The 72,089-nt window shown below is 40.4% G+C and overlaps 2 protein-coding genes across 4 annotated transcripts; one reads left to right on the top strand and one right to left on the bottom strand.

The window, feature by feature from the left end:
- The first annotated feature begins 20,715 nt into the window (after window positions 1–20,715).
- On the top strand, window positions 20,716–29,559 carry LOC107825984 (uncharacterized). The gene is made up of 7 exons (XM_016652911.2): window positions 20,716–21,258; window positions 23,937–24,077; window positions 24,166–24,531; window positions 26,032–26,277; window positions 27,575–27,667; window positions 27,987–28,187; window positions 28,976–29,559. Exons 1-7 carry the CDS (start codon window positions 20,941–20,943, stop codon window positions 29,189–29,191), a joined length of 1,581 nt encoding a protein of 526 aa, XP_016508397.1. The 5' UTR covers window positions 20,716–20,940; the 3' UTR covers window positions 29,192–29,559.
- A 719-nt stretch (window positions 29,560–30,278) lies between these two features.
- LOC107825985 (protein METABOLIC NETWORK MODULATOR 1) lies at window positions 30,279–35,897 on the bottom strand. 3 transcript variants are annotated; one of them, XM_075219865.1, is made up of 4 exons: window positions 35,376–35,868; window positions 33,033–33,159; window positions 30,895–32,001; window positions 30,279–30,814 (listed from the first exon to the last, which is right to left on the bottom strand). In XM_075219865.1, the coding sequence occupies exons 3-4, from the start codon at window positions 31,945–31,947 to the stop codon at window positions 30,668–30,670; spliced, it is 1,200 nt and encodes a 399-aa protein (XP_075075966.1). In that variant the 5' UTR covers window positions 31,948–32,001; window positions 33,033–33,159; window positions 35,376–35,868; the 3' UTR covers window positions 30,279–30,667. The 3 variants fall into 3 exon arrangements, with proteins under 3 accessions (XP_075075966.1, XP_075075967.1, XP_075075965.1); XM_075219866.1 differs by lacking the exon at window positions 33,033–33,159 and having other exon boundaries at window positions 30,279–30,805; window positions 35,376–35,897; XM_075219864.1 differs by lacking the exon at window positions 33,033–33,159 and having other exon boundaries at window positions 35,376–35,865.
- Window positions 35,898–72,089: the final 36,192 nt, after the last annotated feature.

Genomic DNA, 72,089 nt, shown 5'->3' with positions numbered 1-72,089 from the left:
AAACCAAATGTGCAAGTATCATGGTACCCATGACCATAAAACAAAAGATTTAGACAACTAAGGGAGGAAGTAGCCCGATTGTTCAACGAGGGACACCTTCGGGAATTCTTAAATGATCGGGCCAAGAATCACTTTAAAAACAAAGATTCAAAACGAGCAAGAAGAGCCACAACACGTGATTCACATGATCGTTAGAGGGGTTGATATTCCTCAAGGACCAGTATTTAAACGCACCAAGGTGTTGATCATAAGGGAGAAGCGAACTCAGGATTACTTACCTGAAGGGGCCATGTCTTTCAATGACGAGGATGCAGAAGGGATCGAACAACCACAACGACGCACTGGTAATATCTGTCCTTATGAGTAAAATTCAAGTTAAACGTGTTTTTATTGATCCAGGTAGCTCGGCCAACATTATTCAATCGAGGGTCGCAAAACAGCTCGTGCTACAAGATCAAATTGTGCCCGTAGCCCGAGTACTTAATGGCTTCAACGTGGCAAGCGAAACCACCAAAAGTGAAATTATTTTGCCAATGAGTGTGGCCGGGACCATCCAAGAAACAAAGTTCCATGTGATCGAGGGTGACATGAGGTACAACGCCCTACTTGGAAGGCCTTGGATCTATAACATGAGGGCAGTACCCTCGACCCTTCACCAAGTTCCGAAGTTCCCGACATTGGAGGGAGTCAAAACGGTGTACGGGGAGCAACCCGCCGCCAAGGAGATGTTTGCAATCGATGAAGTGGTACCGATATTGGTACTTTCATCAGCAAAGGGATCAGATTCGAAGGGAAAATAGGAGGTCAAATAGCAACAACAGACACCAGCCTCGACCCAAACGGAGAAGCAGGGGACCGATGAGGACAACGACTATTGGATCCCTCGATCCTTCATAATTCCTGATGACTCTGACGCTACCAAGTCAACGGTCTAGGAGCTGGAACAAATCACATGACCAAACATCAACCCGAACGAAAGGTATACCGGGCACGGGGCTAACCCCCGAGCTTAGGAAAAAACTTATTCATTTTCTTAAAGCTAACCTAGATTTCTTTGCTTGGTCCCACCTCGATTTGACAGGGATCCCACCGGAAATTACCACTCACAAACTGAGCCTGGACCCTAAATTTTGCGCGGTGAAGCAAAAAAAAAAGGCCCCAATCCTAGATTAAACATGCCTTCATCAAGGACGAGGTAACAAAACTTCTCAAAATAGGATCCATTTGGGAAGTAAAGTATCCCGAATGTTTAGCAAACATAGTGGTAGTCCCTAAGAAGGGAAACAAAACTTAGAATGTGTGTGGATTATAAAGCATGCCCCAAGAAATCTTTTCATTTGCCTAACATCGATCATATGATCGATGCCCTCTTAGTTTTCTGGATGCCTACTCCGGGTACAACCAAATACAGATGAACCCGGAGGACCAGGAAAAGACCTCGTTTATCACTAAGTATGGTACCTACTGTTATAATGTAATGCCATTCAGACTAAAAAATGCTGGTGCAACCTATCAACGCCTAGTAAATTGAATGTTCGAACAACAAATAGGAAAATCTATGGAAGTTTATATTGATGACATGCTAGTTAAGTCCATGTGAGTATAGAACCATTTGAAGCATTTGCACGAGACTTTCGAAATACTGAGGAAGTACAATATGAAGCTCAACCCAGAAAAGTGCGCTTTTGGGGTTAGCTCGGGAAAGTTTCTTTGCTTCATGGTGTCCAATCGGGGGATCGAGATCAACCCCGATAAAATCAAAGCTATCGAGGATATCAAGGTCGTGGATAATGTAAAGGTCGTGCAGAAGCTAATGGGGCACATAGCCACCCTAGGGCGATTCATTTCGAGATCCTCAGATAGGAGTCACCGATTCTTCTCACTACTTAAGAAAAATAGCAATTTATCATGGACCCCGCAATGCCAACAGGCCTTGGAGGAACTAAAGCGATACTTATCGAGCCCGTCGCTACTTCATACCCCAAAAGTGGACGAACAACTTTACTTTTACTTGGTGTGAGCACGTGATTTTTGTTTTCGCAACATTCACTCCAAAAGAAACAAAAATAATAGCAATTGGTCTTGCTGTACAATTTTTGGATTTTTACGTGGCATGTTGTTAATTATTTATGATTTTTGCCCATTTTATTTTTATTAAAACAAAATACAAAAAAAAATGTGTGTCATGTGTAGTTTGAACCGTAATCCGGTTATTAAATGGAAAACCATAAAATATGCATTTTTGTCCTGATTGTTGCCTTGCTTGATTTTACCTACTTTTAATATTTTAATATGCGTGTAATAATTATATTAAGTGTTAATTAATGGTGTTTAATTTTTATTTAATTAGGTTTTGTGTTTAAGAAAAAAATTAGAAATAAAAGGAAAGGGTGCAATTTGTTTTAAATAAATTTGGGCTGGTTCTCCATTTCAAAATCTGAGGCCCAAACGAGCAGCCCAAGCCACCAGTCCAAACAACCAATCTCCAGGCCACAAAAACGACGTAGTTTGACACCAAAACTACGTCGTTTCAATGCCAATCCATCTCGACCATCAAACCAAACTGATCCAACGGTCCAGATCTCTCACCCATAACCCCATTACCCGACCCGTTACCCGAACCAACCCTGACCCTTACTAAGCCAAACGACACCGTTTCATTTAAGCCTTCAGATCCAAGCCGTTGATCTCGATTGATCCAACGGCTGAGATCAAGCCATCCACCCCATATATAAGCTTTCCACTCATACCCCACCCCCTATCCAAATACCCCTCCTTCGTCCTCATCCTTTCCAACAGACCCAAACCCCGGAACCCTAGCCGCCCCCTTTCCCCTCACCATTAATCCCGGCGGCATGGACGCCAGTGACCCCCACTTTAACACCATAGATGCACCTCACCACCTTGAACCCAAATCCACCAACCGCTTAGCTCGAATCCCCTCCCACCTTCTCGAATCTTCATTTGAAGATTCGAGTCGGACTTCGACTTACACCGATCTACCCCAGCTTCACACCAGACAGTCCCCGGACCTCCCTCGTAACCAAACCATGCTTGGTTTGGTCCGAATCTAACCAAGGAAACCCAAAACCCAAATCTGCCCTCTAAGAACCCTAGGAATCCTCATGCCCGGTCTGTGTCCGTTTGAGCCGAGTGATTAGGGTCTAATGGACCTTAATCGAAGTGTTCTCAGTTGAGAACACTTCGATTAAAGTCCGTTCAACCCCGAGAAAGATCTATTCAAATCCAAGCTAAGTTTTTCTGATTTTTCAAAGTTTTAAGGTAATTTTTGTTTTCTTTATCAGTTCGTTTTGTTTGTTGTATTTGAATGTCTATTTAGGTGTCCAAATGTTTTGTTTAATTTATGTTTTGAATGTTTATCAACTATTGTTGTCCACTTTGCCCGGACCTCTGTATTTGGTCAAGTTTTTCTTTCATTTACTTATAATGTGTGTATGTGTAAGCTGTACAATCAACCGAATTTGAAGTAGGTCGATTAATTAATTCCCAAGGTCATATTTGTTTTGACAGTACAATCTGAACCCCTGCTCAATACTGTTTGATTCCAATCCTTGGTTGTTGATTGTATATGTTGTAATTAGTATAGTCGAGTCGACATACGTCATCGATTAGTTCCAGCTGTTGAATGGTAACAATTTGTTTCATACTGTTTGTTTTCTGCTAAAGCTTTGTTTGAATGCAACTAGGAACTAAGTATAGTTGTTGGTGTTTGTTCAAATTGAATCCGAAACATTATACGGTTTAGTTTATAGTTACAGTTCAGACTTTGGTTTAAAAATTGATGGCATGTGCATTCTTGGGCATCATGTGCACTGTGCTTCTTTAATATTTAGGGCAAATAGGACAGCATGTGCTGTCAGAACACACCCCTGCTGCACATATCCTGCTTTAGTTTAGAAATAATAAACCTCACTTAAAAGGTAGATCTGCCAGGGGAATATCATGAGAGTTTGTTTATATTAAAATAGTGAGTGGAAACTGGAAAGAGAGGAGGCCACATGGGAAGGTTTCTGAATGGTTTTACAGGCTGTTCAAAATGGCCTGAGGTTAGGTTATAAAAGGGGAGCAGAACTTCCATCGAGGGAGGGGATTTTAAAAGAGAAGAGAGATATAGAGAGAGACCACAGAATAGGCATATACAAACTGATTTTAGAGAGCATAGATGCAGAAAAGGGGGAACAAGAAATAAAAACAGTCAGAACAATCAGAAACTTTTTCTTCCTATTGTTGTTTAGGCTTCATTTGTTTTCAACTTGTTCAAACAATTCTGATTCTTTGAAGTTCCAATTGAGTCTACTGGTTGAGTGTTTTCATTGGTTTATTGCTGGTTCTGGTCTGCCTGGAGTTTTGATTCTACTCCATTGTGGGCTGTTGTCATTTGTCTACCTTTTCTATCGGCTATAGTTGCATTCTTGCACTCAAGCCTGTTCTGCTGTGTTGTTTTGTTTGCTGCTGCTACTTTGTCTGCTGCTGTTATTTTGTTCCTGCTGCTGCTGATTTTCCCTGTATTCCTCCTATTCTCTTTTGCATTTTCAGCGTTTCAGGTACACATTTCGAATCTCACATTGGTGTAGCTGATTGTAACAATGAAAGGCATGAATTGAAAGATCTGAAGAATTTTTAATCGTCTGTTGCCTTACGTACAGCTTTGCAAATCTTGTTAAAGTTGTATAAATTCTTTAATTTGCAGTCCCATAGAAAACACATTAGTAAGTTTGTACTTAATCAAAAATATTCTTGTCTAACATTGCGATATGGTTTGATGGCAGTACATATGATGTAGTCGTATAATTTATGGAATGTGCTATCATTTGTAGAATTGTTAATTCAAACTCTTCCTCCAGTTATGTTTTGAGCATGTAGGGTGAATGGTTTCTTGAAAGATCTTGCTGAGTACAACACAGTTTTAAGTTTAGGAGCTTCAGTTTCGGTGGGCAGTTTTAGGATGAGTTCTGAATATTATTAGTAGCACCATCTAATGAGTGACTTTATTAATCTTGCTTAAACAAATTCAAAGTTTAACTCGAGGAGTATTCGGGGCTAAGTATAGTGTTTCATCAATCTCGTATATAATTCTTCTATCAAATTAAAAGCATGTTCCATGAGGTATAACGCTTCTTCACTTCGTAAATGATTAAGCAGATAATTAATAAGAATCCGGATTTGGCCAAAGCACACAATTGAATTAGCACGTATCTTTTTCTTCTATTTTTAGAGACGAACATAATAGAAATGTAGTCATTTTAGGATATTCCTTCTGAAATAATGAGGCGAGCCTCGCCAAATAAAAATGCAAATTGTGGGGCCCTCAATAATTAACCATAATAAATACTTAGAATTCGTGACGGGCTGTTTAGCGAATTTCACTGCCTTCCCCAAAAGATGATAACGCGTTAGACTCTTTAGGCGCGACTTAATTAAATTACATTCTTAAATTCGGGTGCGCATTTATGTGACCCAAATTCAAATCTCAACGGAGTCGAAATGCGTTAACAACTACGGGTGCATTGATTGTGACGTGGTTCAAGATGCATTTTCACGATGTTGCAATTCTATAAAAAAAATTATTTATAATAATAAAAGCGGTTTAAACTTAATAAAAGCACATAAGTCACAATATGTATTTAAATCAGATATTTAGCCATTATAACAATTTAAGCGACCGTGCTAGAACCACGGGATTCGAGGGTGACTAACACCTTCCCTCGGGTCAACAGAATTCCTTACTTAGAATTTCTGGTTCGCAGACTTCATTTGGAAAAGTCGAAAATTTCCTCGATTTGGGATTCAAGATAAACCGGTGACTTGGGACACCAAAAGCCAAACCTTTCCCAAGTGGCGACTCTGAATTAAAATAAATAATCCCATTTCGAATATTGTCACTTAAATTGGAAAAACTCCCTCGCGCATTTAACCCTTCGGGGCGGGGCGCGCAAAAAGGAGGTGTGACACTTGGCAGTCTCGGAGATAGCGGTAAGTGGAGTCCTGGTCTGAAAAGAACAAGGTACGCAATTCCCTGTCTATTATGTTAGTCGGACCTTAGGTGAGGTCGAAACTAGATATCCGCACTTAGAAAAAATAGCGCTTGCTTTAATAAGCGCCTCTAGGAAACTAAAACCATATTTCCAATGTCATCCAATATATGTTGTGACAACTTATCCTCTTCGAAATATTTTGCACAAACCCGAGCTTTCAGGTCGATTGGCTAAATGGGCCGTGGAAATTAGTGGGTTTGATATTGAGTATCGACCCTGAACTGCCATCAAGTCTCAAATCTTGGCAGAATTCGTGGCTGACTTCGCGCCGCCCCTCGTACCCGAGATTGAAAAAGAACTGCTGATAAAATCGAGTACATCTTTGGGAGTCTGGAAACTCTTTACGAACGGTGCTTCGAACGTGAAAGGGTCCAGGCTAGGCATCACGCTAAAATTACCCACGGGTAATATAGTTAGACAGTCTATCAGAACTACAAAATTGACTAACAATGAGGCTGAGTATGAGGCCATGATTGCAAGTCTCGAACTAGCTAAAAGTCTAGGAGAGGAGGTCTTAGAGGCCAAATGTGATTCCTTCCTCGTGGTAAACCAAGTTAACAGGACTATTGAATTCCGAGAAGACTGAATGCAGAAGTACTTGGACAAACTACAGGTGACCCTACATCGATTTAAGGAATGGACCTTGCAACATGTACCTTGAGAACAGAACAATGAGGTCGACGCTCTTGCCAATCTAGGTTCATCGGTCGAAAACGACGAACTCAACTCGGGGACCATCGCACAACTCATAATATCGGTGATTGAAGAAGGCCATGCCGAAATAAACTCCACGAGTTTGACATGGGATTGGAGAAACAAATACATAGAGTACTTAAAGAACGAGAAGCTTCCATCAGACCCAAAAGAGTCGAGAGCTCTGCGCACAAAGGCAGCACAGTTCACTTTGTCCGAAGATAGAATACTGTTTAGAAGGATGTTCGATAGACCGTTGGCAATATATTTGGGACCGAGAGATACCAACTACGTCCTACAGGAAGTTCACGAAGGCACTTATGGAAATCATTACGGTGCTGAATCGTTGGTCCACAAAGTAATCAGAGCAGGGTACTACTGGACCGATATGGAGAAGGGCACAAATGAGTTCTTTCGAAGATGCGACAAATGCCAAAGGTATGCGCCAATGATTCACCAGCCCCGAGAGCAACTCCATTTGGTCTTATCCCCATGGTCGTTCAAGAAAAGGGGAATGCACATCGTTAGCCCTCTTCCATCGGCCCTAGGTGAAGCTCAATTTATTTTATTTATGACTGATTATTTCTCTAAGTGGGTTGAAGCACAGGCTTTCGAGAAAGTCAGAGAAAAGAAGTCATAGACTTCATTTGGGACTACATCATATATCGATTCGGGATGCCCTCCAAGATTGTATGTGATAATGGAAAGCAATTCATCGGCAACAAAGTGACAAAATTTCTCGAGGATCATAAGATCAAAAGAATCCTATCGACGCCTTATCATCCCAGCAGGAACGGACAAGCCGAATCGACCAACAAAACCATCATTCAGAACCTTAAGAAGAGATTGACCGATGCCAAAGGGAAGTGGAGAGAGATACTACCCAAGGTTCTACGGGCATACCGCACAACATTGAAATCCAGTCCTAGAGCAACACCGTTCTCGTTAGTTTATGGCGCTGAAGATCTAATCTTGGTCGAAGTCGGAGAGCCTAGTATCAGATTTTGATCTGCAATAGAGGAGTCAAATAACGAGGCCATGAATACGAGCCTAGAATTGTTGGACGAAAGACGCTAAGCCGCCCTCTCCCGATTGGCCGTCCAAAAATAGCGGATCGAAAGGTACTATAATCGAAGAACCAATCTTCGACATTTTAACATCGGGGACTTGGTGCTAAGAAAAGTCACCCTCAACACCTAAAATCTGAATGAAGGGAAACTGGGTCCGAACTGGGAAGGACCGTACTAGGTTCTCGAAATAATCGGAAAAGGATCCTACAAGCTCGGCATGATGAATGACTAACAACTACCAAGCAATTGGAATGTATAGAACCTAAAATGATACTATTGTTAAGGTACGACTCCTTCCATTTGCATTTGTTATTTTAAACTAATTCTTGCAAGTGTTAGATCGGAAACAACGACGATCTAACAACGATGGACTCCTCGACACGAAGTCTTTAGGTCTGAAATCACGCGTTGCACTCTTTTTCCCTTAGACCGTTTGTCCCAAATGAGTTTTCCGGCGAGGTTTTTAATGAGGCAACAATTGATCGTGCCAACTTAGAACAATTCAATAGTATCCTAGGCTTCTTTACAATCAACCTCGAATACTTGGGGGGGGGGGGCATTACCCTCGAATATCAACTTTGTTATGAGGAAATTACTTTATGGCATTAGGGTCTCGATAGGGAAATTTGTAAGGGCTAAATAGTCAAACGAACTGTTCCCACGTAGTTCGCTCGAGCCCTGGCACAGAACATGTACGCACGTATAATCAATTATAAAGAGAAGTATTTTTCCTTGCCAATATCTCATGCCTTAGAAAAGTTTTTCTACTTTACAATTTCATACTCTCGATCTATTATGTGAACGGGCCTAAGGGCCGGTCATAACTAGAGTTCGGATAATTACCCCCATGCTCGGGGACTACCGTCCAAAAATAAACGAGATCGAATTATTAAAACTTCGAGATCATAAAACCTTTTAGGCAAATCTTGCTTTTTATAGGCCACGACCACCACACTCGGGGACTGAGACTTCGGGCAAGCTCGAAGTAAAACAGGAAAATAAGCCCGTGGGGAAAATCCCGAACTGAAGAGGCTACGGCCAAATTAACACGGTTCAAAGACGTCTGAATTCCGTAGCAAAACAGGCCTTCAAATTCTTTTATAAACCGGTTAAAAGGGCTACCCCCGGCAAAATCATAAAAGGCTTCGTTAATATCAAGCCTCAAAAACTCTAATGAGTACAAAATTATTCAAACTCTCGAATAGTTCCTTGTTTCATACTAAGGCATTACAACCTTTGTGAACACGAATGATAAATAAAGGGAAAATTTTGAAAGCCGAAAAGGGTAGAAAACCTTATATATATGGTTAAATGATCGTTTTGCAAAGGCCAGATCGGCCAAATACAAAATTTACAAAGGCCTAAGGGCTACTTTCACTTCGAGTTTGAAGAAATCATTCTCACTCGACTAAGAAAGCCTAAAGGGCTACCTTATTTCAAGTTCGAGCAGCTCCTCACTCGACCATTAAACCTAAGGGCTACATAAACTTAAGTTCGAATAATCATTTGGGGTCCATCGATTAGAAACGGTCGAGGACAGTACTCATTATCGGTCCTTGCTAGCTCGATCTTGGACCTTCGAATGCAACATCATTTTATAACAACATTATAAATTTATACTAAGGCACTCTGACCTTTGAATAGATCAAAAGGACAACAGACTCAGAAGACATGGAAGGGAAAAGGTTTTATATATATTCATAAAAAACATTTTACAAGGGCAACACGACTCGATGGAAATTCTTTACAAAGGCCAAAGCGACCTCAAGAAAAATTCAAAAAACTATCTAGAAGCCTAAGTGGCCTGGCCATCTCCGGGAGAGGCATCTCCGTCCTCGGGGTCTTCTCCACTTATGGATTCGCTCAAGCTTCCAGACTCGTCGTCATCGTTGGCATAAGCTAATATCCAAGCTTCACCTTCAAGCTCTTTAGCACTCTCGATCTCGATTGTGAGATCAAGGCCCCGAGCATGGATTTCCTCGAGGGTCTCCCTTCGAGATTGACATTTGGCTTGTTCGACGACCTTCTCTGCTCGAACTTGAGCGGCCTCGAAAACCTCCTTTTCTTGAATTTGAGTGGCTTCAGCATCGGCCCGGTAAATAGCCACCAGCGTCAGCATCGACCTTGGCTACCCTGAATTTAGAATTGGGCGCTTTGAGCTCCGCAACCAAATTATCTTGAGAAGAAACTACTGAACCCAACTGGGATTGGAGCTCCTCGACTTTCTTGGCCAGCGCCAAGATTTCCTCTTTCATACCTCGGATCTGGTTTTAAGCCAAGGCCAGTTGGGCCCGAGCAGTCTCCTTCTCTGAGGCCAGGTGGTCCATTTTCTCCCTCCAGCTTTTGACCTCAGTTTTTAGTACATTAGCCTCTTCACAGAGTTGCCTGATCATGCTGAGCTTTTGTTAGACCTGCGGGTTTGAACCTTTAGATACCACGCCCGAATCATCATCACCAACTTCAAATATTCTTCTTACCTGCTCGACCAGTTTGGTGTGGTCTTTCTTAGCCATTTTTAGCTCAGCGTGGAGGACTTTAGCTTCACCTTCTCTTTGTTCGTTGAGAATCTTGAAGGCATATTTTTCCTTAGTAAGCCCTCGGACCTCGGCCTCATACTAGCTTAGCTCCCCTCGGAATCTGAGGAAAGCCTCATGATGAAGCACTGAAGCCTACAAACATAGGAAAGGAAGTTATATAAAGGAAAAGAAGTCTATTTACGAAAATTGACATTAGCAGGGAAATTTGGGATTACCGGGTTTAGAGCTTGTTGGACCTCATTGAAAAGACAAGGTGTTTCCACCTCATCCATCTTGGCTTGGTCTTTTTCGATGACCAAGCATCGGAGGTGGCTAGCCATCCTTACGGGGACAGAGAAAATGAGCATCCTCCGGGACCGAGATGACGATTGATTGTTTATATACGGGATCGATACTGGGGGCCGGGAACTGGTCAGTTAGTTTAAAACTCTAGGAGGCTTCATTCGATCCCTTCCTCGGTATTTCCAAGTCACCCAGACCGGTGACGTCTTCCACTCTAACAAAGTAACCACGGAAAGGGTCTTCGGCCCCATGGACCCCTTCCCCGTGGCAAGTCTCCATCGTCTGAGCATCCTTGATCATCGAATCAGAGAATAAAGGCAATGAAGGTGAATCTCCAAGTTCTATTGCCCCATGTAAATCTTTTGAGGCGCCGCCTTCATCTTGGGAGGCCTCGAATGTAAAACTACATCAGTATCCGCCTCATCCTTATAGCCTTCTCACCTCGAGGGGAAGCGATTTAGGCTCTTTCTAGCTCAGGGACTTAGGCTGAGGCTTCCCCTTGGGCTCACCAAGTCGACGCGGAGCAGTCTCAACTCCCGCTGGCTCGAAGATTTTTTGAGCATCAGCGCCGGCCCGTGACCGGGCCACCAACCCGGTTTCTTCTTCATACTCTTCGAGCTCATCTAGTATCCAACAGACTGAGTCTATTATTAGAGGGATGATATTTACCTTACGGGTTCGCCTCTTTTTGGGCTTCTCCTCATCCAACTTCGCGGAACTCGGAGCCCATATCATCTTCCGCTCTTTCTTCTGCTTCAGAACAGATGGTTGGGGAAGGTTTTCTTCATTGCCAGATGGGGCCCTCATCGGCACGTCCTTCCTAAGACCTACAAAAATAAGACGAGTAAGATCGAGAAAAATTTCGAACAATGGTCAAAATTGTCGAGTCATAAAGGAAAACAAAAATTTACCATAGTTTTGGGCCCCTCATCGACCCTTCGCCAAATCACGCCATGCATGCTCAACATGTGTCAACTTCGATACTAGCTCCAGACCCAGTTCTCGAGTTGGGGAATCATACCCGGCATCCAGGAAACAACTGCACTAAGTAAAACACCGATAAAAAAGGATGAAAAAATGAAGAAAATAAGCAGAAATTAAAGAACAAAGTTGCACTTACGTCTCATATTCCATTTCTCCGGAAATGGCATACTCTTGGACGGGATCAAGTTTGAGGTCTTCACTCGAACAAATCGTCCCATCCAACCCCGGTCCTTGTCCTCATATATGCTCGAGAAAGGTGCCTTGGAGGCCTGACGTTGAAGCTTTATTAGTCCCCCTCGATAGAATCGGGGGCTATATAGGCGTACAAGGTGATCGAGGGTAAAGGGAAGCCCATCGACTTGGCTCACAAAGAACCGGAGTAATATCACTATCCTCCAAAAATAGGGGTGAATCTGACCGAGGGTCACTTCGTACTTCTTGCAGAAGTCTATAATGACCGGGTCCAAAAGACCTAATGTGAAAGGGTAAGTGTAAATACTTAGAAACCCTTCCACATGGGTAGTGATTGACTCCTCAGGCGAGGGCACCACCATGTGCTTGTCAACCCAGTTGCAGTCCTCTTTAACTTGGTTGAGGAGATCGCTGGTGATCGTGCATATGTACCTCGACATTGGCTCACATTGACCCGCAACCGAGTTGGGTCTTTTCAACCTTAAAGTCTAAGTCAAGGACACACCCTCCGGGAATGAACTCTTTAGGGCGTGGCTCCGCCGCTGCTGGTTGCTTGCCGGCCGGTCGGGAGCAGATTTCTTTTGCGGAACAGTTTTTGAAGTCTTAGCCTTTTCTGCTTTTGCGAGTGAAGAAGAATATAAAAAGAGAAGAAAAGCTTGGTATTTTGTGATATAAGAGGCGAAGAAACACCAAAGGTCTGGAGGTTCAGAGCTTTTGGGGAGGCAAAGTATTTTGGAGGTTAGAGAAAATAAGATTTAAAAGTAAAGTTTGGGCAAAAGAAGGAAGATATATTTATAGGTTGAAAACGACGGTTCAGAACCGGTAGTGGCTGACAACAACTGACAAGCATTTAATGCCTCGATACCTAAACCGATGGGACATTTTAATACCCACTTGTCGCTGATGCCACGGTCGGGCTCGTCGCTTACGTCATTACCCATCGAGATAGGATTGGAAAAGATCAATTCATTTAGTGTCATTACTCTCCAAAAAATAAGGGGACTTTCTGTATACGGTCAAAATCGGGCTTGCCTAATTTTGTATGGCTAATCGAAACCGGGATGGCAGACCAAGGCTCGGCCTCGCGTTGTATCAGACTATGGCACGGAGATGAATTGCTAGGCTCATGAATCAATGACCGATCAAGATCGAGACTAGCCGTGATAGGGACCGAAGCGGGATAGAGATCGAGAGAGATCGAAGGAAGCCTGCTAAAATGAATAACAGAAAGTCGAGATATCTGTGATCGTGTAAGGATCGTGGTTGAAATCTCGGCACGTATCAAGTCAAGACCGATTACTTAGCCAGTCATGGGATTTCTTTTCGTATTTAGAATTGTACCATAAGTCGAATTCCTCTACTATATAAAGGGAATTCTAATCATTTTGTAATCATCATATTCATGCATAACAAGGCAATATATTATATTTTCTCTCTTAAGCTCTGTTGTTCACTTCATACTTTTCAATTATACGTTCATTCAGTTCGAGGGCAATCTAGCTCGAGGGCCAAGCTGTGCTTTATATTGGTTTGCTTTATTTTGCAGTTAATTTCTAACATTAATTCCCATATTTCTCAGTTTGTGCTAAGCAAAATCACATATCCTTAAAACCACTTACAAATTTAATTGTTATCCAATTTTAAGGGTAATATATATAGCTACGAATTTGTTGATACAAAGTTGTATATATAGAGATATAGATATGGTCTATCATGAAAACGAAAACGAAGACAAGAATGAGCGTCGACTCAGTGAGCTTGCACAACATAGAAACGTGAGAAAAGTACATAACGAAAAGACGATGTTAGATAATGAATGTAGATATAATCTGAATGTAGACATAATCTTATGTAATATACATAACTAGCATAATTATAGGGATTCACAACAGATTTATAGGATTTCCTTTTTAATTCTTTCCATAGTTAGGGCTCTATGTACTTGTATATATACTTGTTACTTCTTGAATACAGCACAAGAAATATTTCTCTATTGTCTCTGTACTTTACATGGTATCAGAGCAGGTCTACTGCTCATCGGAGTTGAGTCGAATCCGCTGCCGGAAATTCCTTGGTTGAAAGCTAATCTGAGGTCTTTTTGATATTTCTAGTTGACTTGTGGTGGTTCTCTGATCATAGAACCACATTTTGGTAAAGAACAACCTTAGAGCAGATCTTATTCTCATTTTGTTTGGTCAGGTTTGAGTTTGGTTTATTGGTTATTCGATTTCTTTAATTCTGCGGTATTTTTCTTGGAGGCTACCTGTGTGAGAAGCTTGCATCTTTATTTTTGACTCATTGTGGTGATCGATTAGTGACTTGATATTGTCTGTTGGATCTTTCCTTATTAGAAACGTTTTTGCTCTCTGATTTTGCTTGAGTTGGGGACAAATTCGTTTGGTTCTCTAATTTGGTTGAGTGGATTATTAAAGTTGAATCTTGTTCAATAGATTGTTGATTTGGTATCTACCAGGATCTGTTTGGGTATCTTTTAGCTTCGGGGACCTCTGTTAATTTAATCAGTTTGTTATTGAAAGGAAAAAATGATGGTAAAGAATAATAATGCAACAACTTCTAGTCCAACAATCTTGGTTTCGGATGAGTTTCTAAAATTCCTTCAATATCATAAATCAGTTAAGGAATCTTCTTCAACTACTGCCTTTGCTGGGTTAGGTAAAACATGTCTCATCACCTCTTCCAATAAATAGGTGATCGATTTAGGTGCCACAAATCATATGACAGGTAATCCAAATATTTTTTCTAGCTTTCGCTCACATAAAGCACCCTCCCCGGTTACTGTAGCTGATGGATCAACTTGTAGCAGTGTTGGTTATGGGACTGTTAAAACAACTTTCTCTATTACCCTGTCATCTGTATTAAGTCTACCAAACTTGGCCTTTAACTTGATTTGTGTTAGTAAAATTACCAAAGACTTTAATTGTTGTGTTGCATTCTTTCCCAATCATTGGTTGTTTCTAGATCTTAAGACGATACATGTTATTGGTAAAGGATACATATATCTAGTGATCTCTACATCCTTGATGAATGAGAGCCACGGTCTATTGCATGCTCTAGTATCGTGTCTCCTTTTGAAGCACATTGTCGACTTGGACATCCCTATTTGCCTTTGTTAAAGAAGCTCTTTCCTCAGTTTTAGAATATTTCATTATTGGATTGTGAGTCATGTCGATTTGCAAAACATTATCGCATCTCGTTAAGTCTAAGGGTTAATAAGCGAGTTGAGTCAGCTTTTGAGTTAGTCAATTCTGATGTTTGGGGATCATGTCCAGTTGTTTCTAAAATTGGGCATAAGTATTTTGTCACTTGTGTAGATGATTTTTCTCGAATGACTTGGATTTACTCTATGAAGAGCCGCTCTGAAGTGTTTACTCATTTTTCTGCCTTTTGTGCGGAAGTCAAAACTCAATTCAATACTTTAGTACGTACTCTAAGGAGTGATAATGCTAAAGAATACATGTCAGAGTTATTTCAGTCCTACATAAGACAATATGGTATATTACATCAGTCATCATGTGTTAATACACCCTCTCAAAATGGAGTTGCTGAGAGGAACAATAGGCATCTACTTGAGATAGCCCGAGCACTTCTATTCCAAATGAAGGTTCCTAAATAGTTCTGGGCTAATGCGGTTTCTATGGCTTGTTTTCTGATTTATCACATGCCATCTAGTGTACTCGATGGTAATGTACCTTATAGTGTTCTTTTTCCGAACAAGTCATAATTTCCGGTGGAACCTAAGGTGTTTGGAAGCACATGTTATGTTCGACCATCTCTTACCAAGTTGGATCCCAAGGCTGTGAAGTGTATTGTCCTGGGTTATTCTCACCTTCAGAAGGGGTATCGATGTTATTCTACTGAGCTTGACAAATATTTAGTGTCAACTGATGTGGTATTTTCAGAGACTACACCATTCTTCTGTGCACCTCCCATTTCTACATGCCGGGGAAGGAAGATGAATGGCTAGTATATCAGGTTACCCGTACTTTGACATAACAATCAGATGATACTCTTCGATCTCCCAGTTCTTCTATTGAGCATCAATAGACTATTATGCCTACAGTACATGCTCCAACTATGTTAGCAAGACCTTTAATTGTTGAAGTTTATTCGAGGAGGCGAGAGACAAATGATACATGTCCCGCACCAGTTCTTGCATCATCATTTGATCCTCCTTTGCCTGATCCTCCAAATAACCTTGACCTTCCTATTGCTCTTTGCAAAGGTACACATACTTGCAAATCGACATATTCTATTGCTAACTTTGTTTCCTATGACCACTTATCCTCTACATCTAGATCTATGATTGCTTCTCTAGACTCCATCTCCGTACCCAAAACAGTGAAGGAGACTTTGAATCATCCTGGATGGTCTGATACAATGCTTGAGGAAATACATGCTTTAGAGGATAACCACACATGGGATTTGGTAGATTTACCAAAGGGAAAGAAAACCAGTGGGATTCAAGGGGGTCTTTACAGTTAAAGTTAATCTAGATGGTTCTGTGGCAAGACTTAAGGCCAAACTTGTGGCTAAAGGGTATGCTCAGACTTATGAGGTAGATTATTCTGACATTTTTTCCCCGGTTGCCAAACTCACTTCTGTCCGCTTATTTATTTCTCTAGTTGCGTCTGAGAATTGGCCTTTACATCAGTTGGATATCAAGAATGTGTTCCTTTATGGTGATCTTCAGGAGGAAGTGTATATGGAGCAACCACCCATTTTTGTTGCTCAGGGGGAGTATGGGAAAGTCTGTCATTTGAACAAGTCCTTGTATGGCTTGAAGCAGAGTCCACGAGCTTGGTTTGGCAAGTTCAGCGAGGTAATTTAGGAGTTTGGGTTGAAAATGAGTAAGTGCGATCACTCAGCCTTCTATCGGAAATCAGTAGCTGGCACTATTCTCCTTGTTGTATATGTTGATAATATTGTTATCACAGGAAGTGACTATGCAGGGATTTCTTCCCTCAAGTCTTTTCTGCATACTAGGTTTCATACAAAGGACTTGGGCCAGTTGAAATACTTTTTGGGAGTAGAAGTAAATAGAAGCAAGAAGGGAATTCTTTTGTCTTAGAGAAAGTACATTCTTGACTTGCTTGCAAAAACTGGAAAGTTGGCAACTAAACCTTGCAGTACTCCAAGGTTCCTAATGTGCATCTTATGAAAGATGATGGTGATCTTTTTGATGATCTAGAGAGATACAAGAGGTTAGTTAGGAAATTAAACTACCTCACTATGGCTTGTCCAGATATTGCTTTTGCGGTAAGTGTTGTTAGCCAGTTCATGTCTGCACCAACGGTCAAACATTGGGCAACTTTGGAACAGATTTTGTGTTACTTGAAAGGAGCTCCTGGACTTGGCATATTATATAGCAATCACAATCATACTCGTATTGAGTGTTTTGTAGATGTTGACTGGGCTGGATCGAAAATTGATAGAAGATCTACTACAGGTTATTGTGTCTTTGTTGGAGGAAACCTGGTATCATGGAGGAGTAAGAAGCAAAGTGTTGTATCTCGATCCAGTGCAGAATCTGAGTATAGAGCTATGTAACAGTCTACATGTGAGATTATGTGGATACATCATCTGTTGACTGAAATTGGGTTAGAGCATCCAATACTAGCAAAACTCTAGTGTGACAATCAAGTTGCCCTCCATATTGCGTCAAATTCGGTGTATCATGAAAGAACTAAGCATATTGAGGTTGACTGTCATTTTATTCCTGAGAATATTCAGGAGAACTTGATCTCCACTGGCTACGTGAAGACAAGAGAGCAACTGGCTGATTTGTTCACAAAGGCGTTGAATGAAATTCGAGTTGATTACCTTTATAACAAGTTAGGCATAATCAATATCTATGCTCCAGTCTGAGGGGGAGTGTTAGATAATGAATGTAGATATAGTCTGAATGTAGACATGATCTTATGTAATATACATAGCTAGCATAATTATACGGATTCACATCAGATATATAGGATTTCCTTTTTGATTTTTTCCATAGCTAGGGCTATATATACTTGTTACTTCTTGAATACAGCACAAGAGAGATTTCTCTATTGTCTCCGTACTTTACGGACGAGAAGAATAGTAAGGATACTAGACATAAAGCTATAGAAAGCACTACTAGACGAAAAGGTAAAGGATGACAATGTAATTTACAAATTTTATTTACATTTCTCATATATTTCCTTTGTTTTCAATTCTATTGCTTTGAGTCTTCGATTATCTTCAAAGACCATTACTCATGTCAGTGGATTTTGGTTCTTTAGGCCCTTAATTTGCTGAAGTTAATCTTGTTGCTTCTACGTTTCAAGGATATAACGTAACCACAATTGTAATATGCTAAGACGCAACTGCAGAAAGTTGTGTCTATCAAGTTTGGCTCATCCCAAAACTATCTCCATCATCTATATTATGTTTAACATTTTTGTCCTATTACGATTTACGAGCTCCAACGAAAGTGATGTCATCTTGGCATGTTGTGAGTTGTGACAATTTCATTTTTCAAATAGTAAGAAATGCATTTAGTTCCACTGCAATTAAGAATCACATTTTTTTTAAAAAAAAAAATCTGAATCTTCAGATTTTTTCTAATACTGGAGGGGCAGGATTTATCTTTGTTTAGAAAAGAAAACTACTCACTTTGGTTGTCTTTGGTATGAAGGAAAATATTTTTCTCAATTCCTAAGTTGGTCAAATTTCCAAAATACTTTTTGTGAAAAACAAGTTTCATAAGTAACCTTTCAGTCTTTCACATCTCTACTTCCAACATCCCAGCCCAACCCCTACATCCCTCACCCCACCCCATCCACCCCCACTCCTCATCCCATAATACTTTCTCCGTCTTAAATTATTTGTCATATTTCTTTTGTATATGCCTCTTAAGAAAAATTAATTAAAATGAGATTTTGACTATTTTACTCTTATTTATGTCTTAATATTTAATCTTTCTTTATTAGTATTTGAACAAAGTTATCTATAATTGAAGTGTTTGTAGTCTTCAAGGATAATTATTACTAAGGGTAAAAAAGAAAAAAAAGAATCAATTTTGTCTTGAACTTCTAAAATGACAAATAATTTGAGAAAACTATTTTTAATAACTATGACTGATTAATATGAGACGGAGAGAGTATTTGTCTAGATGACTAGATTATATATAAATGCTCTTAAAGACAATATTTTTTGATTTATCAAACATCAAAAAATAAATTGAAAAGCAAATTATTTTCGTGGAAAATATACGAAACACAACCTTTGTTTTGGCCTTTTCGGGAGTATTTTGCTAAGAAGAAAACGGCAATGAATATAAGAACATCAGAAAATTCAGTTCATAAAGGACAGAGCAGTATGACGTGGAGGTAACCTAGGAATTGCAAATTAAAAATTCAACTACTCAAATTTATGAGAATTTTATCGAACTCCAAAGACTATTTTATCCTTTAATTAGCCAAAAGAGGACAAAAGGGGCAAAGTTGATCACTTCCCGGAACTAAAAATGACTCTTTGGAATTAACAAAAGAAAATCAATAACTGTTATAAATAGGATTTTATTTATGGTGAATGTCTATATTTACAGAGATTTTAGGGCTTGTTATTTGGTGACTAAGTCACTTTTTCCCTATAAATAGAGGGTTCTATTCCATTGTAATTCATCCCATATCAATAAGAATTCTCTCTCTACTTTGCTCTGTAATACTCTTCTTCTTTTATTATTTTATAACATAACCATATAGAACTAATTAGGGGTATAATGAAATTGGCCATTTGCAAATCAATATCCTTTCAAACTTTATACGTAAAAATAGCACGGTCTAGCCAGTTTTCGAGCTGGTTATTCAAAAATAGCCAGCGTTTACTAAGTCAATAAAAAATAGCCACTATTTTGCTGCAACAGAAACCGGTCCAACATAATATACTGGAGTTCGGTGCACCTATGTATAAACTTCCAGCATATTATGCTGGACCGATATACTTTGCTGGCTCCAGTATAATATACTGGAACTCCAGTATATTATGCTGGAGTATATCCGGATTTTGAATAGTATTTTCGTTCAGATTTATCTTTACATGAAAAGTGGCTAAATTTCTATTACTTTTAAAACTGGGCTATTTTTGAACGACCATTTGTAAATCTGGCTATTTTTGAATTTCTCCCACTTTATACCCATGGGTCTAATTTTAATAAACTGATCAATTTCTAAATACAAAACCGCAAAAATGGCTATTTGTGTAAATCAATCTACTTCCTTCGAGCACAACCCAAAGTCAACGGTCATCTACTGTCCTAATACGATCACTTGGATATGGATATTGAGATATTCCAAATTCATATAAAATTGATTAAAAGGAAATCCAGCTAATCCAATTAAAGATCGGAATTGCTCTCCTCCTTAATCGGAGATTATAAGCATAGATTATAGTAATGACAATTGACAGAGACATTTCTTGCAACAAAGCCGGCCAGCACATTTTTATGTGCATCACACAACTGACATTAATTGTGTGAGACCTCTTTTTATCTCACACATTTGTGGACTCATATCTTACACATTTAGATCTATAAAATTTTGAAATCACAAAGTTGTAAGACAAAAAAAAAGTATCACACAATTATCGTCAGTTGTGAAGCACAAAATAAAAAATTTTGCTACAATGCAATGTTTTGGGATTTCAGGAATTAAAAAACTTTTTCTGTTTTGGATACTTGCTAAGATGAACATAGTAAACAAGTACAATTTTTTTAGAAAATTCAGTTCACAACAACAAGTGTGTCTGAGGATGTCAGCAATAGCTATGACGTGGACGTAACTTAGGAATTGGATAAACTAAAATTAGAAACCAACTTCCTAATTTATGAAAATACAGCTGAAAAAGGAAAAAAGGGGCAAAAGTTGATAACTTCACGGAACCAAAAACTGACTCTTTCTTGAAAAAATCAATAACCATATGGAACTAACTAATCAAATAGACCGTCTGCAAAATTTATTTTCTGTTGATTCTCAAGTTATATTAAATGATGATAACTTCATTCTGTGGCAACCCATTTCCTTATTAACCATCTTGACCCCACAATTACAATACCCCCCTACCTAGCTTCCACACAACACAGCCATGGCGGTTTTCTTCAAGACCCAATTTTTATTCACTATCTTGATTTTTTCCTGTTTCTTTCCATATCAAATACATGGGTCAAAGTCACTATTTCATTTAAAAGATGTTCTGCCATTGTTACCTGGAAAAGTTTCATGGCCCATTGTCAACTCCCTCTACAGTGCTGTTGACCTGTTGCCCTCTTTTATGGGGGCTGCTTCAATATCTAATAATAATACCCTTGAATGGAAAGGTGCTTGCTTTTACAAGAATACTGCTTGGTTGGAGCTTCACAACAAGACTGGAAGTCAGTTTGGCGGTGGCACCGTCCATATCAAGGTTCTTTTTTCCCCCTCAAAAATCTGTTTTTTGCAACTTGAAATGGGCAATTATTGTTTTATTTGATATTTCAGCGTAACAATTATTTACTTCCTCCATCCTAAATTGATGCTTGACTGGGCATGGGGTTTAAAACTGGAAAAAAAAAGGTTTTTTGAAACTTATGGTCTAAAATAAATTAATTGTGTGGCTGTAAAACAATCTCATTAGGTAAGATGAAAGTTTAAAGTCAAATTATATTTAAATATAAAAACGCATCATTCTTTTTGGGACAAACAAAAAGGGAAATACCATCACATAAATAGGGACGAAGGGAGTAGAAGTTTTGGTTTAGGAGGTTTTTGCCATGAATATTCTCTAGTGTTTCTGGGTAGTTTGGAGTTGGACTTCTACTTTGGTATTTAGTTTAGCCTGTTCAGAGATTTTTGTTTCATTATTGTGATAATCTGCAGATTTAGTTATCTATGAAGAACCCTTGCAGTTTCTTTTTGAATCTCTTTTGCTGCTAGATATCTGTTGCTTTAGTTGTGAAAAAGAGGGAAAACTAGGTGGGAGTTAAGCTTCATTCTTTGCTATATGGACCTGTAAAAATTGACTTTTATATAAATAACACTATTATTTGAATCTCTGCTGTTGACCTGTCATGTATAAAATGGCAGTCTTTGCATTAATTTATGTTATCTTGTCTTCTTGGTTAGCATTTTCGTTTATGGTAGTAAATATCTTGAGCTTAGAGAAGATGCAAATATCAATGTTTCTAGCTGAATTTATTTAAAGATTTTGTATCGGTCAGTAAATATTGAATTGGACTAACAAAAATATTTCGGGACGTAAAATGATCTTAGCCAAAAGACTGAGAGAGGTCTAAAACATTTTGGTGTGTTACATGTATACACCAGACCCCACTCGTGGGATTACACTGGGTGGTTGTTGTACATATATACACTAGTGTTAGCAATTTAGATGGATCTTGAACCACTAAAGGAACTGATGCTGAGGAAGCCCAGACTAATTTTTGGGTTGGATCAAGCTCGGTTGATGGATGTATGTTGAATTGTGTGTGAGTGATACATCCGAGCAAAGTCCGCAAAACTTTGAATCTGAAGTCAAATAATATTCTTAAAAAGGTAGCGTAAACAAATTGAAAGTAAAGGAAATATATATTTAAACATAGGAACAAAGAGATCACAGTGAACATAGGTGCTCGCCTTGTGTTGTTTTTTCCTGTTTTTGTTGTTTCTCTGTCTGTCCTCCCATCCTCTATAATCTTGCTATTGTTGAGGATAAAAAGGCCTTTTAGTTGGTCATGGTTGTAGAAGATGGCTTCAACTTGGTCACTTAGGGAAGTCTCCTGCACAGCTGAGTATCCAGCAGTTGCAACTTTTTGAGGTATTGGATGTTTAGGTAGTTATTTCTCCCCACTGAATTATGATTGATGTTGAAATAAGTAATTGTGACATGGGGTTGGTGATGTGTCATTGTCAATTGTTGCATAACAGGAATTTAGAGCGGTGGTTGTTAATGCTACTCGTGCCTTTGTGTCTTAAACTAGGCTGATTAGGATGGAAATGGTTTGCCCGACATTGACAGAGTGGTCGAAGGCTGGTTTGAGCTGCGTTTAAGCCTTCAAGCTTGGTACAAATAGGCTGAGTACTTCGCCTCGCTCAGGCAACACTTTAGCCACTAAGCCGCTAAGATGTACGTTATAAAACACTAAAATATAACTATTTTTGGCTAATTATAATTTTTTCAATTCTTTGTCCAAATAATTGTTATTTGTATCTATAGTTATTACATATTATATATTTTTAAATGTTCCATTTGTTGCGCCTTTTTTCATCAAAGCTTGCATATTTGCTCTTAAAGTTCTAACATACTTCATTGCTTCTTCTTTTTTCTTTCACTTTTCGCGTTTGACATTGCTTCAACCTCCCGTCTTTCTTGTTAGATCAGTTTTTTTTAATGATCAATTTCCCTCTCTTTGTTGGGATGCCTTGGTCCATATAACAATAAATGTCCTGGTCCCCCTTGATATAAAACTAGTTGAGGCTAAGGAAGTAATTGCTTGAAATTTAAGTTGTCTCCTTCTGATGCTAAACAACTCTTTTACTACAGTCGTTAATAACTTTGGGACATGTTGTGGGTCTGTTGTGGCACTCTCTTCGGTTGCATGATCTCTGAAATCTATTAAAAGCTGCACTTGATCGGTTTCCAAAATATTAGTTAAAAAATTTTAGGTCATCTGTACTTCAATAGTTGCGGTTCTCCATAGAGTACTACTCTTGAGCTTCTTATTTCTTAGGTTCCCTCCTCTATATATGTTGAGTTGTTGACTAAGTATACATTGTGATTTTATATCGCTCTTTCTTTTTTAGTCTGTTCCAAAAAGGATAACACCTTTCCCACTTTTTCCTTAATGGCGTGCAATCGTAGCCATATGAATGTCATGACATGTTTAAGCCACAAGTTCTAATGGTACTTTTTATTTGTGCCAAATATCTTATATTATATTTCTTAAACTCCGTACACAGTCTAATACTAGTATGAAACAAAAGGAAGGGAGTAATTGACTAATTTAAAGATTAAATAATGTATTGACTAAATAATAAATATTCATGGTCCTACAGGATTGTTGTATTTTTTTCATTAATTAAATAATCTCTCCTGTTATTACACAGGTCAGCAATGCACACAGTTACACTTGTATGGACCTTTACATCTTTGCGACCCCATATCGTGTGACATGGGATTACTACGTTTTATCACGTGAACATACTCTTGAAATCAAGGAGTGGGAGTCTCAAGCTGAGCTAGAATATGTGAGTTGTGGTCATTCGTAAATTAAACTACATGGGCATTAATGTAAGCATCAAGTTGTTATAGACTCTAAAATGCAAATTGGAACAGGTGAAACGTAAAGGTGTCTCAATTTTCCTTATGCAAGCAGGAATGTTAGGAACCCTTTCAGCATTATGGGACGTTTTCCCTTTGTTCACAAACACTGGATGGGGTGAAAACTCAAATATTGGATTTCTGAAGAAACATATGGGTGCTTCATTTGACCAACGTCCTCAACCATGGGTCAGCAACCTTACTACTGAATACATACATTCCGGGGATTTTCTTGCAATATCAAAAATTAGAGGTCGCTGGGGTGGTTTTGAGACGTTAGAGAAATGGGTAACTGGGGCTTATGCTGGCCATTCTGCTGTTTGCTTGAGGGATGCTGAAGGAAAGCTGTGGGTTGGAGAATCTGGAAACGAGAATGATAAGGTACTTTTAAACAGTTTTTTTTTCTTTTTTTTTTTCCGCTTTCACATGATGGTACTTTTTTCATTGGGAGCAAAGACTGATTTTAGAATAATCTGGTTCCTGGGCTTTTATGTTACATGCACCAAAAACCACTTCAACAACAAAGGTATTGGTCGGATACTGGAAAGAGACGAAAGTATCCGTTTTTATATATTTCTAAAATAAATCTACTTATGTCTATCTGATTGTTGTCAGCATGTGGGGTTGTTTATGATTTATCATGGCAGCTCTGAGGGAAGTTACAGTCTCTTGTTTAAGATAATATCTTTGACTTTTCTATACGCCGCAGTAAGGTGAATGATTATGCCTTCCTTTTACAGAAGCACATAATTGCATCTTTAATTTCATATGTTAACTGTGCCATGCATTCAGATTATGGGGTTCATTAAGTTGAAGATGGAAAAATGCTCTTCATTTTTTGTGTTTTGGGCTTTTCCCACATGAGATGCAATGATATTAGTGCATTTCCATCAAACATTACTGAGTTGGCATAATCGGGTTTGAGAGAGTCATTCTATTTAAAGAATAGTTGGGAGAACAAAATTTTATTTATGTCACAGAGGTAAAGGAAAAAAGAGGATATCTTTAAGAGTTTAAACCTTTCTCTTTTCTCTGTAACTTCTTACTCGCTAGTTTTTCTTTTATAACAAATTTTGAGTTTTAATATTACTACATAGCTAGAATTCAACTTTCTTTGCTACTATTTTTCTCCTTTCTTTTACTTGTTGGAATATCTTTAAGGTTTAGTTAGCAGTCAATCCTATAGCTCGTTAGCCGCTAAGAATAAATATCTTGGAGATATGGCTTGTTAGATTTTAGAAGATCAATTGATTCTATAGCTTGTGAAAATAAGCACCTTGATGCAGGTGCAATAGACATTACTCGATACTCCAAATCAAGTTGAATAACTTCAGGCGGAGGTAATATGGGGTGCTTTCAGGTTGTGGTCTGTCTAGTGATGCATGTACAGAGTATACAATTTTAACTTTTAAGCATTGGTAAGACTGTGATAGTGCTGAGCTCAACTACCATGTTGTATTGCTATCATATCAAAATGATGTGACCCCATTACAAAGTTTACACCATCTTCCATCAGATGTAGTAGTCATAACTCGGTGTTCGAAATTGTATGATTGGGGTAGTGTCAGGTAGTGGTTGAACCAAACTCCCCTAGAAGGTTGGAGGTGGGTAGAGACAGAGCTAGGATTTGAAGCTTATGAGTTTAGGATTCTAGTTCTTTTAAGTTACTCAGTTTTAAATTAATAATTTGTATATATTCGATGAATCTTTAAGAGAAATACAGGTTTCGAATCAAAGTTACTGAGTTCGGCCGAACCTATAATCAACACATTGGCTCCGCCGTGGAGCTGGGGTTGAACCAAATAAGAAAACTCTTAAGCATGGATATTAACATGATTATATTAAATTATCGGGCCAACTTGTTTGTGTATCTATTTTCAGGGAGAAGATGTAATTGCTATTTTACCGTGGGAGGAATGGTGGGAGTTTGAGCTGACAAAAGATGATTCCAATCCACATATTGCATTGCTCCCTTTGCATCCTGATCTCCGTGCCAAGTTTAATGAGACTGCTGCTTGGGAATATGCACGAAGCATGGTCGGCAAACCTTATGGTTTCCACAACTTAATATTTAGCTGGATAGACACACTTGACGGAAATTACCCCTCTCCCTTGGATGCGCATCTGGTATGCACCGTCTATTCATATTTGGGCCAATTTTATTCTTGCTTTATTACTCTGAAGTATTTCCTTCCATAACCACTTAATAATCCTTTTACTTTGTAATTCTTTGCATTTTCCACTTCAATCAAATTCTGCTTTGGCTTAAGCATTGAGCTATGTTCTTTCAGATAAAGATTGTTTTTGACTGGTGCATTTAAGATTCGAGACGTGTGAACTGAAATAAGTGATTAGCATTTATTCTAGGTTTTTAGTTAAGAGTTTAGAGTAAGAATAAGAAGAAAAACAGTCATGTGGTAAATAAATCACCATGACTCTATGAAACTCATGCTTACTTAGTCTTGAAGTGAAAATGATTATCGAGTTTCTATGATGTATTAGCCTAAAGCAAATCATATGAATTTTCCTGAAGTCTGGGAAATCCTAAGCACCAAGTCCTCAAGGATAAAATGCTTAGTTGTTCGATGCCTCAAAGTATGAACATTGTAAAAGCATCCTAGGGAGGTATGGAAGTTCATCAAAGAAATTGCTTTTTTCAAGCAGACTGTTGAACAACAACAACAACAACCAGACTGTTGAACTATTATACCCAAAAAATTGGTTTTCAAATTTCTTATTGGGTCTCAAAATAGCTGGTCAGGTTTTGATGTGTTGAACAGTATGTCGACTTCTACAACGTATGTCATTAATTCAAGTTGAATTTTAGTATGACTTATCTGTGAATTCTCTCTCATGGAGCTGCATTTGATTGCTGAAACCTTTTATTTCAGTTCAAGTTTTTAATATAAATCCACATATAGTATGCATGTTTACTTGAGCAGAGAATGATAGGTTTATCATCTTGTGATAGCTTAAATTCCATCAGAAGGTTCATGTCATATCAATTTTTAGAAAATTGATGTCAAAAGTTGATTTTATGGAAACATCATCGTACTCTGAATAGCTAAAAGAAACCATTGCCATCAGTGTGGGTTAAATATATAAAATTATGTAGACTGATGTGTTTTTGTGCAAGAACATCAAAATATCATATAATGATGCCAGCACAATTACTTTTGAGATGTATGAAAGATGATTGAACACAAGAAGAATGACGAGGATAGAGTTGGAGGCATGGAAAGAGAGGAAAATGTTGTTGCGGGGAATGCAGAAAAATGACTAACTTCGAATATAAAGTTGAAATGTTGGTGCTTATCGTTTGTAATTCAAATAGTGCTACTGGATTGCTTTATGCCTCTTCAATTTGGTGCATTTGTGAAATTTCACCAGCTTTAATTGTTTGTTGATATGTTGCTCGGTACAGGTTGCTTCTGTCATGACTGTTTGGAATCAATTACAGCCTGCATATGCTGCTAACATGTGGAATGAAGCCTTAAACAAGCGACTTGGAACTCAGGTCATATCTGTCTTATCAAATTAGTGAACCGCCTCTAATTATTGAGACAAAGAGTGGACAAAATACACTAAGAGAAGCTGTTCACCTATATAGTATATGCTTCCTGAGTAGCTGGTTTACTAAGTCGAGCAACTTAATATGAAATGAACAAATCTCATTAGCATAACTATAGTCTAGCATGGAATTGCAAAATTGTTTGGTTAAAATCATAGTGTCAAAATTCTCAAGCAAAAAGCCAAGTGAGTGTAGGCTTGTGGCGTACATCTGATAAGATTCACAATTAAATGTTGAATGAGGAACTGATTTTGTCTGTGTGCAGGGCCTTGGTCTTCCAGATATTCTCGTCGAAGTTGAAAAGCGTGGGTCATCCTTTGCCAAATTGTTGACTATCCCAGAACAGGATGACTGGGTTTATACTGATGGGAAATCAACATCTTGTGTTGCTTTTATTCTTGAAATGTATAAGGAAGCAGGACTATTTGGTCCACTTGCAGGTTCGATTCAGGTTACAGAATTCACGGTGAGTTCGTTAGATGGATTTTGAAGTTCCATTTTCAGGGGCAGGGTGATTTTCCTTTCAGTTGGTTGCCTTAGCACTGCGGTGCATTAATTGCTTGAATCTGAAAGAAAGTATATTTTTCTTTTAAATCCTTGGGCATAGCACTAGTGAAGTATCTTTTGCTTATCCTGTCCTACTATTCACATAAGCCTACCAAGTACTCCATATAGTTTGGTTAGTCCTTACCCTTTTAGTTACTTCCCCTGTGTCTAACTGTTCTACTTTTGTGCTTGGGTTATACCACAAATTTTTTTTACATGGTTTACTTTTAAAATAATAATTTCCCCCATACCTTTACTACTGCAATATTTTACTACCAACTAGCTAGGAAGGGGACCACATTTATGCTGTCAAAACATTGTCAATTTTCTATCTTGAACCTACTTCTACACGTGCACGCGCACATATTCGCGCATGCGTGTAAGAACTCTTGCATTATTTAGTGAAAGAAAGTGCTTCAACCTATTCAATAGAATTTGTGAAGAGGTGAACTAGGAAATTTGGAGTAGGCTGGAGTAGTAATTTTTATCTATTTTGAAGATGTATCTTTGGCTGTGTTCTAATCCCTGTCGACCCTTTTGGTGCATCTCACTCAAAGGCATGTAGTCTTATATTGAATTCCATTGAGGTATTAATAAACTGTTAGGGGTCTGCCAAATCCCCCGCCACCAAAGGCAGATTTAATTAAAAACAATTCCATGGTTTCAGGAGGTAGTGTGTCTTAAGTTGTCACTTGTTCTTAAGTGCAGATAAAGGATGCTTACTCGCTCAAGTTTTTTGAAAACGATCCAAATCGGTTGCCTAAGTGGTGCAATGCGGATGACACAGTGAAGCTTCCTTTCTGCCAAATTCGAGGGAAGTACCGGATGGAACTGCCTGGATACAATACAATGGATATATACCCCCATATGAATGAAAAGTGCCCATCTATGCCTCCAAAATATTACAGGCCGCTAAGTTGTTGACAACGATTTCGATGGGCAACTAACTTGCGGTGGTTTAAGGTATATGTACAAGAGATGTTCTTCCAATGCTTGTCGAATGCTTTCCAGGCCAGCAGGTTGGCTTTGACAAGATATGGCTTGCATTTCTGAGTTAGTGTTATACTGAAAGAGCATGGGAAAAGAATACCGACTAACTTGTATGCCAAAGCAGATTTAGAATTAAGTGTAAATATTACTAGTAGTTTAGATGATTCGTTCTGATTGCAAAACTTCATAGATCCTGAAACAATCTTTTACTGTTGGTCGACATATGTACTGCACTATCCATTTTACTGTTGTAATTTGTAGAAGCTTTTTGCTGAAGCAGTAAGTTAAATTTGCCACAAAAACTCTTCTTTCCTTTGCTATCCCAGCAAGTTATATGGTATACAGTCCTATTATCTTCATCTTGATAGGAGCGGCTACTCTGAGAAAACTGCTGTGTTGTTGACTGTCACCGTTGCTACCTTGAACAAGTTGTAACAGAATGATCGCCTTGAACAAGTTGTAACTATTGGATTACAAGAATCACGTGTGTACTTGGTGTTTAACCTCACCAATATCTTGCATAATCTTTCCTAATAAACACAAGTCGACACCGATATGTCCTTTATGAAATGGCCAAATACAATCTTAAATATAGGTGGAAAATCAACTTGCTCATTCAAAATTCCTACCACAAGAAACTTTACCCTATTTATTGAGGAGTTTTTGTGGTTCCCGTTCCGAATACTAGATTGAACAGTTGCACCCCGGAGATGTATGGTGGGAGAACCCCATGATCCTCCCGTATGGAAAAGAAGGAAGAAAGAAGGCGAACACAAATACGGCCTTGACCCCCACCCCCACCCCCCCCCCCCACCCAAAAAAAAAAGGGAGGGAGAGTACAGGACAAGAACCAGTAAAAAAATTGTCTCGGGCAGGACTCTATCAGTAAAATTGGTGCATGCATCTACATAGTGAGGAGACAACACGAGTTGGTATTAAGGAATTCATTAAATATTTAAGTATATTTAGAGGGAACACAGTTCTAAAACGTGCTTCTAGGTTCCATGGTAAGTTTCTACCGTTAGAAAGAATGACATAAAATTGAAAGGTCATCTTCCTCTCCGATCCTACACTTTTTTTTTTTTGTCAAATAAAATGTGGGCTGGGAGTGCCTGTCCTCAAACACGAAAGAAGTTAGCATTTTAGACAATCTGTTCATCATACCACCTAAAGAAAATCTAATTTTTTTTGTCTAAACAAATTAACAAAATAACTACAGCAGGACTTAAACATGCTAGCCAAGCCGCTTTCTCAACTGCCAACACTTACCAATTTTTGGCCTTTTTTACGCCCCAAATGTGTCATTCCACGGAGATGAGGTACAACTTTAGAAGCAGTTGAACTACATCACATCTCTATGTGCTATAAAGGTCGATCTGGCTAGGGGATCTGTGACATCAAAGATCAGATTCAGGGTCGTCTCCCTTGCTGAACACCTGATTTCTCTTTGTTACCATCAGTTCTTGGACTTGTCGTTCTAACAAACTCTTTGCCAAGGCCAATGGCTGATCCCCCAGCACGAAGCTCCTGGTTCTCCATCATATTTTCCTGCACGGCCTTCAATCAGGAAATTCTTTCAGGATTTACGTACAATATTCCAGAATTTAAAACAAACAGTGCAAGTTATTCTATTTTACCTGTAAAAGCTCTGTCATCCTGCCAATCCCATAACTCATCAATGGTTTTGGAACAGATGTGGAGTGGGTAGGAAGAGGGGAATTTACCACGTCACTTGGTTCCATCAAGGGAAGCTCATTCATGTCACCAATGTCTCGTTCAGGGACAACACTCAAGTTTCCTGCTGCTGACAGCTTATGAGAGGCCTCATAATCTTTAGTGTTCATATCTGGTGATAAAGAAGAACCTTGAATCCCCTTGGTCACTTCAACAGGTTTACCTATGTTGTTTGATACAATTGGCTTAACCTCTTTCTGTTGCATCAATGTTGCTCCCTCACCAAAGGAACCATCCCCATTATGCCCAGTCACCATTGCTTCTTGGACGCTGACTTGAGTTACCTTACTAGTGGTTTGTGATCCATCAGGTGGAAGCGTAGCCAAAGGCGCAACATTCTGCACACCTCTCTCCTTCAGAGCTCCCATATAAGCAGCTTGGGATGAAGTTGGAGGAGCTTGCATAGTAGGTGGCAATCCAATGGTCGGATTGACTGGTTGAAGGACAACAGGAACAACTGCGCCGCGGGCTCCCACTGAAGTGGCAGAAGGAGCTGTTGTTGGAGGTAATACAGTCAGCTGGGCGCTCTTTAAAGACCGACCATGGCCATGTACCTGAACTTGGTTTCTAATGGGTAGATGAATTTCATTCCTGTTAATCATCTGAACATGTGGTGCTACGTCATTTTCTGCTGTGACCGGATCAAAATGCCCTGGCCTAAAGACAACACCCCTGAAATTTGTATTGGAGTCGCCAATCCGAACACTGAGCAAATAACCAGCATCAAATGCAGCTTCAACGACACCTGTAATGGGCCGACCTATCATCCCATCATTTGCAACATTAACTGTATCTACTTGCCGGGGTAGGATCGCTTTTACTTGTTCAAACCCTGGTGGAAATTGAACAGTTTTTACACGCTTTAGGTTGTGATCCTTGCGCGGGCGACCCCGCCCTCGCTTCACAGGAAGAGTTACTGCGGTATAGGAGCTGTTCCCTTGAATAGCTTCACTCATTTTCAGAAAATGCTGCTCAGTATCTGAATTCTTCCTGCTAGTCTTGTGCAGTACCTGGAAAAGATCAGCTTCTTATTTTGACTCGGAATAATTATAAAGATTAAAGATGCGACATCCGACTGACTTGGCACGACTAAAATGACCTAAAGTATCCCTTCTTTTCAAAACGGAACTACTCGGGGAAAAAAGGTGAACAATTAATTTGGGAAGGAGGACGCGATACGCAAGGAACTGCATGATTCCAAGCTTTAGTTGAGCAAAATCAGGTCAGTAAGTGTTCCAAAAATGGTAAGTTAAAAACTATGGTTAGCTGGCACATAGAGGATATTGGAGTTAAGCTTTTTTACATGTAAACATGTGTAGAAGAGTCCCCAAAATAGAGCGATTGGAAAAAGAAACATGTTTAGAAGATAAAAAAGAGAGAATAAATTATACTGGCACCAACATCTTGAAATAAGCCTAATATCACAATTCTCTATAGCATATGAATAGAAGATTAGGTGTTACAAGGAGAGACAACAATTTATAGCTTTATCGTCAATATAATCCTAGCTTACCCAGGCTAAGTAGGACTCAGTTGATTTGGGTAAAAGGAATTGTGGGGACTGGGGAGTTGTGGGTGAAACAAGACACCTACTATCAGAGTGTCACTGAACATCCAACAGATTTATCTAATCATTCAAATTTGTGGAATAGTTATATCCTTTGTTCACAAGAAAAGAATATGTGCAACACCTCAAACACCACTCCATTTACTGAGATATACCGCAAATCTCATTCCCATACATATACCAAAATGACACTTCCACCACATAAAGTAGACAAGTCAGTTCTCCCTCACACACTGCCTCTTTCTGTCTTCCACTCCCACCACCTCCCTTTTTTCCCTTCCACAGTTTGTTTTTTATAGTGGGTTATTGCTTGAACAGAAAAGAACAAAGTTGTCTGGCAGGAAACTATCTCCATCAGTTTTCTTATAGTGCCATAAGGCAGAGTAGTACAAATAACGACTGCAAAAAGAGGAAAAACAATTTTAAAAAATAGAAAATTCTACTGCAAGGAAGCATATCTGAATCCTTATCCACCTGGAGCAACAAATGAATGCAGCAAGACCCAGCTCAGAGCTGACAACATTTTGAGATGTGTAATTCAAGACACCCCAAAAAATGATTCAAGACACCTCATAATGCTGCGTAGTGAAACAAACCTTTCCTAATCAGGAAATTTAGGTACGTGTGAGACTAGCTTGCTAGGGGGAATAACATAACAATAATGAGCAATAGACATGAAGCAATGTGATAAGCGACCAATTAAGAAAAGAATTGGATAGGTCAAGTGTAAAAAGAAAATCACTTCTGCACAAGCTCAAATGGCTTTTCCTTATACAAGTTGACATGCATGGTTTTATTGTGTAGCTTGATCCTCAGGAAGCTTTAGCCTGTAGGAACTATTTGGATATTCAAATGGCAACCGATTGTATGGAGTGCACCACAAGGTGTTCTTTCCCTTAATATGTTTAAATCAGATTTACCACTATCATCAATAGGGATATATAACCTTTGTATACGAATATGGAATTTGAATTATGATTATTGTACGCAAATTAATATTGGAAAATACTTCTTAATCTAAATCCACGATGAACAGCAAACTACACGATTCACATATCCCATAAGGCCTAAGCCGTGGAAATAAATTATCAAATAATGCAAAAGGAAAATGGTACCCCCGAGGTTCTTGAACCAACAAGCAAGAAAAATAGAAGATGACAGCCAGACCATCTTTCAATGATGGTGCCCGTATTTTTTAGGAAGAATAAAAAAGAAGTGTCCTTCCAATGCAAAAGGATGAGCCAAATATGCATGCAGTCCTAAACCATCAAGTAAGAGGTCTAACAACACACTAAAATAATAATCTCTTCCAAAGCAGAAGAGACGAATAATAAGTTTGTTGATGAAAAGCTTACTATGACATGATTTTCGCAGAAAATACAGACACCAGTTTTGCCAATTCTTAACTTTTTATATGCTTTTCTGATGCAGCAACAATAACAACAACAAACCCAGTGTAATCCCACAAGTGGAGTCGGGGGAAGGAAGTATGTACGCAGACCTTACCCCTACCTTTGAAAAGGCAGAGAGGTTGTTTCCGATATATGCTTTTCTGATGAATTATAGCAAGGTACACCTACTGATTCACAAGTGGAGCTGAATACCTAGAATTAAACTATTATAAGCATTTTACAAGTGTAGTGAAAGCAAACTTACTTGAGAGCTTTCACTTACATTATTATATGAACTCATCCAAAAACTCCTCATCTGAATTTTATAAGACAAGGAACGGTAAGCATACGGCAAACCTGGACTTACTAGGTAAGACCAATAAAAGCTCTTCTTCATTCATAACATTGGATTTATAAAATGTACAATGTTGAGTCTCCAATAGCTTTATTTTTTTAATTGTTAAATCTGCATTAGTTCCCAAAAGGTTTTTGCTTTGTTTTTTTTTTAAAGTATGAATAGAAGTTAAAATCTTTTTTAATAACCATGAAATCCCCTGTAAATTAACCTGCCCAACCCCAGTTAGCCCACATGTTCAAAACCTGAGGGAGTATACTAAGCTCCCACTCACTTGGGGTTTGCTCCCTTTCAAGGTCTCAAGTTCGAAACCCACTGGGTGCAAACAATTTCTGAGGGCCATCGGACTGGGTAAAACCTGAATTAACCGTGGTGCACTTGCGGGAAACTCCTTGCCGAGGGCCCGTGCACCCTCGGGATTAGTCGGGGCTCTTAGAGACTCGGACACCCGGTGCAAATCAAAAAAAAAAAAAAATACTAAGCTCCCACACAAATACTCTAAGCTCGTTGTCAGTAGCAGGGTAACATGCACCCTATCCCCACACCCCATATTATCTCCTTACCACTGAACCAAAGTCCTGGGATCAAATCCTAAAACCAAGAATTTCTCTACAAACCAGGAAAAACACACTTAATCTGAGTTTTCATGACAGTGAAGAGTGAAAATAGCACTTCCCTAACATCTTTCAGTGATTCTGTTGAGCTTGAAAGAAAGGCCTGTTCTTTCAGAATCAGCATAACTACTTATGAAATGCTGAAAAAGATCTGTTCTTTTAGCTACGTTGTACCAGAAAATAAGTTGCTAAACACATGATTCTAATTCACTGGTGTATGTACATCATGCTACAATCACTTCCGTTAGCTTTTATGCTGAATGTCAAAACAAGCAAAATACAATAAAATATAGAAAGTTCAATAGTTAACACAATTTAAAATAAAATCTAAAGGTTTCAACCGAAAAAAAAGAAGCGAAACTAAAGCACATAATGACTTAAGCATACTACTAAATAGTATGAACATGGAAGTTCAATAGACCCAGATTTTTTTTAAAAAGAAAAGAAAAGACCATACCTCGATTTGTACCACTGCTAGAGAGGGAGGATTCAAGAAATGGAGATAAACAAGTTGTACTTCGTACTGAATATTTAAACCCTAGACTTTGTTAATTAGCAAAAGAATAAGAGAAGATAATTAGGAGAATTAATTTACTGTTCTGCAGAATTAGAGCGCGGGGAGAGGAAGGATTGCTTTTAACAGGGCATTAACAAATATTTTTACCTTTGGATTTTGGAATGTGTGAGCAAAGAGAGAGGAAAAGAAAAACAAGAAAGAAAAAAGAAAGACGCTCGTAAATGCTTTTTTTTTTTTGTTTTGTTTTGTTTTGTTCGAGGGATAACTATTACAATATTAAGTTGAACCAGGGTAGTACAGTACAGGGAGCATTTGAAAGCATAGAAACTAACCTAAGGGGCGACCCAGTGATGGGTCGTTACAAAGGAGGGTCTAATGGAATTACTACTACTACTATTGCTAATATTCATAGTGCGTGATATATAAAAAGATTGGCTAAGAGGATTGTGTGAACAGACTGCACGCTGAAGAACTAATGGTGTAACCCATCTAACAAAAAGTGAGCCTGAGCGATCATCCTCCAAAGCCGGTTGTACAAAAAGTGGGGGTTGTGCCGATAGTGTTATCTATATGGAAGCCATACTTCGCTAGCAAATCAGCTACTTGGTTTTGCTCCATGTATGTGTAACGTATAAGATCATCCAGTTGCGCGAGCAAAAATCTGCAATCATGTATAAGGTTAGCATAAAGAGGGTGCGAGGTCTATAATATATTAATTACTATTTAAACATCCAGGTTCACTTCGATAGGCTTGTAGCCATTGTTATAAGCCAATTGCAATCCGTGGTAAAGCGCACGTAGTTCAGTTTCAACATTCCCATGCGAGATGTGATGTCCTAAAAAGCCGATAAGCCAGTTACTCATTGAGTCACGTATGACACCACCAATCCCACCTTGTCTTGTATCTAAATGGGCTGATCCATCAGTGTTAAGTGTGTTAGGAGTATTGCGAGGTGAGTGCCATTGAAGTTGTATGGGTATAAGGTTATGCGAGGACCGTGGTAGAATAGCAATATGGAAAAATTCGGCTGCCAAGTTGAGGATATGAGAGGCAGAAAGCGGTTTTAACGGTGAGCGAAAAAGGATGGCATTTCGAGCTAACCAAATATGCCAGAGACAGAACGGTATGAGTATGGAATTTGGGATGTTCAGGCTATTTGGAACATCAGTGTGTAAGATAAGTTGTTTTAGCCATTAAAGAGCGGTGTCGTCAAGCCCCTGGAGCCCAGTAAGGTTCGGGAGCATGCCTAGGTTAGTCCAAATTAGTGTGTTTGCTGGACAATCTAGTAGGAGATGTCTAATTGTTTATGGACTCATGCGACATCAGGCACAAACATATCTGTTTAGTATGCCTATATGATGATAATATGTAGCAGTGGGAAGGCGATGATGGCCGCAGAGCCAGAGGAAATGTTTAATTTTGGGGAGTAACTGAAGTTTCCAGATCCATGTGAAAGAGTGTCAAGAGGGGGACGAGAGTAAATGGTGGTAGAGTGATTTGGTGGTAAAAGTCCCATTCTTCGTAAGGGCCCAAGCATAGGAGTCGGGGGAGAGTGTATGGGAAGGGATATGTATACTAAGAATATTATGTAGCAGTGGAGGCGGTAGTTCAAAGGGGAGGGAGGTAAAATCCCATTGACCATGGGATAAATAGGTAGAGACCGTATTGGTATGGGCATTACGGGGAGGGGCCCAATTAAGGAATTGCGAATGGGCGTATGGGAGGGTAACCAAGAGTCTATCCAAAGTTAATAAGAGTGACATTATCCAGTATCCGTTGTGTTCCGTGTTGGCATAACTGCCAGCCATTAATAAGAGTAGACCAAATGAAAGAAACACCAGAGTGTCACGACCCAAATCTACCATGTCATGATGGCGCCTACCGTGGTACTAGGCAAGCTGACACACTAACAAAACCAATCAATATTTTTATTCTTAAGATAAAATCAAAGCTATTTGACAATAAACCTTCATAGAGTGATTAAATCAAAACAACAACACGGAAAGAAAGCCCGACATCGGGGTGTCACTAGTCATGAGCATCTACAAAGGGTTGTTCGATAACACTAAGACATATACAGACCGAAGAGCAGGCTGCGATCACCATGCAACTACCTTACTAACTCCAGTAGATCCGCGATGGATGAAAACAACACTCACTAACACGTCCAACAATCCATGGATCTGCATACAAGATGCAGAGAGTAATGTGAGTACGCCAATTCAGTAAGTAGTAAAAGTAAATAAAGACTGAGCAGTAGTGACGAGCAATAAAATATATACAGTTCATATCACAAAATCTCAGTAGAATATAACAGGCTTTTAAATCAGTATATGAATCAAATCATCTCGTTTAAAAATCCAGTCTTCGGTAAAAATCATTTGAAGATGTGTAAAAACCATTTAAAACATCTTTTAGCAGCTTTCAAACAAAGTGATGAAACAGTGAGTAAAAATGATGAAAACATAGTCGGCCTCTCGGGCAAAACTCACTCGTATACAGCCCCTCGAGCAACATAAATCATAACAGCCCCTCGGGCAACATAAATCATAAACTACCCATCGGGCAATCATCACTGTCACTCATATACAGTCCCTCGGGCATATCTCTCTATCACTCGTAAACAGCCCCTCGGGCAAAAATATCATATCACTCACTCACGGTACCCGCGCTCACTAGGGGTGTATAGACTTCGGAGGGGCCCCCACAGCCCAAGCACTATAACAAGCCACTTTGTGGCATAATCAATTAGGCCCTCGGCCTCACATAATCATGAATCAGTAACAATATCAAGCCATCTCGTGGCATAAATCAATCAGGCCATCAGCCTTACAAAATCATGAATCAGTAACGACATGTTGCGGTGTGCAGCCCAATCACATACAATACAGGCCCTCGGCCTCACTCAGTCATAAACCTCTCAAGCCACTCTGGCTATTAGTAAAAACACGATGCTCAGCCCAAATAACATTTATATGCATCAAAACGGAGTGATAAAGACTGAGTTATGAAATCAATAAATATAGCATGACTAAGTATAGATTTTCAATCAAAATAGTGAGAGGATAATAAGATAGGCCCCTAAGGGTCCAAACAGCTCTGGAACAAGGCCTAAATATGACATTCAGCCCAATTCATAGAAATTCTTTCTAAAACACATAAATATCATATAATTTCAATCAAATACGCAACTTAATAGTTGTTATGGGACGGACCAAGTCACAATCCCCAATGGTGCACGCCCACATGCCCGTCACCTAGCATGTGCATCACCTCAAAGTAGTAAAACAATGTGAAATCCGGAGTTTCATACCCTCAGGACTAGATTTACAATCATTACTTACTTCAAACTGGTCAAACCCTTACTCCGCGATGCTCTTACCCCTCGACTCGGCCTCCAATGCTCCACATCTATTCACAATCAGTACAACACCATCAATATACACTAATAGAATGAATTCCACACGAGAAACTATCAATTTAGACCAAAATCCCGAAATCCACTCAAACCCGGTCCCCGGGCCCACGTCTTGGAATCCGACAAAAATCAAACAACTAAAAGCCCATTCACTCACGAGTCTACCCATACCAAATTTAGCAAAATCCGACATCAAATGGCTATTCAAATCCCCAATATCATCTCTCCAGTTCTCTTTCATTTCCCCCCAATTTTACACCCCAATTCCCAATTTAGATGATGAAAATCAAGATACAATCATGGAATTTAACCAAAATTAAGTGAAGAACACTTACCCCAATCACCTCTCTGAAATTACCTTCAAAAATCGCCCAATTTCGTGATCTCTAACTCAAAATATGAAAAATGGGCTCAAACCCTCGATTTTGATATGTAACAGTGCTACCCAGATTTTACTCTTTGCGAATGCAGTAGTGCCATCGCGTTCGCGAAGCACAAACTGCCTCTGACCAGGAAATCCTCCTTCGCGAACGCGAGGACCCACTCGCGAACAGGAAGCCTACGCTGGCTGGCCCTACGCGATTGCAGAACAACCCTCACGAACGCGTAGGCTTATCTACCTGAAGGTCCCAAAGACTGTAGACTCTACGCGAACGCGATGGCCTGGTCACGAACGCGTAGTCTTAAAGTCCTACACCTTCGCGAACGCGAGAACTACTTCGCGAACACAAAGAACAACTCAGCTGCCCCTCTCAAAATCCCTTCGCGAACGCGAGAGCTCTCTCGCGAACGTGATGAAAGAATTCTCTGCAACAAAATACCAGAAAATCTACCAACTTCCAAAGTCAAGAATTGATTTGTTAACTACCCGAAACTCACCCGAGGCCTTCGGGACCTCAACCAAACATGTCAACACATCCCATAACAATATTCAAACTTAGTCGAACCTTCAAAGCACTCAAAACAACATCAAAACACCAAATTATCCTCGGAATCAAGCCTAAGAACTTATAAATTCTCAAATTTCACAAACGACGCCGAAACCTATCAAATCACCTCTGAATTACCTGAAATTTTGTACACGCGTCACCACTATAAACCTACTCCAACTTCTGGAGTTCTATTCCGACCCCGATATCAAATTTTCCACGCTGACCAAAATCGCCAAATTTTCAACTTTCGCCAATCGAAGCCAAATTATACTACGGACCTCCAAATCACATTCCGGATGCGCTCCTAAGTCCAAAATCACCCAATGAAGCTAACCAAATCATGAAAATCCAAATCCGAGATCGTATACTAAAAAGTCAAGACTGGGTCAAGCCTTTCAAATTTAAAGCTTCCAGTTGAGAATCATTCTTCATATCTATTTCGATTAACCTGAAAACCAAAACCGACGATTTACATAAGTCATAATACATCATACGGGGCTAGTCATGCCTGAGAACTGGTGAGCGAAGTGCAAATGGCAAAAACGACCGGTCGAGTTGTTACATCCTCCCCCACTTAAACATACGTTCATCCTCGAACATGTCCAGAGTTGTTCCAAAAGCTATCAAATCGCCATGCATCCTCATTATGCACATACCCGGGGGTGATCCCACATCACCCTATCCCATATAGGTCTGATAACGCAACATGACTGAAATTTCTTAATCCAACCTAGCCCATGAGTCTTAGAACCCAATTTCCATCATCCAGAAGTTTCTATAAGATCAAAATCCCACATCTACACTCTGAATAAGTCCGAACAAGTTGTATCAAACCATATTTGTAACCTAAGATGTAATCACATGATATACCACCTAACTCACACACTCGTAGTAATAATTTCTAATCACAACAGCTGCTCAAAACAACCCAATACTGGTAATAAATCTTTTATCAAACAAATCCCCGTTTCAACAGTCTCGTATACTGCCAATGATGAAAGAAACATACAGAAAGTCATAATCATTCCTCAGATAAACCAGTGATGGAGTTCCCTCTCCTTCGGCAAGGACCGTAGTAAATTTCTAAGCCGAATCCTGATATTATCCTTCCAACATGCTGAAATCGAACCCGATAAATATTCATTCTAGATCCCAATGACCTCATCTCATTCAACACGACTACTCTAGTGACATGACACATCGATACAATTTAAATCCACACCCGTGCGACCCGCGCACCAATAAGCAACAATCCAAATGTACTCAAATCATGGAAAAATAACTCAAATGAGAGAGCTGTACTGCCAGCTCACTAGTACCACTAGAACATAATGCTGAGAACTCATCATACATCATAGAACCAGAACACACGGATCTAACTCGAAGGATCATACCTCCACATAACTTTGCTACAATGCGCAACCCTATCCAAATACTGGTCCATATGAGACACCCCAAGTCACCATGCTCAAAATCATCAACCACGTGCAACTTGATGTCTAGTACCAAAAGTAAATTACCATAATTACGGAGAAGTGAATGACGCAATTCCATGCCAGCTTGAAAGAACATATCCAATGCGCAATCAATCATGCAACACCCAAATACCCGTCTCACTCAAATTCCGCTATAAAGCCCAAATAAATCGCACTATATGTGCATATAACCAACAATCACAACTCCTTGCAACACAGAAGGGTAACTCATCGATAACTCTAGAATACGAATAAGCTTACTGACAATCGAATGACACATCCCTCAACAATAGCAATTCGGAGTCAACAATTCCGACCAGTGCAGAACACGCATCCATACTGGGCCTACCAAAGGACCCTAAATCAACCCTGGTCACTCGCAACAGATAGATAACTCTCGGAAAGTTCACAATGACTGAATCATGGCACATACTAACATCTGACTAGCTTTGCTTGCATCTTCACAGTCCACAACCACAAAATAACCTATTTTTGAGAACTCCTAGTCTCGAAATCCATAAAGCGCATGAATCACCATATCCGATCCCAACTCCATCGCTCAAATATATAACACACCTCTAATACTCAATCATTTCACGAGGGATACTCCTATAATTCTTCTGTGCCACCAAGCAAGCTTGAATATCAGCAGTTGATCCAACAAGAGAGCGCCTCAATACCAATGAAGCGCCCTTAACTCAAACACAATGCCCTTTCTGAAATGTATACCCTCATCAAGCCGCACTAATTAGTGATATCATTTACCTAGTCATCTAAAACTGTCTATGCTGCCTAAGAATTTTATGACCTTCCTTACAGAACTAAACTGTGACCTCACACATGCAAATCTCAACCCTACAAAATATACCGCATATACCATGTCATCCTATGATAAATATGAGAACTTCATAGTCTATTTCGAGCCACCAGCAACTACGTACTCAACCAGCCAAGAACTTTTTATTTGATCTTCTTGAAGAAAATTACTATACATCACATGCTCCTCACGCCAGTAGAAAATATATCTCTCTAACCGTAGTGGAAGCCATCAAGGACTCTCCGAATCCCATTTGCACAAAACCCAACCGTCAGGACTGAATCCTTCTAGCTCATCCAAGCTACGCATGTCACCAAAAGTCCAAGAGCATTGCCATGAGACACCTGTAGAAACTCATTACCTCATAAGCACCCAAAGAACTAATCATATCCCTTACCATGCCGATCCGACCTACTACCAAGTTGTCCTATTTATCCAAGTTCCTTCTGAATTACATTCGAATTGACACTTCACCTTGTCATAATACCTATTCCTCAACCCAGACTCACCACACGAGACCCAAGCATAAAACCACACTATCTAAGGCTCATAAGCCATTGAATACTCTCTCAAATATTCCCAAAAACACCACATTAAAAATACTTACCCTGAAGAGACTTCCTACGAGTCTAAATCCATTACCTTTACCTTCCTGATACTGATATGTAGAATCCATAATGATATAGAAATGCCACAAGTCTTGACACCCTCTAATGTAAACCTCAATTTCTAGCCAAATACACATCCTAAAGATCGCCCAATTGTTACATATACATCTTGAATCCATTAGAACCATTATCGGGAGTCATTCACTCTACTCAAACCTCAATTAGACTGATCAAACGGATCGAACGACATGTGTTCCATTAGCACTCCAACACCCCAGGAAGTAACCCCACCTTAATGCAACCAAATAAATTCTTGCTCCATGCACATTACATCCTTCACCAATAACAATTCAAGTCCTTCCATGATTCTTATACACCCATAAAGCATAACACAACCCACGTTCAAAATTTCCTTTACTCGAGTCATCCTCGATCTAAACCCTTGTAAGCCACAACTGATTCGCCAGTATACCTCAAACTGAAACTGATATAATAGTTACCCGCACAATCAACTTATCAATAGCAGACTCCCCCACTTAGCTCAAAGCCATAGGTCAAAACACACAAAAAATCACAATGCCCATACTCTATTACTTCCATAATACCATAGTGAGATTAAACTAAATCCTTCATAATCTCGTGCAACACAAACTATGTAGTACTTCAAATCATCTGAAAATCTCGCATTCACCCTCGTAACGGTCAACCCCACTCTCATAAATGATCCAAACTCAATTTGTAACATATATATTTTACTGGTAAAAGAGGACTCACTACAAAACAGCATAGGGATCACATGCCCTCAGGACATCCCGCAGGAGATAACCCACCTGCTTCGTCTCAAACTAACATCTCTTTATACCCTTCCACCATCATAAACATCACACGATCACTTAATCTTCTTGAGTCTGAACTCATATCACTACATGAAATCTACTTCACTCCCCAACTAGACAACATGAGAAGACCTTTAACACACCCATAACTCGGGGCTATACATCAAATGAAGATGGAAATCGAGCACCAAACAATTATTTCTACCCTCAAGCAGACCCTTCTCGTCACATTCAATTCATATGAACACATCTCGCAGTCACATCATACTCATCACGTAGCCATCCAGTCATCACTTCCACTAATAGGAACACTACCGAACATATAAATCTAAAATCACGTGCTCACACAATCAACACCTCAATGCTCAAGCTACAGGCAAAGCCCGACCTCAAGTCCTCCAGACTGGACCAACATCAACATACAAAAATCATATCTCGCCCCTCATTTGGGGAATCACAAGCCGTTGATGCACAGCCGATACCGAGCGCTCATGCGCACATACGAACACGTGGAAAGAATTTAAAGAGTTACATTTCAAGCTGAATCAATATCACACGATAAGAATTCAAGAATGTGGGATTTCCTAAAGGTTCTGCAGCCTCTCAAAGATAAGTACAGACATCTCCGTACCGGTCTGCGAGACTCTACTAAACTTGCTCATGACTCGTGAGACCTATGTAACCTAGGCTCTGATACCAACTTATCACGATCCAAATCTACCATGTTGTGATGGGGCCTACCGTGGTACTTAGCCAAGTCGACACACTAACAAAAGCAATCAATATTTTTTCATTCTTAAGATAAAATGAAAGTTATTTAATAATAAACCTTCATAGAGTGATTAAATCAAAACAACAGTGTAGAAAGAAAGCCCGACATTGGGGTGTCACAAGTCATGAGCATCTATAAAGGGCTATCCGATAGCACTAAGACATATATAGACTGAGAAATAACTAATAACAGTCTATATGAAGACAGGAGGGAGAAGAGCAGGGTCGCGATCGCCGTGCAGCTACCTTACTAACTCCAGTAGATCCGCAACGGATGAAAACAACACTCACTAACACGTCCAGCAATCCCTGGATCTACACACAAGGTGCAGGGAGTAATGTGAGTATGCCAACTCAGTAAGTAATAAAAGTAAATAAAGACTGATCAGTAGTGACGAGCAATAAAACATATACAATTCATATCATGAAATCTCAATAGAATGCAACAGGCTTTTAAATCAGTATGTGAATCAAATCATCTTGTTTAAAAATCCACTCTTCGGTAAAAATCATTTGAAGATGTGTAAAAACCATTTAAAATATCTTTCAGTAGCTTTCAAACAAAGTGATAAAACGGTGAGTAAAAATGATGAAAACATAGTAGGCCCCTCGGGCAACATAAATCATAAATAGCCCCTCGGGCAATCATCACTGTCACTCATATACAGCCCCTTGAGCATATCTCACTATCACTCGTAAACAACCCCTTGGTCACAACATGAACCAAGAACAACCCCTCGGGCAAAAACATCATATCACTCACTCAAGGTACCACGCTCACAAGGGTCTGATCCCATAATATCCTCACAACACAGGCCCTCAGCCTCACTCTGTCATAAACTTCTCAAGCCACTTGGGCTATTAGTAAAAACAGGGTGCTCAGCCCAAAATAACATTTTATATACATAAAAAATGGAGTGATAAAGATAAGTTATGAAATCAATAAATATAGCATGACTGAGTATCGATTTTCAATCAAAATAGTGAGAAGATAATAAAAAAGGCCCCTAAGAGTCCAAACAGCTCTGGCACAAGGCCCTAATATGGCATTCAACCCAATTCATTGAAATTCTTTATAAAACACATAAATATCATATAATTTCAATCAAATGCGCAATTTAATAGTTGCTCCGGGACGAACCAAGTCACAATACCCAACGGTGCACACCCATACGCCCGTCACCTAGCATGTGTCATCTCAAAGTAGTACAACAATGTTAAATTCGGGTTTTCATACCCTCAGGACTAGATTTACAATCATTACTTATCTCAAACCGGTCAAATCCCTACCCCGTGATGCTCTTGCCCCTCGAATCGGCCTCCAATGCTCCACATCTATTCACAATCAGTAAAACACCATCAATATACGCTAATAGAATGAATTCCACACGAGAAACTATCAATTTAGACCAAAATCCCGAAATCTACTCGAACCCAACCCCCGACCCCACTTCTCGAAATCCGACAAAAATTACAAAACTAGAAAGCCCATTCACTCACGAGTCTATCCATACCAAATTTCTCAAAATCTGACATCAAATGGCCATTTAAATCCCCGAAATGTTCTCTCCAATTCTCTTCCATTCCCCCCCCCCCCAATTTTACACCCCAATTCCCAATTTAGATGATGAAAATCAAGATACAATCATAGAACTTAACCAAAATCAAGTGAAGAACACTTACACCAATCACCTCTCTGAAATTGCCTTTAAAAATTGCCCAATTCCGTGGTCTCTAACTCAAAATATGAAAAATGGGCTCAAACCCTCCATTTTTATATTTAGCACTGCTGCCCAAATTTTACTCTTTGCTAACGCGGTAATGCCCTCGCGTTCGCGAAGCACAAACTGCCTCTGACCTGGAAATCCTTCTTCGCGAATGCGAGGACCCACTCACGAACACGAAGCCTACGCTGGTTGACCCTACGCGAATGCAGAAAAACCCTCGCGAATGCGTAGGCTTATCTACCTGAAGCTCCCAAAGACCGTAGACTCTACGCGAACGCGATAGCCTGGTCGCGAACATGTAGCCTTAAAGTCCTACACCTTCGCGAACGTGGGAACTACTTCGCGAACGCAAAGAAAAACTCTAATGCCCCTCTTAAAATCCCTTCGCGAATGAGAGATCCCTCTTGCGAACGCGATGAAGGAATTCTCTGCAACAAAATACCAGAAAATCTACCAACTTCCAAAATAAAGAATTGATCCGTTAACTACCTGAAACTCACCCGAGGCCCTTGGGACATCAACCAAACATGCCAACACATCCCATAAGATCATTCAAACTTATTTGAACTTTTGAATCACTCAAAACAACATCAAAACACCAAATTACCCTCAGATTCAAGCCTAAGAACTTATAAACTATCAAATTTCACAAACAATGCCGAAACATATCAAATCGCCTTTGAATGACCTGAAATTTTGCACACACGTCAAAAATGACACTACGAAACTACTCTAACTTTTGGAATTCCATTTCGACCCCGATATCAAATTTTCCACTGTCGACCATAATCGCCAATTTTCCAACTTTCCTCAATCCAAGCCAAATTCTACTATGGACTTCCAAATCACATTTCGGACGCGCTCCTGAGTCCAAAATCACCCAACGAAACTAACTAAATCATGAAAATCCAGTTCCAATATCATATACTAAAAAGTCAAGACTGGGTCAAACCTTTCAAATTTAAAGCTTCCAACTGAGAATCATTCTTCCGTATCTATTCCGATTAACCTGAAAACCAAAACCGATGATTTACATAAGTCAAAATACATTATACAGGGCTAGTCATGCCAGATAACTAGTGAGCGAAGTGCAAATGCCAAAACAACCCATCAGATCGTTATATGGAGGTTGTATTGCGCCTGTGATAGAAATACTTGTGTAGGAGTGTGGCAGCCCATAGTGAAGTTGGTTGATGGAGTAATCGCCAAGCTTGACTAGCGAGTAAGGTCTGATTTTTTAGGTGGAGTTGTTGGATGCAAATCCCACCATCGTTCTTCGGGGTAGTGATTGTGCTCCATTTAAGGAGATGAATTTTTTTCTTGTTGAGGGTTGTCCCCAACAAGAAGTTTTGTTGGTACCTTTCGAGGTAATGTATGATAGATTGTGGGGTTTTTATATATTGCATTATGTGGTTTGGTAAACTGTCGAGGATGGAGTTGATAAGAGTGGTGCGACCGGCCATGCTAAGGAAGTTTATTTTCCAACCAGCAAGCTTTGTTTTAAAGTTGTCAAGAAGAAATTGGAAATCTCGTTTTGATGATCGGGAGGTGAAGATCGAAAAGCCGAGGTATTTCCCAAAGGAAGTTCCTTTTGGAATGGTGATAGAGGAAAGAATGAAATTATTATCTTGAGCGGTGCAAGTTTTAGAGAAATAAACTTTTGATTTTGAAAATTGATCTTTTGGCCCAATACTAGATTGAATTCATTAAGAGTATCAATGATGGCATGACAACTACTAGCTGAAGTAGTGGATATGAGAATAATATCACCCGTGAAAAATAGAGGAGAGAATGGGGGTCCATGTCGAAATAAATGAATAGGGTGCCATAATTAATAGTCTACTGCCATATCAATTTTTCTTATAAGTAATTCCATACATAATATAAATAAGTATAGTGATAAAGGATCTTCTTGACGAATTCCACGTGATGGAGAGAAAAAAGGAGTGCGAGCACTATTTATAAGGATTTATAGGGAGATAGTGGTGACACAAGACATGATAAGTTTGATGAGGGGTGGAGGAAATTGAAGTATTGGAGGGCATGGCAAAAAAAGGACCATTCTATGCGGTTGAATGCCTTTTCAAGGTCTAGTTTTAGAAGCATGGAGCTAGTTTTACCTGATTTATGCTTAAAATGTGATAGAATTTCTTATACTATGATAACATTATTCGTCGGTCGACGGTTTGTTGGAAGCTGTAACGACCCGACCGGTCATTTTGCTTTTTAGAACCCCGTTCCCCTAAATAAAACTTTTCATGCTTGCTTTAACTAATTTATGACCTGCGGGGATGGTTGGTTCGGGATTTGGAAGAGTTTGGATTGAAATATGCTCATTTGACTCCTTAAGATTTTCTTAAAAGGCTAAGTTTGACTTTGGTCAACATTTTGAGCAAACGGGCCTGAATTCGTATTTTGGCGGTTCCGGAGGGTCCGTAAGAAAATATGGGACCTAGGCGTATGCCCGAAATTAAATTCCGAGAACCCTACCCCGAGTAATGAATTTTTATTAGAAATTGTTAAACTAAAATTCTATGGATTTAAAGAAACTAATTAATAATTGATCACGTTGGTATGAGGATCGTATGTTGGTTCTAAGCCGAGTACAGGTCCAATATAACATTTAAGACTTGCCCGCAAAATTTGATGTAAATCCGAGTAGTTTAAGGGCGTTTCGGCCCGTTAGAGGATAATTAAGAACTTGAAGTTCATAAGTTTGATTCAATTGGTTTTAGGGGGTGATTCTTAGATTTAGCGTTGTTTCAAGCATTCCGAAGGTTCGAGTAGGTCTGTTTCATGATTTCAGACATGTCAGTATGTTCGGGCGGGACCTAGGAGCCCCGAGCGTCAATGGGACGAGGCTCGAGTGAAGTTGCAATTTTTGGAGAAGTGCTGAAGCATCTGTTTCTGTCATAACCGTACCTGCAGTTGGTCGACCGCAGGTGTGGGACCGCAGAAGCGGTCCACCTATCGCTGATGCAGCCCAGGGTAGGCCAGGCCAAAACCGCAGAAGCGGTCGCAGCCCGCTTGGCTGGTTTCGCAGGTGCATCCGTTTTCTCGCAGAAGCGGGACCGTAGATGCGGTCCGCTGACCACAGATGCGAAAATCGCTGAAGTAGTAAGCTTCATTTAATACGGGTTCCAAGCCATTTTTGCCACTTTTCACTCCTCAATTGGTGATTTTAGGAGCTTTCGAGAGAAGACTTCCACCTAGCATCTTGAGGTAAGTTTATCCCACCTATTCTTAGCTTGATACTTGTGTCTTAGGTAGATTAAACACTAGAATTTAGGTAAAATCAAGCGGTTAGAGCAAAACCTAGGGTTTTAACAAAAGTTAGTTTTAACTACGAAATTTGTTATGAAATAGATTAGAAATCGTATATTATTGATCCTTAGGATAGAGAACAACTTCCTTCGAAAAATTTCGGAATCCGGACACGTGGGCCCGGGTCGGATTTTAGGAAACTCATGTTAATGATTGGGAAATTGCTTAAATAGCTATAATTCGATCTTGTGAGTTTATACCGAGTATTTCTTACCTCATTTAACTAGTTTGGGATCGTTCGGCTTCGAATTGAGGGTTTGAGCTCGTTCTTGGTATTGGAAGTGCACTTTGGAGCGAGGTGAGTCTCTTTTCTAACCTTGTAAGAGGGAATTTCCCCATAGGTGTAATAATTGAGTAATTTGCTACTAAATGCGGGGGCTACGTACGCACTAGGTGACGAGAGTCCGTGCATAGCTACTATTATGTTAATTGTCCGCATAGTCTAGGACTCGTATCATGCTATATTGGTAAATGTCTCTATATTTTCTTGCTAATGTGATCACTTAGGATATGTTAGAGACTTGGAAGGGAAAATAAGCGAATGTATACACTTGTTGGACACTTGTATGAATTTACATGGAAATAAATGCGTATTTATGTGTCTTCTTGATATTAATTGATATTTGTGGATCGGGCTGATCGCCTCGGTAGAAATAGATGCATCTATGGTTCGCGCCATTCTACCCTCTGGCAGTGCACAATTTATTTTCTGTTGGATCGGGCCGTCGACCTCGGCATAATGTGCGCATGATATCTATGTGAAACCTTATCTATGACTTGTCCTGCTAAATATTTGAAACGTGATTGGTTGACTGCAAAATTGTTTAGAACATGACTTATTATCTCTTGCTATAACTGCCGATTATCTGTGACTCCCATGCTTAGCATAAAACCTTATTATACTATTTGACCCTAGTGGTATCAAGTCGACATCTCGTCTCTACTTCTTCGAGATTAGACGGGATTTACTAGGTACATATTGTTTATGTACTCATACTACACTTCTGTACTTAATTGTACAGGATCTGAGGCAGGTACATCTGGCTATCAGTTTGGTGCGCGCCCCTGATTCATAGTTCGAGACTTCCACGGTGAGCTGCTCCCTTCCTGTGCCGTTCAGCAACTTGATGGAGTCTTTCTTTACTTTTGCTGTCTATTCTATCTCAGACAGTAGGATAGTTTCATTCTTTTGTACATTCTACTAGTTGCCCATTACTTGTGATATCAGGTCTTGGCACAAACGTTAGTAGACTATTATTTTGGGGTTGTATAACTATTTTTGGTACATTACTGTTCATACCTGATTTGATTTGAACTTTATGAATTGCTGAACTTATTTTGGTAAAAGTAAAAATGAGAACTTAATTATATTTTCCGTGTTGGCTTGCCTGACAATGGTGTTGGGTGCCATCACGATCTATTTTGGAAATGGGTCGTGACAACATGGTATTAGAGCACTAGGTTCACGTAGGTCTCACAAGTCTTGGGCAAACCTAATAGAGTCTTGTGGATCGGTACGGAGATGTCTGTATTTATCTTCGAGGGGTTATAGGGTGTTAGGAAAAACTACTCTTTATTCATTTCCTATCGTGTAGTGGTTGGTATACTAAATTACCCCCTTCTATTCTCTCACAGATTGTGAGGACTCGCACGACTACTGTTCCAGATCTAGGAGGAGCTGATCCCCCCCGTTGCGAGAGGCCGAGGTAGAGGTCGGGGGAGGGCACCGGCCCGAGGTATGGGACGAGGGCATCCCAGAGTTATCCTAGTATTACCACCAGCAAATCCTACAGGAGATCCTATCATCGAGGAGAAGGGCGAGGTGCCCACAGCTGAGCCCACCCCGGCAAACTTTATGATAGCACCGGGATTCCAGGAGGTCATGGGTTGTATGCTACGATTCATGGATACCATGACTCAGGCTGGTTTATTTCCAGCAGATCCAGCTACATCACAGGCGGGAGGGGGAGCACAAACCCCTACTGCTCAGGCTCCTAGTCATGCAGCTACAGTGTATCAAACTCCGGGTGCACTACCCACAGAGGGGGGATTAGCCAGTTGCTGCAGCGATACCCGAGCCTAGACCAGCTGCGGATGGTGACTCGTAGAAGCTATTGGATAGATGGACTAGACTCCACCCTCCTATCTTTGGGGGTGAGCGCCATGAGGATGCTCAGGACATCATTGATAGGTGCATGGACAGACTGCACAACATGAGGATATTAGAATCACATGAGGTTGACTTCACTACTTTTCAGCTAGAGGGCAGGGCCCGCAGATAGTGGCAGTCTTATGTTCTGGGCAGACCAGTAGGTTCTCCTCCTATCACTTGGAGTCAGTTTACGCAGTTGTTTCTAGACAGGTATATTCCACCCTTTGAGAGGGAAGAGCTGCGGTATCAATTTGAGCAGCTTGAGTAGGGTCAGATGTCCGTGACCGATTATGAGGTAAGGTTTTCTGAGCTATCCCACCATGCATTGATGATACTTCCTACTAATGCAGAGAGGGTGCGAAGTTTGTTGCAGGGTTGCATTCTGGCATCAGGGTCAACATGGCCCGAGAGGTGGAGATAGGGACTCCTTATCAGTTAGTAGTGGAGATTGCTCGGAGGATTGAGGGCTACCATATGAGGGGTAGGGAGCAGATACAGCAGGATAAGAGGGCTAGGTTCTCCGGAGAGTTCAGAGGTGCCCTAGCTAGGGGCAGAGGTCAGTTTGGGAGGGGACAGCCCAGCAGACCCCCATATTCAGCACCACCACCTGCTCGGGGTGATCCAACGCGTCCCTATTTCAGCACCATGCCAGAGAGTTCTCATCGCCCACCAACTATTTAGGGTTCCTCCAATGGGTATTCAGGTCCTCAGGGTTCTTCTGATTCTTATTTCAGTGCTATGCCAGAGAGTTCATACCGCCCACCAGTTATTCAGGCTTCTTCCAGTGGGTCTACAGGCCATCAGGGCAGCAGACCGCCGCACCACGGGGTTGTTTCGAGTGCGGGAACCTTGGTCATATGAAGAGATACTGCCCCAGGCTTTAGGGCAAGGCGGTACAGTAAGGTCAGTAGCCTATGATTTCAGCACCGGCTGCCCCGCCACCTAGAGGTGGAGGGCAGACTGGCAGGGGCCGTTCTAAAGGTGGAGGTCAGACAGGAAGAGGTCATCCAGCTGCTGCTCAGTCAGGTGGAGGCCAACCAGCCGACGCTCCAGCCAGATTCTATGTCCTTCCGGCTAGGCCAGATGCATTGGCCTCAGATGCCATTATCACAGGTATTATTTCCGTCTGCAGTAGAGATGCTTCGGTATTGTTTGATCTAGGGTCCACCTATTCATATGTATCATCTCTGTTTGCTCGTTTCCTGGTTATTCCTCCTGCACCTTTGGGCACTCCTGTTCATGTGTCCACTCCTATGGGCGACTCTGTGGTTGTAGATTGGATCTACCGGTCCTGTGTGGTTACATTCTATAGTTTTGAGACTAAAGCAGATCTCATATTGCTTGACATGATCGACTTTGAGATCATCCTGGGCATGGATTGATTATCTCCATATCACGCCATCCTAGATTGCCATGCCATGACTGTTACTTTAGCGATGCCAGGATTGCTAGGGTTGGAGTGGAAGGGTTCCATAGTTGATACACCTAGCCGGGTTATCTCTTTCTTGAAGGCTCGACAAATGATCGAGAAGGGGTTTTTGGCGTACTTGGCTTATGTTTGGGACACCACCGCAGAGTCTCCGATGATTGATTCAGTTCCAATAGTTTGAGAGTTCGCCGATGTGTTTCCTTCTGATCTTCCTTACATGCCACCGGATCGTGATATTGATTTCTGCATTGATTTGGCTCTAGGCACCCAGCCTATATCCATCCCACCATACCGTATGGCTCCTATGGAGTTAAAGGAGCAGCTTGAGGAGTTGTTAGCGAAAGGGTTTGTTAGGCCTAGTGTATCGCCTTGGGGTGCACCAGTGTTATTTGTGAAGAAGAAGAAGGATGGGACTATGCAGATGTGCATTGATTACCGCCAGTTGAACAAAGTCACCATCAAGAACAAGTATCCGTTGCCTCGTATCGATGATTTGTTCGACCAGTTGTAGGGTGCTAGGGTGTTCTCTAAGATCAAGTTGAGGTCGGGTTACCATCAGTTGAAGATTCGGGACTCGGATGTCCCAAAGACGGCATTCCGGACTAGATATGGCCATTATGAGCTTCTGGTGATGTCCTTTGGCTTGACTAATGCACCAGTGACATTTATGGACTTGATAAACAGGGTGTTCAGGCCTTATATTGATTCCTTTGTCATCGTCTTCACTGATGACATCTTGATCTACTCACGTAGCCTGGGGGAGCACGGGCAGCATCTAAGAGTAGTGTTTCAGACCTTGCGAGAGCAGAAGCTATATGCTAAGTTCTCCAAGTGTGAGTTTTGGCTAGAGTCAATGGCATTCTTGGGGCATATTGTTTCAAGAGAGGGTATCAAGGTGGATCCCAAAAAGATTGAGGCAGTTCAGAGTTGGCCACGCCCTACTTCAGTGACCGAGATCAGGAGTTTCCTGGGGTTAACAGGTTATTATAGGCGATTCGTGCAGGGCTTTTCATCTATTGCATCACCTCTGACTAGATTGACCCAGAAGGGTGCTCCCTTCCATTGGTCCGATGATTGTGAGGCGAACTTTCAAAAGCTCAAGACAGCCTTGACTGCAACACTAGTTTTTGTGTTGCTTTCCGATTTCGGGATGTATACGGTATATTGCGATGCTTCGCGTGTTGGCTTGGGTTGTGTATTCATGCAGGAGGGGAAAGTTATTGCATATGCCTCCCGTCAGTTGAAGATTCATGAGAAAAATTATCCTGTGCACGATCTGGAATTGGCGGCGATTGTTCATGCTCTTAAGATATGGAGGCACTACCTGTATGGGGCATCATGCGAGGTTTATACTGATCATCGCATCTTGCAACATTTGTTCAAGCAGAGGGATCATTATTTGAGGCAGCGCATGTGGCTTGAGTTACTGAAGGATTATGACATCACCATTCTTTATCATCCGGGCAAGGAGAATGTGGTCGCGGATGCCTTAAGCAGAAAGGTAGAGAGTATGGGTAGCTTGGCATTCATTCCAGCAGAGGAGAGGCCACTAGCTTTGGACATTCAGTCCTTGGCTAACAGATTTGTGAGGTTGGACATTTTGGAGCCCAACTGGGTTCTTGCGTGTGCGGTTGCTCAGTCTTCATAATTGGGGCAGATAAAGGCCCGGCAGTTCGATGATCCACATCTGGCGGTTCTCATAGAGACGATGCTTCAGGGAGATGCCAAGAAGGTTTCTATTGGCGAGGATGGTGTCCTGCGGCTCCAGGGTCATCTATGTGTTCCTAATGTTGATGGTCTGAGGGAGAGGATACTAGAGGAGGCACACAGTTCGTGATATTCCATTCATCCGAGAGCTACGAAGATGTATCGTGACTTGAGGTAGCATTATTGGTGGCGGAGGATGAAGAAAGACATAATGGAGTATGTGGCAAGGTGTTTGAAGTGCCAGCAGGTCAAGTATGAACATCAGAGGCCGGGTGGCCTACTTCAGCGGATGCCTATACCAGAGTGGAAGTGGGAGCGCATTACCATAGATTTCGTAGTTAGGCTACCACGGACTTTGCGGAAGTTTGATTTAGTATGGGTCATTGTTGATAGGTTGACCAAGTCGGCCCACTTTATTCCAGTGGCAACTACTTATACAATAGAGAGGTATGCTCAGATTTACATTTGGGAGATAGTCCGGTTGCACGGTGTGCCTGTTTCCATCATATCAGACAGAGGTCCTTAGTTCACTTCCCATTTCTGGAGAGCTGTTCAGAGTGAGTTGGGGACATGTATAGAGCTTAGCATAGCATTCCATCCTCAGATCGACGGGCAGTCCGAGCGGACAGTTCAGAATTTGGAGAATATGCTTAAAGCATGTGTGATTGACTTTGGGGGACATTGGGACCAGTTCTTGCCCTTGGCGGAGTTTGTGTACAACAACAGCTATCAGTCCAGCATTGAGATGGCCCTATTTGAGGCTTTATACAGTCGGCAGTTTCGTTCTCCTATCGGGTGGTTTGGGCCGGGTGAGGCTAAGTTATACGGTACAGATTTGGTGCAAGATGCCCTGGATAAGGTAAAGTTGATTCAGGAGAGGCTTCGTACGGCTCAGTCCAGACAGAAGAGTTATGCGGATCAGAAGGCGCGTGATGTATCATTCATGGTTGGCGAGAAGGTTCTCTTGAAAGTCTCGCTAATGAAGGGTATTATGAGGTTCGGGAAGAAGTGCAAGTTGAGACCAAGGTTTATTGGCCCCTTTAAAGTGTTGAGACGAGTTGGGGGGTTGCTTACGAGCTTGCTTTACCCCCAGCTTATCGGGAATTCATCCGGTTTTTCATGTATCGATACTTCGGTAGTATCATGCTGACTTGTCCCACGTGTTAGACTTCAGTACTATTTAACTGGATGAGAGTTTAGGTTATGAGGAGGATCTAGTTGCCATTATTGACAGACAGGATCGCCAGTTCAGGTCCAAGAGGATTTCTGCGGTGAGGGTCTAGTGGAGGAGCCAACCAATCGAGGAGGCGACCTGGGAGTCCGAGGAGGACATGCGGAGCAAATACCCTCATTTATTCAGCACATCAGGTACTTTTCTATGTCCGTTCAAGGACGAACGTTTGTTTAAAAGGTGGAGGATATAACGACCCGACCGGTCGTTTTGCTTTTTAGAACCCCGTTCCCCTAAATAAAACTCTCCGTGCTTTCTTTAACTAACTTACGACCTGCGGGATGGTTGGTTTGGGATTTGGAAGAGTTTGGATAGAAATATGCTCATTTGACTCCTTAGGATTTTCTTAAAAGGCTAAGTTTGACTTTGGACAACATTTTGAGCAAATGGGCCCGGATTCGTGTTTTGATGGTTCCGGAGGGCCTGCAAGAAAATATGGGACCTGGGCGTATGCCCGAAATCAAATTCCGAGGTCCTTAGCCCGAGTAATGAATTTTTATTAGAAATTGTTAAACTGAAATTCTATGGATTTAAAGAAACTAATTAATGTTTGATCACATTGGTATTGGGCTTGTATGTTGGTTCCAAAGCCCAGTACAGGTCCAATATAACATTTAAGACTTGCCCGCAAAATTTGGTGTCAATCTGAGTAGTTTAAGGGCGTTTCGGCCCGTTAGAGGAAAAATAAGAACTTGAAGTTCATAAGTTTGATTCAATTGGTTTTATGGGGTGATTCTTAGATTTAGCGTTGTTTCGGGCGTTCCGAAGGTTCGAGTAAGTCCGTTTCATGATTTCAGACTTGTCGATATGTTTGGGCAGGGCCTGGGAGCCCCGAGCGTCAATCGGACGAGGCTCGAGTGAAGTTGGAATTTTTGGAGAAGTGCTGAAGCATTTGCTTCTGCCATAGCTGCACCTGCGGTTGGTCGACCGTAGGTGCGGGACCGCAGACGTGGTCCACCTATCGCAGATGCGGCCCAGGGTAGGCCAGGCCAAAACCGCAAAAGCAGCTCCGCAAAATCGGCTTCGAGACCGCAGAAGCGGTCGCAGCCCTTAATCGCAGATGCGGAAATCGCTGAAGCAGTGAGCTTCATTTAATACGGGTTCCAAGCCATTTTTGCCACTTTTCACTCCTCCATTGGCGATTTTGGGAGCTTTCGAGAGAAGACTTCCACCTAGCATCTTGAGGTAACTTTATCCCACTTATTCTTAGCTTGATACTTGTATCTTAGGTAGATTAAACCCTAGAATTTAGGTAAAATCAAGCGGTTAGAGCAAAACCTAGGGTTTTAACAAAAGTTAGTTTTAACTACGAAATTTGTTATGAAATAGATTAGAAATCGTATATTATTGATCCTTAGGTTAGAGAACAACTTCCTTCAAAAAATTTCGGAATCCGGACACGTGGGCCCGGAGTCGGATTTTAGGAAACTCATGTTAATGATTGGGAAATTACTTAAATAGCTGTAATTCGATCTTGTGAGTTTATATTGAGTATTTCTTACCTCATTTAACTAGTTTGGGATCGTTCGGCTTCGAATTGAGGGTTTGAGCTCGTTCTTGGTATTGGAAGTGCACTTTGGAGCGAGGTGAGTCTCTTTTCTAACCTTGTAAGAGGGAATTTCCCCCATAGGTGTAATAATTGAGTAATTTGCTACTAAATGCGGGGGCTGCGTACGCACTAGGTGACGAGAGTCCGTGCGTAGCTACTATTATGTTAATTGTCCGCGTAGTCTAGGACTCGTATCATGCTATATTGGTGAATGTCTCTATATTTTCTTGCTAATGTGATCACTTAGGATATGTTAGAGACTTGGAAGGGAAAATAAGCGAATGTATACACTTGTTGGACACTTGTATGAATTTACTTGGAAATAAATGCGTATTTATGTGTCTTCTTGATATTAATTGATATTTGTGGATCGGGCCGATCGCCTCGGTAGAAATAAATGCATCTATGGTTCGCGCCATTCGACCCTCTGGCAGTGCATAGTTTATTTTCTGTTGGATCGGGCCGTAGACCTCGGCATAATATGCGCATGATATCTATGTGAAACCTTATCTATGACTTGTCCTGCTTAATATTTGAAACGTGATTGGTTGACTGCAAAATTGTTCATAACATGACTTATTATCTCTTGCTACAAACTGTTGATTATCTGTGACACCCATGCTTAGCATAAAACCTTATTATATTATTTGACCCTAGTAGTATCAAGTCGACCTCTCGTCTCTACTTCTTCGAGATTAGACGGGATACTTACTGGGTACATATTATTTATGTACTCATACTACACTTCTGTACTTAATTGTACAGGATTTGAGGCAGGTACATCTGGCTATCAGTTTGGTGCGTGCCCCTGATTAATAGTTCGAGACTTGCACGGTGAGTTGCTCCCTTCCTGTGCTGTTCAGCAGCTTGATGGAGTCTTTCTTTACTTTTGCTGTCTATTCTATCTCGGACAGTATGATAGTTTTATTCTTTTGTTCATTCTACTAGTTGCACATTACTTATGATACTAGGTCTTGGCACACACGTTAGTAGACTATTATTTTGGGGTTGTATAACTAGTTTTGGTACATTACTGTTCATCCCTGATTTGATTTGAACTTTATGAATTGCTGCACTTATTTTGGTAAAAGTCAAAATGAGAACTTAATTATATTTTCCGCGTTGGCTTGCCTGACAATGGTGTTGGGCGCCATCACGGTCTATTTTGGAAATGGGTCGTGACAAAAGCTGGATTAAGTAGGGCTAATGATCTTTTGCATAAGAGGTTTAATGCATTAAACTATGATTTTAGTGATAGTTTTATAGATAGTAGAGCATAGTCCAATGGGTCAGAATTGTGAGATCATGGAGGCATGACGCACTTTAGGGATTAGACAAAGATATGTTTGGTTTATTATAATAGGAATTTTATAGTCTGTAAAGATTTGCTTACAGAAAGCGATCACTTTAGGTCTGACATCAGACCAAAAATGTTGATAAAAGAAAGGATGTAGGTCGTCCGGGCCAGGTGCTTTAAAAGGTTAAAAAGATTTAACAGCTGATAGTATTTCTAAGTTAGTTACAGGTCTTAGAAGATTGTAGGTATCAGTGGGCACTATATGGGAGTAGCACGTTGGTGCATCTAGTAATGATGAATGGGTAGATTCAGTGGTATAATGTGCGGTAAAATAGTAGAGGATGGTGTCATGTATTTGAGTGTCGTCGAAGCACCAATTATCAACTTGATCTTTTAAGGCAGTAATATGGTTTTGTCGACGATGTTGTAGTGTAGTGAGGTGAAAAAATTTAGTATTGGAATCCCTTTTATTTAACCATTGTACACATGATTTGAGTTTCCAAAGTTCTTCTTCTAAGTGAAGGATCTTATTATATTCATTTAGAAGAGTATTTTCTAGATCTTGTAAAAAGTAGCTGGTGGATAATTCAGGGATGATTGAATGCCTTCTAGTCGAGCTAGTAAATATTTTTTCTTATGGAATAAATTTCCAAAAGAATGCTTGTTCCAATTTTTTATATTATGTTAAAAAAGTTTGATGGCATCTAGGAAGGAGAGAGGGATTCCAACTATCTTGTAGTATGTTTATAAACTCAGAATGGGTTTTCCATATAGTTTCGAAACGAAAGATGTTTGATTTAGCTATTGTTGGTGGTTGAAGTGTAAGCAATAGTGGTGTGTGGTCTGAATGTGTTTTTGGCAAATATCGCATAGTAGATTCAGGAAATAAATTTATCCGGTCACAATTTGCAAAGAGGCGATCTAGTCGTTCTAGAATATGAAAACCAAAACACCTTTTATTAGTCCAATGATATTTACTACCTTTGAAACAAGGATCAACTAAATTACAGTAATTTATACAATCTGCAAATTGGTTAGAGCGTGAATTATTTATAGAACGCACACCAAATTTCTTTGTGGAGTGCAGTATTTCATTAAAGTCGCCCCCAATAATCTAGGGGCCCTTATAGTGATCACAAATATACATAAGATTTTGCCATAATAATTGTCTCTTAGTGTTTACCTTAAAAATGGTAACTACAATTATTATTTAATTTTGTGGTTCTAAAAATATGTGACTTATTTCAATACTAGTTGTTAAGCAGTAGATTCTAAGTATAAATAAAGAAAATAAGAAATGCAAACCAATAGAGTCACAAGGTTGGGCCTCAAGCTAGCTGGAGCAGAGCCCCAAGGTCTAGATGGGGCTAATAGCTGTCACACCTCCTTTTTTATCCGAAGGGGGATATAAGGAAGTTTTTTCAATTAAGTGACATTAATCGAAATGGGATTATTTTATGTAATTTAGAGTCGCCACTTGGAATAATTTATTTGGTGTTCCAAGTCACCGGTTTATTTGAATCCCAAATCGAGAAAAATCAACTTTATTTAAAAGTGTGCGAAACTAGAAAATCTAGGTAAGGAATTCTGTTAATCCGGAGAAGGTGTTAGGCATTCCCGGGTTCCGTGTTCTAGCATGGTAGCTTAACTATTAATAATTGGCCTAATTATCTGATTAATTACATGTTGTAAACTTATTGTGCATTTTTTAACTTTATAACTGCTTTTAATTATTTTGACCGCTTTTTAGGATTTATGGAATAATTTCTTGAACATGTTATGATTGTCGTACACTTGCCGTTTTGGAACACACAGCAAACCACGCTACATGAAATGCACCCATAATTTGCGACATGTTTACTTTAGTTAATATTCGAAGTTGTTATGATCGGGTCACATGAAATGCACACCCGAATTGTGATTATGTATCATGACTATGCCACGGGAACTGTACCCATAGTCACGATGATTTATTATTGTGCCTAAAGCAAAACTACGATTGTTCACAATTAATTATTTCCTAATGTTTGAGATTATTGTGAATACTGTCCAGTTTGTGGGCCAAATAATCGAGCGAATGACTACTCGGACCCAACTCGTAGATTGTTCTCAATAATTTTTGACAATCCGATTCCCGATGCTTTGGCTCGGACGCCAACATCATGACGTAAGCGGTTGAAGTGACTGGAGGGTAGGTTTGGTATGATTCTCAAATTCATTAATTGTAGGCCGCCAACGGTCGGCCTTTTGGCTTCCTTAGCACATTTAAATGATCTTTATAAATAGACAAAACCCCACAACTTTGCCGATATTACTCCCTTAGTGCTTCCAAGATTTCATTTAGCCCCTTTAAATTTCCTTGAACTCTCCCTTTTCCTTTCTTACGACGTTTTCCATTTTCTCGAATCCCTTGCTTTAAAATGGAAAAAAACCTCTAAAACTGTTCCTCAAAAGGAAAAAACTTCATCATCTTCTCGAACGACTAAGGGTAAACCGGTAGTTCCTCCTAGTATCGAGGAGTGTACTCCCGGGCCCTGTGATACATCTTCTGATTTCCAGCTTGGAAACCCCTACTCCATTCCGGGACGATGTGAACCCATGTCCCGATATATCAGTTTAATAACTGAAATCGAGAAGATGAAGGCCGACTGTCGTTGGGAGAAGGTAGTGCAAGTAGAGATTCCTTCACGAGGAGAAGACATAACCAAGTACAAGGCCGGTTTCATCAGTGTATACACATATCCTTTCACTTTAGGCTCGGTAGAAGCCTCTTTACCATTGATAGATCCGGTGATCCTCGATTTCTGCAGCCAATATCAGGTGACACTTGGACAAATCTTCCCTCATTCTGGCGCATTGTTTATATGATTAGGTATTTCTCAAACATGGTTGAGAGGGTGCCTTTTACCTTCGACCATCTAATTAGATTGTATAGCCCCCGACTTTACCAAGGTGGCCTGATTAAGCTGAAACATCGATCCCCGAAGGCCTTTTTGCAAGCATCGATGAAGACAAGGACCGAGGGTGGATGAGCCGCTTTGTTCGAGCCAGGACCTCGAACCTGATCCCAGCTGAGAGAATGCCATTCCCCGAGAAATGGATTATAAATCGTAAGTAAACATGTTCCGTTGATCGGATACCTTTTCTTGACTTCGAATTAACTTTCTTCGATGATACAACTGTCGAGTGGTACCCCGGTGCTGTCAAAGATCTCATGGGCTGGGTTTGATAACTTAATTTGATCTGCCCATATGCTAAGCTCGTATGGTGCGATCTAGCTAAGACCCGTCGGGAGGCCAAAAAATCATGGTGAGTTTTTATCTCTCTTCATACTTGAGCTCTTTAGAGAAGATATCTCTCACTAGTATTCTCACCATTTGTGCCTATGCAGACCTTGGAGAGGCCGTTTTGATAAGGGAAACCCCGCTTGGGGAAGCAGATAACCCGAAGCCTGCTAAGGAGAAAAAGAGAAAGAGAAATCACCGGCCGGGTCCCCGAAGCCAAAAAAGGCTAAAGTTCAAAAGCCTGAGGGCGATTCAGTGGCCTCAACTCGGTAGGCGGCCAAAAGTATTTGTGCCGAGGGTGAAGAGAGCGATGACTGCCCACTGGTACTTAGGGGGAGAAGAAGTGTTGCTGCCTCGAAATCTACTGAGTTGAAGGTGACTGAGCCGGAGGTTGCTGGAACTGAGGCCTCTGAAGTGGTCCCGACCCGAACTGAGGGAATTGTTAAAGGGGGCTTAGACAAAGTCCCCGGGCTGACCAACGACCAAACACATCGGGTGCTTAAGGGCACCTGGTCGATAAGCCCGAAGAAACCAATGATGAAGTCCCTTGTAGGAGGGAGAGGGCCCCCGTCGACCCAATCGAGGTGATTAACGTAGATGAGCCTCTATCGGGCCCATCATTTTCTCCTAGGGAAATACGGGATGCCCAAGATATGAAAACTCCCGTCGTGGGGGCATCCCATGGAGAGAATAGTATATTTGAAGGATATTTTGCCGGGGTTGAGGAAGGCCCCGATATCGACGCCTCATTGATCTTTGAAGAGGCCGAGAACCTTCGACAACAGGTAATATTGATTTGACTGATGTATTTCGAGTTTCTATTCTTGCTTTTCCGACCCTCTTCTTCTGTATTTTCAGGCCTTAAAGCTCTCCAACCAAGCCTTTTCCAAGTCACAGGCAGAGTTGGCTCGTTGTGAGGATGGATTTAGGAAGCTCGTTTCTGAATTGGGCGAACTTAAGGCCCTTCATGCCCAAAACAAGGGGGAGCTAGGTGACCTTCGAGCTCATTTGGAGAGGATATCTTGAGAGCAGGTCGATCTGATGAGCAGGTAATACGACCTTTGTGGGCTTATTTTTGCGCTTCAGTCAATTGAGCATTTGATACCTTAATTTGATTTCTTCAGCTCAAGCAAAAATATGATCTAATGCGAGAGGAGCTTAGAGTCAGAGATACTGAAATCCTTGGGCTGAAGCAGCGCATGGATGAGGTGTCTTCCGATAAAGAAAATCTTCGAGAAAAGCTGACCTTGGTTGAGTGCCAACTTTAAGGGGTGAGGGAAGAAAGCCATGAGTACAAAGATCTCCATTTCGAACTAGTTGCTGAGCTATCTGCACCTAAGTTCGAAGCCGACGCACTCATGTTCTCATACCGAAAAGATGCAGCTGTTGCAAATGCTTGAGCCAGGAAGGTGTCCGAAGAGGTCGAGCTTAAACTATCCCGAGCCTTTGAACATGCCCGATTAAGATCTCGGAGACATGCTCTCGAGGATGTATACGCAGGGGGCATCGATTTTTCTGCCGAGATTGAGAGGGTGAAGGCCCTAGAGGAAGAATCGGCAACTCTGCTTTCTTACGATGATGGTTCAGCTAGTGGTTCGACCAACAGTTTGGAGGATGATGAAGATGAAGGTGAAGTCCATGAGGGGGAGGAGGCCGTCGATGATCTGGGGGTCGAGGACCAGGCCGTTGAAGGCACAACTTCCGAGGGAGCTCCGTCTGGTCAAGTAATCCAGGCGACAGATTAGGTTTTCATTTGTTCCCTTTTTGTGTAAGGGCTCTAGGCGTGAGACCTGTAAATATGACTTCGTGAAATTTTTATCATATATATATATATCATATGGATTTTTTCTTTTCGTCATTTCTTGTTTTCCCTTTGCCTTTTTTGAATAAACTTTGTTGCTTGCCGATAACTAGTCCGGTGTGTCGGACTTATGATATGAACCCCTCAGGTTTTCATGCTCGATGAGTGATTGATAAAAGTTGACCGTTCGGTGTTCGATCCTCGATTCAAATCTTGACTCGGGCTTATTGACCCTTAGGTTTCAACATATTGGCCCTTAGGCTCTTTAGGCTGGCCCTTAGTCTCTTACGCATTGTCCCTTAGGCTCTTATGCATTGGTCCTTAGGCTCTTTAGGTTGGCCATTAGGCTCTTACGCGTTGGCCCTTAGGCTCTTTAGGCTGTCCCTTAGGCTCTTACGCATTGTCCCTTAGGCTCTTTAGGCTGGCCCTTAGGCTCTTACGCATTAGCCCTTTGTCTCTTTTTAAATTGGGTCGATGTGACCTCTAGTATGGCTATAGGTTTTCCTTATTTTGGCTAAAGACTTTTGAAGTTTTGATTATGCCTTGGCATGTTTTATGTTCATCCGACTCTTCCACGGCTCAAACAAGAACCTCGATTATGAATCGATATTTGACGATAGCTGAGTACCTCGGGAGGCTCGCCCGAAAGTTGAATTTTCGATACCTTTGCATCGAAAGTTGGTTGTTTTCGAAGCCTTTTTATTGTCCAGAGCTGATATTTATCGAAGCTCCTTTGCTTATGCTGAGGGTAACCTGATTAACCGGTTCTTTTCGAAATATTTTCGAAGTATTTGGAGGCCTTTAGTTTTATGGCGGCAGTCCGATGTCTCCGAGCCGCGTTAATTCGGCCGTAGCCTTTTAGTTCAACCATAGTCTTTAGGTTTGTCCGTAGCCTTTAGTCCCCATGCGTGGTGACCTTGGAACTATATCGAGGGTATGCCTTTTTAAGGGTCTTATAAGTTCGATATATAGCCTTGGCCTTCATATTGGGGTTATGCCTTTTTAAGGTCTTATAAATTTGAGTACACCTCGTTGAGGTCTTACAAGCTCGGTATTGCCTCATTGAGGTCTTATAAGTCTGGGAATGACTTGCTGAGGCCTTACAGATTTGATGTGGCCTCACTGAGGTCTTACGGGCTCAAAATTTCCTTATTGAGGTCTTACGAATTCGAGTTTTCGATGGCTTCGACGAGCTGACTGTCGATGAGAGTCCCCGAATGTTCGAGGATTTTTGGCCCTTAAGCCGTTTTGCATGAAAGTATTGAATTTCTTCAAGTGTTTTGATAAGCAAAGAGGCTCCCTCAATTATTTGATGTATGCGTACATATTGTTTTGCCTTTGGAGGCCCAATTATTCTACATGGACACAGTTCATTCGACCTATTGGCCCAACACATAATTCTCCTATTGAGGTCCTCCTAGGCATAGTTTGAGTTCTATGAAGAGGCAACGATGCCCCACAGTATTTGAGGTAGATCGAAGGGAAGTCTTGAATACTTGATGTCGCGCCCCCTTTTTGCCCTCCTCGCGTCGGGAGAATCTGGTTAATGACATTTTGGGTATGGGACAACTCGTTCTTTTGAGAATTGGGTTTTGCATTTGAAGAGTCGCCACCTAATGATTTATGGTGCATTATGACACCTACAAGGTTCAACTACAACTACATTTTTTGATAACCATAGATAGGGTAAGGGCTTGAAATTATCCTAAGGGGAAGGTATTAGGCACCCCTCAGGATCCACTAGTGTGGTTCCCGACCAGACAATTCTTTGTGAATTTGGTGCAATTAACATGTAAGCAGGTAAGGCTCAAATAAGAGGGGATTTTAATACACAAATGCTTGAAAGTAAACAAAGTTTGAAAGAGTAATTATTAAAGGGGCTGATTTTTGAAAAGGAGTCACAATATTTTAAAAGCAAAGAAAGCGAGGGGAAGGGGGGGGTCCTAGGTTTATTTATAATATGGATCACATCAATACAATACCCGGTAATCACTCCTCAAAAAGAGGGGCTACACGTGGTATTAGCGCACTGGTCATCATATCCATATCTACCCTTCCCACCCCGTTAAGGTATTAAAGCGCGGATTGGTCTCGACCTCTATTGCATGCTATTACCCATCCCATTCCTATCAGTCCCGGAAGAATTGAGGACTACTATTCCTATAAGAGGGAGGATTTTAGGCTGACTTGGAGTTTCAAAGGTGAAAAAATCTAGGGCAACATACAAAACATATAGGACTGCACAATAACAGGGGAAACACATAAACAATGAAGGCTCATATATACCTCCTCAAACAAAGCAATCAAATAGCATGACTCAAACAACAAGCAGGGTCTGAAAATATTAAGGCAAAAATGGAGTTTAAGTTGTTGAAGCAGACCAATTTATTACATAACTCAGATAAGAAGTCCGAATCAGGCCTGCCTGCTGGTTGTAGCGATTATTAACAGAAACGGGTTTAGCTTTATTGGTTATTGTAGCGATTATTAACAGAAACGGGTTTAGCTTTATTGGTTATTATTACCTAAGGTTTGCCTAAGTATTTGGGGCAGAATCCTATGAGCATGGTATCTATTACTGATTCAGAATGTGGCAAATCAGTAACAAACTTAAAAAAAATGAGCGGTTTGAAATCCTATAGGCATGCTTGCTAAGCCGTGTTAAATAGGGAGATTAAGTTACTTAAAAACTGGTTCAGAATAGACTGATTTTAAATTAGACTAGTTTCAGATTCTGCAGATGATGATTGTCACACCTCCTTTTTTCCAACACCCCGGAAGGGTATCTAGTGTTATACTGATTTTACCATTATGAACATGATACCTGCTTATAGCCGTTTAAATCCTAGAGCATGATGTCTAAGTGGTAACAAGCGTGCAGAATTTAAAATAAAGTCCTATAGGCAGGTTATTTAGGCGTGAAGTTGAACATGCATAATTTTAAATGAACCACTATAGGCATGGTGTCTAAAATGCAGAATTGAACATGCAGGATGTAAAACAGTCTTATAGGCATGCTTTCTAAATGCAGAATTGAATCATTGAAAACACAAATCCTATAGGCATGTTATCTACCCTTGAGCATGCATAATTACCCATCCCTTTTTCACTAGCCAACCCCAAATGTTCATTACAAATTATTACAGACCAGTTGCTGAATTACATCAAGAAAATACATAAAAATAAGAAAGTACAACCATAGGAAGCTTGATCTTGACTTCCTATCTGAGTTATATAATTAATTACTTCAAAAGCCACTTATTTCAAAGCCTTTCTCGGACCTGGGTGTGTGAGAGTTCCTTAAGAGTTTCAAGGGACCCCAGGCAGTGTTTACACCCAGGTTCATAGGACCAGATATAGATGAGTGCAGTGTGGAAGGGTCAGCCCTTATGTGTCCAAGTTCAGAGGGAGCTCATGGGTCCCAAGGCAAGGCTCACACAAGAGGGCAGAACTTAAGTCTAAGAAGATAGTGGAAGTGTAGGAATAGAGTTTTAAAACTGAAGGTATAAAGGAGAAGGGTAAAGGGTGATAGGGAAACAGTAATTAATAAAACATAGAGTTGATAACTTCATACAAAGGGGGTCAGGGGGTGAGAATCCATTACAAAGAGCCCATGTATTTTGGTAGGGGTCAGCTTTGGGCATGCACAATAATAAAAGGTGCTGGCATGCCTATAAGCCAACCAGAACACACAACAACTAGAGGAAACATGGAGGTTATGATCCCAGGGGGATCAAGTTTGGGTCATGCACAGCAATGTTCAATGCTGTCATGCCCCAAACCAACCACAAATACCAAACACAATGGCGATGGGGATTTAAGGTTCACAAGCCATGATAAGTAATTAATAGAAGCATTAATTCAGACTAGAAAAGGCAGACTATAGCATGCTTAATAATGGAACTTGGTTAAATACAAACAGGAGACAAATAAGGATGAAAGAAACAGTAAAAAAACATGTTGTTTTTGATGCTGAAAATTAGTTAGAACATACTAGTCAAGATGCAAATGTAGAGAAAAAAATGAGCAAGCTTCTCACAGCCTAGCCTTGGCTTTCAGCCAGCTAGGTAAGGCAGGAATACAAGTAGCAACAGAGAAAAAAGAGAGATTTTAGTGAGGTGTGTGTTTGAACTCAAGTATTTTATGCCTTGTGTTCGTGTGTTTGCAAGAAGAGGATGTGGGTATTTATAGTTTTGAAAACGAGTAGAAATTAAGGTAATAAGCAAAGGCTTAACATAAACATGGAAACAATCACAATCAGAATCAATTAACACAAGTACTTCCTATTAATCAAGGAAGTACTGCTCAAACAGATACTAATCAGGCTAATTAAGGAAAGAAATAAGTTTGCGACAAATTTATTCTTGCCATACAAAGGGGTAGTAAAATATAGAATATACAATTGAGTCTAGGTGCAGAATATATGCTTGATTTGGGAAAAGGTTCGAGGTAAAACATCACAGCTCAATCATTTGAACAGACTAATAAGATTAGGGTTCATCAGAATACCCTTTGGCAATCAATCGCAACATTGAAGGATTCAGAATCGGTCAAGAAAGGGTCATGATTCTGCACCTTAACATATAAATAGAATGAACAGTAGTATCAGACATGCAAGGCCAAACCCCTTGGCAAAAGAAACAACATAAGCATACAGTAGTAGCAGGAATAAGCTAGGACTTTGTAGTAGAAGAGATTCACTCGAAGCACAACAGCAGGTAAAGAGAGTTAGTAAAGGTCTCACAGTGATCAGATGAGAAAACCCTTTAGGGTTTCAAGCATAGTCGAGTTTTAAAGATAGTAAAGACCCAGAATCAGAGGAATCACATAAAGAAAAGAGATTCTGAAACAAGGAATCCTCAAATCGAATCAGGTGTTCAAATGAATAGTTTCAAACCCAAATTCATAGGTTTCTTCAACAATAGTCAAGCTTTAAAGATGATAAGCAAATAAATCGAACAAATACTAGCAAAATATTTCAGAAACTCAAAAGAAATTAGGGTTTTCAACATCAGTCGAGTTTAAATATGATAAACAAGTAAATCAAACAAATACTTAGCAAACAACTTCAAAAACTCGAAAGAACCCCAAAGAAATTAGGGTTTTCGACATCAATCGAGTTTAAAGATGATAAACAGGTAAATCAAACAGATACTAGCAAATAGTCTCAGAAACTCGAATGAACCCAAAGTAACTAGATAGGAGAATAACATGAACAAACATAGTAGAATCACAGACACATTATAATCAGAGCAAAGATTTTGCAAAGAAGAACTTGCAAGAAAACCTTAATCGGAGAAAGACGAAGAGTCCCTTTTGAAGAAAAACTAAAGAAACTTCGAGAAAGTGTTTAAAAACTCATGGAAAGCATGGATCTAAGGTAGATCGAAAAGAAATTGAAAAGGTTCTAGAGATTAGGGTTTCAAAAGAATCCAAAAGCAATGAAAAACGCCCTGAAAGATACCGATCTAACCAAGAGAGTCAAAGGTCTGACTCGAGTGGCCATGGCTGGCCGGAGAAAGGTTATCGAGCAAAGACTGGACCAAGCCCCTTCAGAATCTGGTCATGAGACCACATCAACAAACACATAGAAGCCATAGGAGGTTGATACAGGTCTTAGGCGACCATGGAAAGCCATAGATTAGGGTAGATTAAGGGGGCGGTGGCTATGGTTTGATGTTGCTGTAGAGAGGATTTAGGAGAGGAGGGGAATGCAGAGGTGGCATAGGGTAACAAATGAAAGGGTTTGGGGGTTAGTTGGGAATTAATTTAGGTAAGGGCAATTTTTGGCCGTTGATTTGAGTGATCAACGGCTTGGATTGAACGAGTAAATGGGCGGGTTATGAAGATGGCTATGGGTTGGGTTAAATCAGAATTGGGTCGGGGTTTAATAGGAATTGGGCCAGGATAATTGGGATTCAAATTGTGGTCCAATTTAGGCTATAATCGAAATAAAATGGGGCTAACATTTAAATAGCCAAATTTTCTATTTGATTTATAAAAAATAATAAAATAATTTCTAGAAATAAAATTAATGGTACTAAAATGATTTATAGTACATAATTAATTATTTAAAAATACCATACCTAATATTCTGAACATAAATGCAATTAAATCTTAAAAGAGGCTAATATTGCAATTATATGCAATTTAGCTTTAAAAATACTAAATAAATTTGTAAAACATATGCAAAAATTTCCTTGGCTATATTTTAGCATAGATATAAAAGTGCAATAAGTGAATCACCAAAAAATGATAATTTTGGAAACAATTACTGAATTTTATGGATAAAATAGGAGAATAAATAGATTAAAAAAATCATTCAAAATTAAGGAAAAGTAATGAAGTACTTATATATATATATATATATATATATATATATATATATATACATATGTAGTGTGAAAAATTGCATACATACCATTTTGAAGCTATTTTTTTCATATTGAAAATATAAAGGGAAAAATTGGGTGTCAACAGGTGCCCCTCTTTACCCGGGAATGATGAAAGAGTTTTCGGGTAAAGATATGATGGCCAATTTTAACCGAGCAAAATGGTTTGGGAGATATTCAGGACGCACCCTAGCTTCTGAGCTGCCTACATATCCCTGGTTTTAGAGGAATCAGGCCATATGTAGTTCAGGATCCGTCGGCGGAGTATGCCGAGGGGTATTTTCCAAGAACGTACGCAATATTTTAGGCTGGTCGAGTGAGTGGTTTACTGGAATGGTTAGGTTTGATGGCTGCGGGCACTAGAGCGGGCTCCTGCTAAGACGGCTATTGCATGCCGGTTTTACCTGCAAATAGAAACAATACAAGCGTATATCGTACATAAATTTAAATATGATGCAAGTTCCCGCTGGAGCATGAATGCTGTCTTCGGACGGTTAGGATGACGTCCTTAGACCATAGCGTCCTGGTCCATGAAGCGTGTAATAAAGGATTCGCAGGCTATGAAATGATGCTCTTGAGCTATGAAAATGATACGTCCGAACCATGATGCCTTTGAATAATGACATGCAAAAGATTGAAAGGGATCCTCAGGCCATGACATGGTGTTCTCGGGCTATGAGGATGGTGCCTCCGAACGATGACGCCTTTGGATGAGTTGGCGATATTTCAGCCCATGAAAGATGCAGTATGTATGGCGATCTTTCAGCCGTGCAGATGTGGCGATCTTGCAGCCATACAATACGACGATCTTTCAGCCATGTAGATGTAGTATAAGGCGATCTTTCAGCCCGTGAAATGCAGTATGAGGCGATCTTTCAGCCATGCAGATGTAGTATAAGGCAATCTTTTAGCCGTGCAGATGCAGTATGAGGCGATCTTTCAGCCATGCAGATGCAGTATGAGACGATCTTTCAGCCATGCAGATGTAGATGGAGCAATCATTTGTCTCGGAAGGCAGAATAGTAGCCTTATGCGATGCAGATGCAGATAGAGGTAGAACTTAACCTCGGAAGGTAGAATAGCAGCCTTATGCATATTTGAAGGCAGAATGGTAGCCTTGTGCAATGCAAAAATGCAGAAGGGGACAACGTTTAGTCTCGGAAGGTAGAATGGTAGCCTTATGCAATGCAAATGCAGATAGAGGTAGAGCTTAACCTCGGAAAGCAGAATAGTAGCCTTATGCAGATTTGAAGGAAGAATGGTAGCCTTATGCAGATTTGAAGGAAGAATGGTAGCCTTATGAAATGCAGAAATGCAGATGGAGACAACATTTAGTCTCGGAAAATAGAATGGTAGCCTTATGCAGATTTGAAGGCAGAATGGTAGCCTTATGCAATACAGAAATGTAGATGGAGATAGTGTTTAGTCTCGGAAGGCAGAATGGTAGCTTTATGCAGATCTGAAGGCAGAATGGTAGCCTTATGCAATGCAAAAATGCAGATGGAGATAGCGTTTAGTCTCGAAAGGCAGAATGGTAGCCTTATGCAATGCCGAAATGCAGATAGAGACAATGTTTAGTCTCGGAAGGCAGAATGGTAGCCTTATGCAATGCGGTCAATGTAGATAGAGACAACATTTAGTCTCGGAAGGCAGAATGGTGGCCTTATGCAAGAAATAAAATAGCAAATGGTAGTAGAGTTTTCTTAGCTGATAGCAGATTGCAGCGTGGTGATTACTGGGAGCATTACGACATATGAAAATATGTTAAATGCGTGCTGATAACAAATATTGGTAAGTGAAATGGTTCGGAGAATCGTGTTCTTGAACAAAATTTGCCCTGTGAGCGTATAGTATGCTTAATGATTTCATAATCCTAGTGCCTGCATCCAAAGAAAAATCGTGA

The sequence above is a fragment of the Nicotiana tabacum genome, chromosome 8 (assembly GCF_000715075.1).
Source record: "Nicotiana tabacum cultivar K326 chromosome 8, ASM71507v2, whole genome shotgun sequence".
Lineage (NCBI taxonomy): Eukaryota > Viridiplantae > Streptophyta > Magnoliopsida > Solanales > Solanaceae > Nicotiana > Nicotiana tabacum.
Note: the sequence above shows the minus strand (reverse complement) of the source record. Positions and strands in the feature narration are given on the sequence as shown.

Bases quoted from the DNA above. Each gene is read 5' to 3' on its own strand.
- LOC107825984 (XM_016652911.2), top strand. From the start codon at position 20,941: ATGGCGGTTTTCTTCAAGACCCAATTTTTATTCACTATCTTGATTTTT. The intron at 24,532-26,031 runs GTACTTTTAAAC...ATCTATTTTCAG, and splicing joins CTGGAAACGAGAATGATAAG to GGAGAAGATGTAATTGCTAT. The intron at 28,188-28,975 runs GTGAGTTCGTTA...TCTTAAGTGCAG, and splicing joins TTCAGGTTACAGAATTCACG to ATAAAGGATGCTTACTCGCT.
- LOC107825985 (XM_075219865.1), bottom strand. From the start codon at position 31,947: ATGAGTGAAGCTATTCAAGGGAACAGCTCCTATACCGCAGTAACTCTT. The intron at 30,815-30,894 runs GTAAAATAGAAT...TCCTGATTGAAG, and splicing joins GGATGACAGAGCTTTTACAG to GCCGTGCAGGAAAATATGAT.